The sequence below is a fragment of the Vicia villosa genome, unplaced genomic scaffold, assembly GCF_029867415.1.
Source record: "Vicia villosa cultivar HV-30 ecotype Madison, WI unplaced genomic scaffold, Vvil1.0 ctg.001415F_1_1, whole genome shotgun sequence".
NCBI lineage: Eukaryota > Viridiplantae > Streptophyta > Magnoliopsida > Fabales > Fabaceae > Vicia > Vicia villosa.
The window spans coordinates 1,045-73,133 of NW_026705609.1; the positions used below are offsets into that span (position 1 = coordinate 1,045).

Consider the following 72,089-nt stretch of genomic DNA (forward strand, 5'->3'; position numbering starts at 1 on the left):
CGTTCTTGATCTCAAAAGGTGTGAACTTAATGTCTCCCTCGTCGTTGAGCGATGGCGAGCGGTACTCGAGCTTGACAACCTTTCGATTCTCGGGATAGTGCAAAAGCGTGTTGAGCGACGTTATCAACTCCGCAAACGGCGTGTCGCGCGAGAAGCGAAATTGGAACGGCATCGGGTAGCCGGTTTCAAAGTAGACGAATGCTAGGTGGGGGTAGGTTTGTGTCATTTGTGTTTTGTGGTGTGAAGAGGATGAAGAAGAGTGTGTTGTATTTATAGACTTATTGGAGCAATGATGGTCCAACAAACCTTATCCTGCTTTAGGGGACTTTTCGGAAATGAACTTCCGAAAATTGGAGGTAGACTAGCATATTTCGGAAGTTCATTTCCGAATTATGCAGAAACAGAACTAAATTTTGCATTTTGTTGATTGCTTAGTGTGTTGTGTAACTTGAACAAAATGAATTCACAATAAACATAAATTAGACAAAGATGACATAAAACATACTTATATTATATATGTATTGAATCGGTCCGATTTTACATGATAAACAACAATACATACAAAAATGGTCATTACAAACAAAAAACGATCCGGAACAAACTAAAATTCACCGAACCAATCGGTGGATCCTAAGTCCAAAATAGGTATGTTCTTCGACCGCTCTCTATTTTGCTCGCGCTCTTGGCGCATCATTTCTTCAAACTCCGCCATTCTTAAAACGAAAGGATTCGGCCAAGTCTCCGCCTTATTTGAATGATGCGCCGTCCATTGACAAGAAGTAGCCGGTATAGGACACCCCGGTTTCAAAAACACTTGGACGAAGTGCCGCGATCGTAGATACCCGATGCATATGATCCAGCCCGACGCGTCCAATGGCGGTCGACTATGAAGTGGAAAGAAAGTCTCACTTAGTCCAAACCTCGTCAAATCGACGCATACAATATCATATGCACTTGCTATTAGATGACCCATATCGGGGAATGACATCCACTTCGAAACCGGAGCGATACGGGTAAGTGATGGAACAAGTGAATCATGAATCTTCGCAAACTTTTCTTGATTTTCCTATAGTCGGCCGTAGATGTCCCGATACGAAGTCAACTCCGCAATAAGTTCCCGTCGGACTAAAGTGTGATTATTTTCCCCTTTACCGAGCAAACCCGCAACGGCCCGATATCCACAATTGTCGTCGCCTCCAACATCAACGATGTTATCGATATATTTGTGCATAAAAAGTTGCATCTCATCAATGTAGACAATGGGTGTTTTTTTATCGGCGGTGTGCGAGGTGGCTTCGAAATACGGGCTCCTTTGTTACCACTACACTTGGACTTCGGTGTCGGTGAATCCGGGAACGATGCATCAACATGTTCAAAGTAGGAAGGAGATCGTTTTGTTGACGTGTCATCTTGTGTAATTTTGGACTTTTTCGGTGCACCTTTCGTTTTAACCAGTTGAGATGGCGGTTTCAAATCGGTGGTCTCCGGAAATGCGATTTTTCGCAATTGTTCTTTTATATGCATTTTTCGTTGTGTCATCCGCTTTAGCAAACTTCTCCATTATCACTTCCAACTCGTCGGAGATGGTGATTTTGGAGTCATTTTCTTTCGGCGGGTCAAAATCATCAAAACGAAGCTTCTTCCAATGGTCGGCTACCTCATCCATGCGTATTGGTGAATTCAACTTCTTCTTTTTTGCAAGTATACAAGCACATGGAAGGCCGTATGTCTTTCTAATGGTGCACCCACATAATGAACTATACGGCCCCGTGGTCTCCGACCGCTTAGTTTCATGAAACAAAAAATTCAAACCCGTTCGGGATATGTTGTAAATCAATTGGGAGAATAGAATTTGGCCCTTATACAGGTGTTCCATAACCGTCTTGCATGTAACACTCGAGGCCGAATATGGTAAGGAGTGGTCGCCACATCGGAATGAGAGGGATCCTGAGGCCATGCAGGTATGTGACTGCATGGTTGAATGAAAGCTTATAAGGATTGATGGGTACTACCTATACCAACAAGATGCATCTTCTTTTCGGTAGCCCGTTCCATAAAACTCCATAGTTAATCATGCTTGACTTAGAGCAATTCTAGGATGAGTGACCTTCTGGGAAGTTTCCCGAAAAACGTGCGAGTGAGGATAAAACACGCTAAAAAGACTCGTGTTAGTTTGTGGGGGGTGTTACAGTGGTTAGTGGAGGTCCTTTCTTAGAGGACCTTAAATGAATGGTGGGTTATTTATTGAGAGACAATGAGATATTTAGTATAGACTATGATTTTGAAAGAGTTTTAGATGGTCTTTGTAGTACAATTCTAGATTTTGACATGAGAAATTTTTCTACCAAGGACATTGTCCCACTAAAGCCCAACTTATATTGACGAGTGCCCATTTTAATAAAGTGTTCAAGACATGTAATAAGTAAAAATTGATATGACTACTTGGAAGAAATCACTTTTTTAGTTGTTTGCAAGCAACATATACTCATATTTTCTCTTACTTATTCCTATTGATGGGTTAGTACGTATATGTCACTCAAAGAGTGTTGTATTATCCCTAGATATTTCCTTATGATTCTCTTATTCTTTATTGATGGGGTTTGACCTATTTATCGTAAGGCGTGCTTAGATACATTTAGTGAACACACATTTTATTGTAAATAACTTTCGGGATACAAATGTTAGGGATGTCATGTTTAATATATTTTGACGGACATAAGTAAATGTGAAGAAAGAACCACGTGTAAATTTATAGACTGACACACGGTACGAAAGAATAACATGTAGGGATATTGGTATTGTGGTGTGTACGAATAGGTGTAATGGGGAAAATCTGAGATCGAAGCCATTATATTGACTCGACTCAATATTTCAGTGAAAGTCACCACCGCGCTTTATTGTTTCCAAAGGAAAAGGGAAAAGAACGAAGAAAACCCAAAGTTTGTTTTAAAAAACAAAAAGGAGAGATCTTAGGTACGAGTGTTGATTATACAAGGGGGAGGTTTTAAGCACCCCTCATATCTGTGGTACTCCACAGGAACCTTTTTGAAAAACTGTGTCGTGTGTGCTAAAAAAGGGTTTGTTTTATTTTTAAAATAAGCTCGGCAAGACATTAAGCCTTGTGCCTACATACCTCCTCGGTGCAATGGAGAAGTCGGAGTTGATGTGGTTCCGCTTAAAAGGGAAAACGTTTTAAAAAACGAATAGACAATTTATCATCGTCGGAGAGAAATACTCAGCCTTTGATCTTGAGCGTGAGAACAAATGAGTTCTTTGCATTGCAAATGAAAGAAGGGCTCCGACTCGGATAAAATCAACGAGTATGCCACTAGCTCTCTCACGCGGAAAAGATCTCATTATATCAATTAATTTCAAAATCGTGGGGTATCGCAACTCACTACAACAATTAGTCGTGTCTAAACTTTGAAGAAAAGCCAATAAGGGCAAAAGATATTTTAAAAGATAAGGTTTTGAAAAGATTGCAAGCATAAGAAGGTTTTATAAAAGGGAGAAGATTTTGAAAAATTAAAGAAAGGGAGGAGATGAAGAGGCTATCCTAATGCGTAAAATAAAAGCTAAGGAAAGAAATGGTCTAACCGAAATAAGAAGCCAACACTTGACATTACGGGTCAAGGTAGATTTCCCATCCTTTGGACTATCGACACTAAACCAACACATTATCACTTGGGGATCCATATGAACTTATTGACTTTAGCACAACTTTGCATTAAGCACATTAAAATTCTGACGAAAATCGGGCAGAGTAACGGCTGTTTTCGGGTAAAATCCTTATATCAATGCCTTGGAATTAACCATCAAGGACTTTCAAGAAAATACCTGCATACACAAACAGACAACAATCCAATGCCAGACAAACAGAATAACCACAGAGTAATAACAGAATATGAGTCCAGAGGTACTAAGTCCATAAGTCAGAATCTCCAAAATGCCCGGGATAGTAACCAATAGTCCGAAAAAGAGCCTTAAACATTTTTTAGATTTTTGTTGTTTATTAGTGTTTTAGCATAAAAGTAAAGTATGGTCCAAGTGGACAAAAGAAAATAGTGGAAACATAAACAATACGTCCAAATGGACAAAGAAAAAAAATAGCGGAATATAAACGTGATGAAATGATAAAGTAAAGCATAAAGCAAAATATAAAGAGCAATATAATAAATTGCGGAAATTAAAGTCAATTGTTAGATGTTAAAGATAACCATCTTGAAACTTGTCAAGTATGTTATCAAAGTTAGTAAGAAAGATCAATGGTGAGTGAAGGATGTTCTCGGATTTAAATTCAATGAAACTTTATCAGAAGCTTGATAAAATCATAGCGACTATACAATAAATTTCCATAAGTCTTAAATCAACCGCATACAATTCTCTTCCATATTTGATCTTTTTTTATTCGGGATTCGAAATATTGCGCTATGTTAAGCAGATCGCCAAGTGATTTATGTAGAAATCACCCTACAATGAGGCCGGTCAAAACTTTATGTGCTAATGCATGCGAGAGAAGCGATATGTAGATCACTCTCCGAAAGCAATACCGCACGAAAAGAAAAATAGGGAGTGATCTAGTCTTTACCAAGAATCCATAAGAATTCTCAAGGTATTAAGACTTTCATCGATCAAAATAAAAAGAAGCAAAATATGGAACCACATTAAAAGCTCCTTTCATCCATAATTTCAATCACTTAATTTTGCGGATTTGGATTCTCATCCTATCGACGCCCTAAGTCCATTGAAATTAGAGAGAAATTAGGCCTCTAACTTGTGATTCAAAGAAAATATCAAAAGAATGGAGTAGAAGAAGAGTTAGAACCAAAAACAAGTCAAAAATAGCAAAAACATGCATTCTGTCTCACTGGAAATCGATTTACCTCTGTAGGAAATCGATTTCCTGAGTGCAGAGTTCAAAATTGGCATAAAACAAGGTGGAAATCGATTTCCTACAGAGGGAAATCAATTTCCTGCACGCAGCTTTCAAAAAATCAGCATCAGGAAGCATAAAACTTGACTTAAGCAAACATACAAACACCTTATGATCACATATCAATTGGAGCACGAATTTTTCATCAATTCACCATCAAATAGGTCCAATATAGCATCAAAGATGCATCACTCACAAGCACAAAAGAATCACATTATGATGGATGAATAAGGATGAAGAAAATTACCAAATCTTGAACAAAACTTAGATCTACTTCAAGAATCACCAACACAAATCTTGATCTCTCAACAATTGAAGAAAAAAGAGTGAAATGGATGGTGGTTTAGCTCAAAGTTTGTGAGGTTCAAGATGTGACTCACAAACTTTATGAAAGAAAAAGAGCTTTGGTGAATTTGGTAAGGATGAGGAGAGAAATTGCAAGGGGATTGTTGGCTTTCCAAGCTTGAGAAATGAGAGAGTAGAGACCTCTATTTATAGGATTGGAGCAAGAGTAGTGGCAATTTGGTCTTTTTGCATTTGGTAATTACTTTGTGCTTAATGGATGTTTAAATGGTAAAATGAGGTTAATGAAGGGAATTATTTTTGATGAGGTGGAAAATTGGTAAAATGATCAAAGAAAAAAGTGTTTGGTGCCAAAATGATGTCATGCTTCCCTCTTTTTTTCAAATTTCGTATAGGGAAATCGATTTCCTATATAGGTAAATCGATTTCCATAGTGAAATTTTCAAAAATCCATTTTCTTGCACTGTTTTGATTTTTCCCCGATCTTTTACCTGAAAATATAAACAAAAGAGGCAAAATACATATTTTTGGATTTTGGTTAGTATAAAACAAATAAAAAGCTAGAAATGCTTGATGGTTCCCCTCAAAGACAAAATGATACCTCAAGATTGTGATCTTGATTGATGATTGAAATGCAAATGATGTATGATCTTAGGGTCAAAAATTGAGGTATGACAATGGGTATGAGGAAAACATGCATGTATTGAATTGAATGGGGTTTTCCTACTTGTGGGCTGAGGATTAGAAGTTTTACCATAGGGCATACAATACTCAAAGAGGCATCAATTAAAGTGGTCAAACATGAAAAAGCGCGTTCGAGCAATCAACATGTTTTCATGCCATTTTTATTTATACTTTTGTGTTCCAACAACAAAGATTATGGATCTTTTACATAGACTCCAAAAATTCATACATAGCACTGTGTTTCATAGTGCAATGAATGTGATTTTTAAGATGATTATTCGTTTTTCTTCTATTTTTGTGTAAATAATATTATTTAAATTATAAAAAGGTAAAGTAAATAATTCAACTGTCAATAATAAATGAATAAATTATATTATAACACTGTTTGTTTTACTTTGAAAAAATTAATTTTTTTTTTGTATTTTAAAATATTAATTATAAAAATAATTATTCAAAATAATTTCAAATTTAAATACTTTTTAAAATTTTAATATAAAAAAATTAATCATAAAAGTGAAATACTTAAAATAATATTTTATAAATAAAATATTCAAAGTAATTTTTTATTAGATATTTTGATAAAAAGTTTCTTTATAAAAGTTTTAATAAAGATATATAATACTATAAAAATTATTTTAAGAGCGAATACCCATTTTGGTCCCTCACAAATATTACACGAGTCAAATTAGTCCCTCACAAAAAAATTGACTCAACTTAATCCCTTACAAAATTTAACCGGATCATATTAGTCCTTCTGCTAATATTTTTCTCAAGTCGGTTTTTTCATACTTCTAAACCGGTTCTTTTCATTCTTTTAAACCGTGACTGGACTGACACGTTGGATTTTTTTTATTTTTTATTTTTTAAATACTAAATTAATTTTTATTTTTAATTTCATTTTTAAACAGTTATCAATGAATAATATCAAAAAAGCCAACATTATTTCTTATAAAGTAATTTTTAAATAAGTAATTTTCATGATTTCTACTAATATTAACAAATTTTATATATAAATTTTTATCTATGAGGTCTCAAATCTAAGTCCCTTCAAGTTAAATGATTTTAACTTTACAACTAGAAAAATCAATTTACAACTAGAAAAATCAATTTCAACTAGAAAAATCAATTTCTATTGTTAGTAAAGTGACTATTATTTACAACAAGACAAATCAATTTCTATTGTTAGTAAAGTGACTATCATTTACAACAAGATAAATCAATTTCTATTGTTAGTAAAGTGACTATCATTTACAATTAGATAAATCAATTTCTATCGTTAATAAAGTGACTATCATTTACAACTAGAAAAATCAATTTCTATTGTTAGTAAAGTGACTATTATTTACAACAAGACAAATCAATTTCTATTGTTAGTAAAGTGACTATCATTTACAATTAGATAAATCAATTTCTATTGTTAATAAAGTGATTATCATTTACAACTAGGCAAATAATTTCTACGGTTAGTAAAGTGACTATCAATAACAACTAGACAAATCAATTTCTATTGTTAGTAAAGTGACTATCATTTATAAATAGACAAATCAATTTCTATTTTATTAAATTGACTGTCATTTAATCTGAAGAGACTTAGATTCGAGACCATATTGATACAAATTTTGTATTTTTTATTTTAAATTTAGAATTGTTTATGATTAACCACATGGGTCTGAGTTCAACTCCTTATAAAAAACAATTTTGGCTTTTTTATATTATTAATTTATAATTGTTTAAAAGTGAAATTAAAAATAAAAATGAAAAAAATGAAAAAAAATCCAACGTGGCAATCCAGTCACGGTTTAAAACTAGGAAAAAACCGGTTTTAAAAAATATTAACAGAAGGACTTATATGATCCGGTTAAATTTTATAAGGGATTAAATTGAATCTATTTTATTGTGAAGAACTAATTTGACTCATGAAATATTTGTGAGGGACCAAAATAGGTCTTCACTCTTATTTTAAAAAGATATGAAATAAACCGGTCATATATTCCCATGTATAAAAATTCCAAGTTACATAACATTATACCTTTATGGCGTCAAACGTAAACCGCAACAAATATTTGATTGGGAAAGTTTCATTTGTAGCTAAATATATCGGAAAAAAAAGGTTATTTGAACACGAAAACATAACACCTACGTCTTTTATATATATATATATATATATATATATATATATATATATATATATATATATATATATATATATATATATATATATATATATATATATATATAGGGAGCATATCAAGTGAGAGCATTTTATAATGAGAGATGAGAGGAATAAATATCAACCATTGGATTCATCAAGAGAGAGAATGTTAATACATTAATGTGGCCATTAATTTCTTTCTCTTGATGAATCCAATGGTTGATATTTGTTCCTCTCATCTCTCATTATAAAATGCTCTCACTTGATATACTCCCTATATATATATATATATATATATATATATATATATATGAGAATGTGAGAATGAATCTGAACCATTGGATTTTAAAATAAATGGTGGAGATTATGGGTGAATCTTTTTTTTCTCTCTCCTACATTTTGAAATAAATGATGTAGGAGAGAGAAAAAAAGATTCATCCATAATCTCCACCATTTATTTTAAAATCCAATGGTTCAGATTCATTCTCACATTCTCATATAAATATGGCATTCTCATATGATATGCCCTATATATATATATATATATATATATATATATATATATATATATATATATATATATATATATATGCCCTATATAGATATATATATATATATATATATATATATATATATATATATATATATATATATATATATATATATATATATATATGCCCTATATAGATATATATATATATATATATATATATATATATATATATATATATATATATATATATATATATATATATATATATATATATATATATATATTGATACAGTTTTAAATTTTTTAATGTTAATTTTTCTCTCAACTTTTTTTTATATGAAAACAAAAATTTAGGCTTATTTGAATATGCATTTGATAGGGTGTTGCATTCAAGGGGTTGATTTTAGTTGATTTTGACAACTTTCTTATTCTAATTGTTTTATATTTTTACTAATTCTTCATTTTAGATGAGCTTAATCCGTCCGATTAGAATATCAGACATTATATTTTTTTAATATTACTTCATTTGTCTTAAGTTAAGTATCATTTAAAACCTTATTTAAAAAATATCATTTTAAGGTTACATTCATTTCATATGAATATTATTTTTGAAAAAAAGATATAAGAAAAATCATCAAAGAATGATGAAGATGAATATGAGACATCTAAATAAGTTGACATCCATGCTCTTAATTATCTAAAGTAGCACCTCAAATTAAAATACTATTAAAGACTGCAAGAAAAAATAAACATACTAAGGTATTAGGTCAAAACTAAGGATGACACAATTACAAACAAGTGTTTCGTTGAAAACTTTACTAAAAAAATCAAATGAGATAATAACTATTCCCTCCGTTTTTAAATTAATGTCGTTTAAGATTTTTCATACAAATTAAAAAATAATTATAATATTATTCTCTCTGTCTCAAAATAAGTGTATTTTTTTTCTTTAGTCATAAAAAATTGTCTCAAAATAATAGTCTCTTTACTTGTCCGATGCAACATTAACTAACTTTTACCAACTTTACCCTTTATCTACACTTTTTTCAAGTCATGACAATATATAACAACCAATAGTAATTAAGGATAATTTTGTAAAAATGTTATCTTTATTGACTCAATTATTATTTTTCTTAATCTGTGTGTAACAACCTTAAACGACATTTATTTTGGGACGGAGGGAGTATAAGACATTGCACTTTTACTATATTAATCTTATAAATGTGTTGGAAGTAGTGTTCAGAGTAATAATTAAATGACACAATTGGAAAAATTGCAATGATTATTGCATTGAAAAGTGAAAAATGACATTTATTTTGAAACAAATTTAATTTGCTAAAACGACACTCATTTTAAAACGGAGGGAATATATAGTTGTTTTTCTTACCTTTAATGATGAAGAGTCACTCAATTAAAATTTAAAATTGGCCTTCACTAATATGGAAGTATATTTTCATACGCACCTCTATATACACCACATCCCTTCGTTATTAATTCACACCTTTATTTTTGTCATAAATTAGTACGGAGATGCATCTCCGTAAAAAAAATTGGAAATGTACTTTCGTACACACTCATATACACCACATTTCTTCGTAGGTGAGTCTCACCCTCATTTTACTATAAATTAGTATGGAGATATATATATCCGTAAAATTTATCGAAGTTACTTCCGCAATAACCATTAGGCAGTAAGTTTGACATTTTATAAAAAAAATACTAGAGCATTTATAATAAGTATACTATCATAATAAATTTTGTTATTAATTAAACTATACATTAATGTAATAAGATTAAAATGCCATATATTATAATCAATCAATAATACTATCAAAAATGATAAATTATAAACCATAATACTATCCATAATATAAATACTATCAAATACTATTGGGTATAATTGACCCCCATGTTCCTTTTCTTCCCCCTTACTGCAACGTCGTTTGTGCCTTATATAGAATGACATATATAGTGGCCCTCCCAGAAGTGTCTTCCGAAAAGTCTCCTATCTTTGTGCTCATGCAATATCTATAATATGACAACATGCAGGTAAAACATGAACGGAAAGATATGCCCTAGCTTGCTCCTCCTGTAATCTCTCTTGATGCGTTGGCGTAGGTGGACCTTCGTAAGTATCTGGTGTCTTGTAAGGATGTGACACTTTAAAATACCATTTGTAGTATTATATTTATATGGGAGACACTCCAACGGAGATGTCTAGAGGACACCCAAGGAGAGGCTGCGATAACATGTCGCTTAAAGGGAGGTATCGCCTCGCCCCAAGGTCTTCCTGCCGCTTGGTCGTGAGAAAGGACGTTTATGAGGCAGAGAGAATCCAGGTTCATTAACTAACCCACGACTCCTTGGAAATATGAATTAAACGGTCTACCATTGACTAAGTGAGCGGAGACCTTTTCCAAGAGAACCCTGGGCCCTAAAGGCCTTTATAAATACATCTTCTTTGTATGGGAAAGGAACAGATGATTACACCCATAATCATAGTGCTTTACTAGATCATAAATCATACTGATCACACCCTTCAGAAGCTTATACATAAGCATTTCGTCCATGAACATAGCCTGTGATATCACGTGAGCACGACTCATTAAACCACCGCAAAACACCATCATATAAGGTTTTTTTACCATCATGGGCAAGCCCTAATTCACCATACAAAACAATATACCTACAAAGGCCTATGAGTCCCCCTGCCATTGAATAAGGAAAACATAAACTTGTATTTTTTGACCAGTACAGCAGCGCCTACCATGGGGCCTGGTAAAACTAACGTGGACCACACTCCTACTCTAACTCCTTCCATATTCTCCCTGAAGATGGCCGACAAAACCTTAACCTACAACACCAACACCATTGCCTGAGATTTCACCAGTGGAGGTAAATCCAGATCTTCCTTAAGGAAATAAGAAAAATAGGTGTTTGCAGCAAATGTAATATACCAAGGCTTCCTTAGAAGCTCCAAGGGAAAACAACGGTTAACATCGTCTTCTCCGTGGAGGAGGCCTTCGGCATCAACCCTCACGATGATGATCCCTTGGTCATCACTCTCCAATATAGCATCTATGATATCAAGCGCATCTTAATAGATAATGGTAGCTCTGTTGACGTCCTTCTCTAGGACGCCTCCCAGATATTGCAAATTGATTTGAACGACATGAAAAAATTTAATGGTTCTTTGACGGTGTTATCAGGCGAACAATTACAAATAGTGGGCCAAGTAATCCTGGAAACCACATGTGGCGAGGGAGCGGACGCCAATACGGTTGACGTCGGTTACCTTAATATGGACGCCCTATCAACGTATAATATCATTCTTGGGCGACCAAAAATTAATGCCCTGGGGATAGACATTTACACCTTGTACCTTAACTTAAAATACCCGCGTCTTGATGGGCAAGTCGGTAAAATTGTAAGTTTTAGTCATATTTCTCAACACATAAAATGTTGACTTTTTGGTTGACTTTTGGTCAACCTAATGCATGAATGAACGACTAATGGTACAAATGCAATGAATGAATGAATGAACTTGGGGAAATTTTGGGATATGACAGTACTACATATTAATTTGTTCATTACTCGACTGAGTATTGATCATGTGTAACATATAATTAGATTTACTTTCTCCAGCATGTGGATATTACACTTCTTAATTATCTTTTGCTCTTGGTTCCTTCTTTCTTCGACAATCTCGAGCATGATGACCAAATCCTTGACAATTGTAACACTACACCTCCTTCATGTCAACTTTCTTTTTCGCATACGTGTTGATCATGTCTTTCTTTGCGGATTCATTGTGATTCTTTTAGTTATTTCTTGACTTCTCATCATTAGCAAGATTCTTTTTCTTCTTCGCCTTTTCTTTTCCAAAATTCTTGGTGAATCTTGCTTGTAACGCCTGTTCAGCCTCTTTCTCCCTTTCTGAGTTCATATGCTTCAGTCTCATATCATGAGCCTCCAATGAAGCTTGAAGTTCTTCTAACTTCTTCTCACTTAAGTTCTTGGACTCTTCGATAGAAAATATAATATAATCAAAGCTTTTCATCTGAAATCATAACACTTTCTCAATCTTCTACAAATCATTGATCGATTCTCTACACGCCTTCTTCTGATTGGTGACTAACACTAATCTTGAAAAGAAATCAACAGCTAATCATCTTCTTTCATCTGTGTTATCTCAAACTGCTTTCTCAACGTCTGTAACTTCACTCTTTTTGGTTTTTCATCTACACCGTACAAGTTCTTCAACTTGTCCCACGCTCCTTTAGACGTTTCTTCTTCAATAATCTTCTCGAGCACATTCGAATCAACACATTGATGAATCAAGAACATAGTTTTTCCATCTTTTTTCCTTTGTTCCTTGTGCGCAACCTTATGAACATCACCTGCATTCGCTTCCAATGTAAGTACTCCATCACTCACGATTTCAGCATCTTGAAATCTAAAGATGATCTTCATTTGCGCAACCCAGTTTTCGTAGTTCTCACCTTTGAAAACCAATATATTTGTTAGAAATTGCATTGATGTTGTGTTTCTATTTTCCATTAGAGATTCACTATGAATCGCAACCGTGCTCATTGATACCAATTTGTTGAAACAATTAGGATTTTCAAGAAACTGAAGAAGAAAAAGAAAAAGAAGAAGAAAGAAGAAAGATAAAAATATATTTTGAAAAGGGAAAATATTATTGTGAAGTTATTATTTTGTTTTACATCGTTTTTTCTATATATAAGCAACCAAAATATACAATTCACTGAATGCACTAGTCGACTCTATCAAATAATTACTTACGCACTTCGACATATATGTTCTATTTAACTTCGATGAATACAAATTACTATTATTTGTCTTAGTTTGACTATACTATACTGATTGCAATTCCTTCGACTAGGTTGGACATACCCTTGTCGAACATAGACATGCCTAATAAAACAATGAACTATTAGCTTCTAACAGTATTTTGGTATACATTACATGACTTTCAAATTTGTAATTATTGTTAGTAATATTGTGATTTTACCCAACAAAAAAATCATTGTCTCAATGGCTTAGTGGCCAAAGCCCCCAATAGACTTTGTTACTGTGTCAACTTACTTTTTTTTTTAAAAGTCAACTTACTTACTTGATAGATCATATAAACATGGGATTTGCTTCAGTAATCATATCATTGCAATCTACTAAACATATGTAGGATTTGCTTTAGTAATCACATCGTTGCAACCTACTAGTGTTCTACTCATAGATTCACTTCTCATCTAATTATCATACTTGAGGATGTGAATCAATCAACTATCAACTATTAAGCCATTAAAATACAATGCCACCACTTTTCCCATAATAACATTTTTGTTCTTTTAAATTATAAAGTGAAAATGACTTCTTTGTCATTTCATAATCAAGACATTTTTACAACTTCAAAACAAACCAGCATGCGCCACATGTCCTCTTCTTCTCTCACTTTTTCCTCCTTTTACAAATTAAATTATTTCTATCTTTCACTCTCTCTTTTAAACACTTCATACATACACTTCACAATTTTTAAATTATATTAACTCACCATCTCATTCTTTTTTCAAATTAAATTAATTTTTCTTTTATATTTCTTTCTCTTTTCATTTCATCATTTTATCTTTTCTACCTAAATATTTTATTTTCTACTAATTATTGTTAATATATTAAAATATATAATAATACTATATGATTATCCTACTAATTATTTATTGGTGTATAAATGTATACAATATTGACATTTATTAAATAGTCATACATATAACTAACTTTTCAACTCACTGGTCATTATCAGAAAAATACATATTTTATTTTAATTAATATTTTTATTAATTGAGATTTAAAATTCTTATTTTCAAATGTCAAAAAAAAAATTCTCGCATGCAAAATACCTATTTTATTTTAATTAACAATTGTTTTTATTTGAGGCACAAAATTCTTATTTTCAAATATAAAAAATTCTCTTTTTTTCATGGGACACTATCAGCAAATACATATTTTATTTTGATTAAAATTGCCTTTATTTGATATACAAAATTCTTATTTTCAAATGTCAAATTTTCTCTTTTCTTCACAGGATTTTAATTAACAATTAGCTTTATTTGAGACACAAAATTCTGATTTTTTAAAATATTAGAATTTATTTTTTTTTTCACAGGCCACTATCAACAAAATACCTATTTTATTTTAATTAACAGTTGCCTTTATTTAAGACACAAAATTGTTATTTTCAAATTTCAAATTTTTTCCTTTATCCATTTTAAAGACATTTTTTTTTTATAATTATTAAATACAATTGAATTTATATTATCATTATTTTTATATATATATATATATATATATATATATATATATATATATATATATATATATATATATATATATATATATATATATATATATATATATATATATATATATATATATATATATATATATATATATATATATATATATATATATATATATCGTATTAAATACCGCACAGGTATTTTGCTAGTTTTATTTATAGAATGATTAGACCCGGATATTTTGCTAGTTTTATTTATAGAATGATTAGACCCTTCTAAGCTTCCCGAGAACTTTTAGTAGGCATGTGTGTACTTTTTAACGTAACTGAATTTGAGATAGGTTATAGACCTTTCTAGTTTGGATGATTTGTGACATATTTTAGAGTACGTGCTTAGGTCCAAACCATTATATACATTAAAACTAAACTTTAGTATTTCACTTTTTGAGGGGAAGAGTTGATGGTTCCCATTCTTCCATTGGTGTCTCAGGTTGTGGGGGAATTATTAGGGATGAGAGTGGTAAGTGGTGTGGTGGTTTTGCTAAAGGTGTGGGCAATTGCAGTAGTCCCTTGATTGCAGAACTTTGGAGCATTCATGAAGGTTTAAAGCTGGTGGTAGAGAAAGGTTTCAAAAATGTGATTTTAGAATCAGATTCCAAGGAAGCAGTTGATATTAGCAATAAGGCAAGGAGGAACAAGTTGGTTAGAGACAATCTGGTTTGTCAAATTCATGATTGGATGAGTCAGTGCGAGAAGGTGGAAATTAATCATGTTTATCGTGAAATTAACGGTTGTGCAAATCGTCTAGCTAAGCATGGAAAAGAGTTAGGAGTGGGTTATGTTTTCCTGTTGAATATGCCTAGGTGGCTGGTTGATAATTTTACTAGAGATTCTAAGGGTGTCTTGTACTCTAGAATCGGTTGTGGTTAGTTTTGTTTGTTTGTTTGTTTGGGCTTTTGCCGTCCTTGCTATCAAAAAAAAAATATATATATATATTTTCATTTTTAAATTAAACTAATTATAAAATGTTTCTTTTTTTTTTACACAAATTATTAGATGTTTATCACATCATTATTTTCTTAAAGAAAATTTAAATATACATACATAAAAATATAAACTTAGTTCTTCAAAACATGAACAAACTACATGGATATTCAAATTAGCCTTAAATTGGATAAGTATACAGAACCATGCAAGTGAAAAAAATAATCCTAATTAAACAGAAACATATTTATGAACTAACAAAGAAAGGGTTAATCTTGATAACAAGGCCAGGGAAAACATCATCAGGGTCATGGATGTGTGGATTCTCTTCAACAATATAAGGATCACCACATTTTTCACTTATGGTTTGAAGTGTCTCTCCCTCACCAACAACATATATCTCATCACAAACTTTCTTGTTGTAGCTGTTGTTCGCATCACTATTGCTAAAATCATTTTCCTGCAGCATATTCTGAATCTGAGCATTCAACTCATCATCATCACGTGTGCTTGATTCGCAGCTACTCAAAACCAACATTAGTGCCACAAACAAAGCACAGTTCCATGAAATCTTCTCTGCTAATGCTCTTGATGAACACCCACAAGCCATTTCTTGAATTGGTTGTTAAAATGATCTTGCACAATATATAGATGAAATGAGAAAGGATTTCATGTGGCTGGTTGTTGGAGTTGGTGTGGTTATATGTAGAAAGTTGAAATGGTTCATTCAGTGAGGTTGGTGACTCTGTCTAGTGACAAGGATGATAAACTTTGAAAATGGGAAAGAGTTGGTTTAACTGCTTTTTTTAATGAGAATGGTTTTTGGTTTTGACTTAGACTCTTTTGGGATCAAGAAATTTTAGTTTTCTTTTAAAGATTTTCAAGAGATATAATAAATAGTTGTTTGAAAGTGTTGGAAATTAAGAGGTTATCCCACCGATTTCATATATAAGTATTGGGATTCAAGTGTGACTAATTAAGTTTTGCATCCACCTGAAATTGACTAAATGTTGGATATGTAAGATAAGTAATTTATACTCTCATTTGCCATAATGTTTTTGTTTGATAAGTGGTACCAAAGTCTATTGAATCTGAAAGTTTAGCTAATTGACACTTTTAACTTCTTGGACTCCCCAATAAGTGATAGTTGAGTAATTATGGTTGCACTCAATAGAGATGAAAAGTGAAAATCCTAGTATGAATCAACGATAATGATGTAAGCGACTCACACTTATTTAACATGTAAGAGAGGTTATCCATATTCTCATTATCTTAAAATTTTTTATGGATATGTGGTGTTAATGTCGATCAAATACATCAATTATTCAACGTATGTAAAAAAGAATCTTTACGGGTGTGTTTAGATTGGCGGTGAACAGAATTGATTCTAGCATAATTGAGTTTGATAGAATTGATTTTAACAGAATTGAATTTAGCAGAATTGATTTATGTTTAGATACATTTATGTAAAAGTGTGTTGAACAATAACTTACAGTATAAAAATCATCCAGAATCAATTCTAGAGGTAAAAGCTACAAATTCTAGCTTCAAGTAGAATCAATTTTGTAGACAGAATCAATTCTACTTTTGTCTAACCAAACATCTTACAATCATCCAAAATCAATTCTACACCTCTAAAATTACTTTTGGCCTTTCCAAAAGCCAAACCAAACATGCACTACTTACATATGATTCGAGAGAATATATGTAAAAAAGAAAACTATGTTCATAATAGATGACTCATATAACTATGTTCATAATAGAGATAATAGAGATGACTCATATTATCGTTGTAATTGCAAATGTAGAACAAGAATCACAAGTGAAAGGTGAAGAAAAATTAAATAAATTTGAGATTGAAGATTTATGAAAGTAGAAGTGAGAATCAAAACGAAAACATAATTTGCTTCTTTTTTTTTTTTTTCGTTTTGGATTTGAACAAGAGTGGTTCTATACATAATGAAATAGGGGCTCTTTTCCCCTCAATGAAGGAATAAATCATAAAAATGTAATATAATGTATATTTTTTCTATGACAAATAAATGTAAAAGACCAAAGAGATAAACTAAAATAAGTTGATATTAAATTTGGTCATATATCATTTTAATTTTCATCACCTAGACTTAAATAATACCAACAAATGCCACCCATAATTGTACATATATTGACTAAGAAAATTGAGAAGTCTAAAGTCTAAAAGCAATCAATGTACTATACAGTACCATTTTGAATCAATATAGCTAATGGTGGACATTAACATTAGAGGATAAAATTCTGTGCTTCTGTGCTTGGGAAGCACAGTTAAAAACTTGTCAAAAGTTTATTAGTACTCTAATTAGGATTATGGGTGTTTGTGTAATCTCATGACACAGATAATGAAATTGTTGTGTTTAAATGGTTAAGGTCACTTTGGCAATAATGATATCTTCCAATCAATTTTGTGACCCCTCGCTATAACAAGTGTTTATAACAAGTGCTTAAATTCTATGATGATGACTTTGTTAGAATTGGAACATGTTTTTTTGACTTCATATTAGTAGGAATCGATAACTGATAGACTTCAAATCTGTATAAAGAGAGTGAGATTTTTAAGGGAGAAAGAAAGATGAAGAGAGTGTAACTCTACTTAATTTACAGTGAATGTATTTGTATATATAAATTTTAGGATATTGGATGCATCTAAATTAGAAAATCACAAAATGACCTAGCTTGCTAGATCAATGACTCTCGTACACTAACCAAATCCCAAAAAATGTGAAGCCTTGAGAAGCCAAAGATTTTTCCTTTTCCTTTTCATTGTAATGTCGCTTCCCTTTATCTTGTTTTCTGCAATGCTTCAAAAATTTCAGACAATTTCTCATTTCTGCTACATGGAATGCTCAGAAAATAGCCAGAAAAAACCCAGGTGGCCCTAAAAACAACACATGCACAAAGTCACCAGTAATTCATGTGGCTGATACAATCGAAAACGGGACTGCCTTCACCGATGCAGTATAGAGCGCAAACACAGCCATCTTATGAATTTTTAAGGTTGGGAGAACCAATGACACTGAAAGGTGTCTTTGCCTGACTACCCTTTGCACTACCAGAAGCCTGACCAGCAGAGCCTCTAGGATGTGCAGCCTCAGTTGCTACCATTGATTTCTTTATCTGCCAACAATATAAACAAACCAAGATAAACATTAAATTATTAATCACCACGACAATTAATAGCATAAATAAAACTACATACCAAACAGTGATTGAAACATTAATATACATACACAGCAAGGGTAGCACAAGAAAGGATGTAGAAACTTACAGCCGCTATGCACTCCTTGTGAATATCAGTTGAAAGCTGCAAACACCATCACAAAGTATAAGCCAAGAATATGAAATTCAGAAGAAAATAAGCCAGATAATTAAAACTTAAACATAAGGACGAAACAATGAATGATAATTCTTACTGGTTTTCTGTAGTTTTTAATCTCATCACCACCAAATCCAGGAAGTGTAATGTTCCAATTTTTCTCTAAAAAGATGAATATAAACTGTGAAAAGTGCTGACAATGGAATCAGAACATAAAAAAAAAATTCAGTAGCTTACCGAGATGTAAAAGTACGTCCTTGGCTTCCAAAGTTGTTGATTTCCGATGCTTCGCTAGTGAGCAACCAGACCTAATTATCTATTTAAAGGGTAAATAAAAGAAAAGACATTATTAAAAACTATCTACTATGAAGAGATTCACTAAAGAGGTTAAATAGCAGTCAGAGATTAAATCACCAAAGAGATTCAAACATATATTAAATGTACCAGTGTTGGTATGATTTAATTATAATAGTATTGTATGCTATGTAGCATCAATACAATACCAACACATAATTCCGTTTAATCATATTTATTTTTTTAATTAGTTCTAATATCTACGTGTCAGCGTTCGAAGTTAGTGTATGTGCTTCGTAGATTATATAGAAATTAATTTCTATATTATCATATTATGCATATACTAAACTGTTTTGGGGGGAGGGAGGAGCCCTAGCCCCTGTTTAAACCTGTGCCTGGAGGTAAGCTTGAGAATAAAAAATTAAAACAAAATAATAGAAAAGTTCAACAAGTTTTCAAAAAATGTGATATATTCCATCAGTTCATAACAACACAATACACCAAAAAGAAAAGAAAAAAAAACTTACAGACTCCAGAAAATTTTCTGCAATATCACCAAGAACGTCTGCAACTTCAGGATCTAACTTTTCTAATGGATCAACCTGATAATAAAGAAGAAATGTAAATACATGACAAAAACATACCTAATTCATGAAAATAGGACTGTGTCAAGCTTGCAAATTGTAATAAAATTATCAAAGCTGAAATGCCTTATGACATATTGCATTCAATAATCCATGAACCAGTGTCACATTGTAACCCGTCCATGATATCTAAAAGAAATTAGAGTAGAATTTTACTAATTTTGCACAGCTAAGGGTTAAGGAATCATGATTCAGAAACAGTGGGGTAAGGCAATTGTAGGCAGTGAAGTAGTTCTAGAGCAAGGCATTGCAGTGAAGAATGTATGCTCCTTTGTTACATCCTCCAAACACAACTTTAATGAGTATATTTAAGTAACTAAAGCAATATTTTGAAAACTACTAGACCAGACATTGACCCGGAAAAGGCACAGGTTTGAGGTTCAATGGTTCAGCCACAATTAAACCGATGACAAATAACATTTAAAAAAATATGAAATATGAAATATAATACATTAGACATGAAAAATATAATTAAAATTTTATGCACTGTACAATGAAAAATATGATTATCAAAAGATACATGACCATTTAGGGGAGTAGATATAATTTTATTATTTAGCATATTTAATATTATAATTGACAAAATATCTGTTGGTTGATACAATTTTGTAAGGTAAACCATCTGTAGGGTTTTTGCAAATATGTGTTGGATTATTTGGTTTAGTTTACTATTGGCCCAAAAATCAAAACAAGCGCTTACCTAAATTCACAATCCCTTAAAAACCCTAATTCGGTAATTCCTAATCACAGCTGGTGCACTCGTTATCTTGTTTTCATTTTGATCTAACTTTATGATCAGGTGCATGGTTCTTGGTTGCAAGAAAACAAGAAATAAATAATAGAAGGTACATGTTTTCCCTCTATCGCTTCATTTGATTTTTACTTCAACTGTTCAACATACCACAATAGAGTGACATGACAATTCTGCAATAAGGGAATAACCTTGCATTGTTTTTTTCTTCTTCAAAAACAATTATTTTCCCCAACCAGTTCAAGCCGTGGAACGGCCGATTTTTACCGGTTCTGCCAGTTTTTGACCGGGTTTGGCAGTTCATGGCTGGTTCCTGTAAACCCGGTCATGGAGTTTGTTTGGACCCGAATAGAGGTCGGTTTTCAGAACATTGGGGAAAGTGCACACAAACCACAGTTGTTACTCGTTTTACAATTAAGATACCTTTAACATCAATTTTGTCCCAACTAGTCCTTAACTGCATAGAATGACAAGATGTTGTTTTTTGTTAACTTAGATTTACTCCTTAATGAACAAATCACAACTTTTTGTCTCTTAAATTTAAACCATTAATTCGTTATTTTTTATATACTTAGAAGAGCTTTTTTTTATTTTTAAACTTATACTAAATACAATAGAACAATAAGACTAACCTTAAACAATTGTGTTTTTCCTTCTTCAATTAAATAATACAATTTTAAAAAGGGAAATAATCCCAAGATTTTAAAATCAAAACTATAATCATTGGTTAAAATTTGTTCATTGTTAATAATTTGATTCCACATTGACATAAGGACCAAATATAACAGTTGCTGGAGTTTAATTTAATTTAAGGACTAATTGGGATGAAGTCAAAGTGTCTATTTGCAGAAATCCTACATTGTGGCTAGAAAAGGATAAAACCTACATATAAATATGATAATCCAGTAATCTATACCATTTAGTCAATTGTTGTAGCTATAAAATTTCAGTGAAATACTGTTGCATAATCCTCCCAAACATTTAATTATACTTAATGGAATTCGTGAATTGATTAAAAGTACCAAAAAATATTTTCATTTTAAGTATGATCAAAGTGTAAGAGGTGCTAAAAGAAGCTGTAGCAAAATGCTTCACCAATAGATTCAAATTCAAATTGCTGATAAAAAAAACTGCAGCCTTATTCAACAAAAAGGACGTATAAGTTTATAACATAATAACATCGTTTTTTTTTTTACTTTATCAGTTTATTGTAGATAAAAACTACAACACCTTTACCATGAAAACTTTAGAAATTTGAGAAATATTTGACCCAACTGATAAACCCGTGCAAATAAATCCATTATATTTTTGTGAGGAACATATGACCCAGGTGTGTTTTTGACAAAGAACATACAGAACCTTCATAAACCCAAAATTACTAACTATAGCAGCAGTTACACCCAGCCATAGATCTATTTATACATTGATACAAAATTACTAGTCCCAGTTTAAATGGTCTGAATACAGCTGATAAAAGAAAGCCCAAGGCAAAAAAAAGCTAACTATAAGATTCTTAGTAACTTCAAGCGCTCATAAGCCATCACCCAATTTCTTACATGACTAATGGGGGACCTAAGGCAGCACAAATTCATGAATGGACCTTGGAAGAAACTTGATAATTCTTTTGAATTATAACAGGTCATTTTAAACTATTTTTTGATATCTAATAATAAATAGTTAAATGGAAAAGAATGGGATGGGATAGAACAAAATGGAGCAAAATGAAATAAAATTACCATTTAATTAATTGAATGTTTATGGGATGGGATGAACAAAAAAGATGGTTCGACCCGTGGATTATTGGATGCAACTACATGGAATGCGTCACATCATGTTCCATTTCATTTCAACCTATTTTAAACAATCCAAAAAAATGGTCCTATTATGATCTCGTTTCATTTAATCTCACTCCATTTTACATATGTTTATTTAACAATATGAGCTGGTAATAATAAGAATACGAAATGTAACCAAAAATAATAAATAAAAAATATGAACAATAAACCTAGAAAAACCTACTTTTGAACACAAGGCGCACCTGATTGACTAGCTCATGGATGCTTCTTTTTCCGAGAACACTCTTACCCAACTCTTCTGGATCTGCATTTGGTAAAGCATTTGGTAATCTGCTTTGACTCCCTGGTTGAACTGCATTAGTTTGTGCAGCTACAAGTGATGAAGGTTTCTGATTTCCTGGCCCTTGTAGCCTCGTAACCTGTGGCTGGTGAGGCACATGTAGAGCTCTTGAAGACGGAACTTGTTGCCCAAAATGCTCCTGGGCTTGATTAGGAGGCAAAGATTGCGGCTGCTGTGAAGTTGTTGGCATGGACTGTTGCTGCTGCTGCGGCTGAGAAATATGTGTCCTTTGCTGCAAGGATTGTGGGTTCAATTGCTGCCTATAAGCCTGAGATGGCAAAGGAGGCTTCCCTGGCGGCCCAGATGACAACCATGGCTGATTAATTGACTGCATATTTTGTGATGCACTTGGAGATGGATTTGCAGGTGATCCCGCAGATGACGGTCTCATAAGCCCACCATGACCTTGGAAGCTCTGAAGAAAATATAACAAACTAAGAAAAGAAACCATAAACTTTTCCCCCAAAAAAATTGTGTTTGCATTCAGGGCACAAACAATTACAAGCCTAACACAATTTTAATCAAGTAATACCTAAGAATTAGAAATGCTCAAACGTATTAAGGCCCTGTCTGGACAAACAACTTAGTTAAGTTCTTATAACATAAATGCTCATGTATAGAAATTTGCAAATTAAAAAAGACAAAATAAAGTGAAATCATTTTCTTATAAGCTATCCTGGACAGCTTATAAAGGTATCATAAGTTGTTTAAGCAAATAGATAAACTCAAATAAGACTTATGTTATCAATCTCAAATAGTGGCGCAGCGCGGCCAACTTTAGAAATAATGGGAACGGGGAGTGGAACGGACGATACGATATTTTAGTGATATGGACACTAATACAGTTGATAGTATATGTAGCACCGACACCTCTGAAAACAGGCGTGTCCGTGTCCGTGTCGGTATCGGACACTTCCACCGACACTTGTGATTACGTTTAATTTATTCATTTTTTCAATCTTTTATCGGGGTCGCCGTGTCAGTGTCAGGGTCAAATTTGGGGTGTCCGTGCTTCATACTTGATACTAAAGAACACATAATTGTTAAAAATTAAAATTAATTAATTAAATTTTATGAAGTATTCAGATTTAGAAATAAAAATCACAAGTCTTTAGCAAAACATACTAGCAAATGCCAGTAAATTTCAATAAAATAACTTTGATCTCCTTTAAAATTTAAGGGTAAAATCATATACAGCTGACATCCGAAACCAATCTCGTTATTGTCAGCCGAGTCACCCATTTGTGACGGAATAGCATGATCTGGCGCGGTTTTCTTGGTTTTGCTGTTCCGTGCCAAGATAACAGCCGGAACGAGTCTAATAATATAGAATAAGATAATCCAAACAGGAACTCACATACACTAAAAAATTCCAATCATGCAACAATACTCATAAGCAGCATTCAGTTTCACTTTCTCAACAGAACAGAGTAAATCCAAAATACTAACTTGTGAACCAGCAGGTTGATTACTTTGTGCAGGGGGTTGCGGTCTAAGAGACGACTGAACCGGTCTCAGCTGATGTGAAGGCATTCCACCTGGCCTTAATTGAGAACCCGAACCTAAAGATCCTAGCATCCCCATTCCTTGCATTGGCGTTCTCACCTAAACAGTAACATTCAATCAGAAAGCTTCAAAAATCAAAACAATCATAATCAAAATGTAAAACCCTACCTGAGCGGTATTAGAATTCGAGGTAGAATCCGACCGACCTAATCCGCCGAAGTGTTGTCCAAAGGAAGAAGAAAACGGAGGGGAAGGGTTCTGGTGGTGCGCGGGTACACCGATTGCCATTCCGCCTCGTGGCGCGGAAGCGGAGGAAATTGAAGATGAGGCTGGTTGAGGAGTGGCAGGTGGGATTGACGGGAAGTGGGAGAAATGGGACTGTGGAGGCGGAGGGTTTCTGCTGAATGAAGGGGGAGGACGAGATTGGGGGAGGACTGGAGTGGGGGGTTTGGGGTTTGGAGTTTGGATTAGGTTAGGGTTAGGAATTGGGGGAGGATGGGAGGGTGCTGAGATGGGAGGGGTTGAGGAGGAAGATGCGGGGAGAGAGGGTGGCGGTTGTTGGGGCTGAGAATGTGCGGGTTCGGCAGGATTTCTAGCGGTGGTGCCGGTTGCCGGAGGTTGGGATTCCATGGAGTTGTACTTGCAGTTACTGTGAATTATGTAAAATTTGAAACTTTCAAATATAATTCAAATGCTCTCCATTTATAAAAAAATATAAAAAAAATTGAGGTGAAATTGACTATTTCTCACTAGATCACATGGGTCTCTCATGTACCATCAAATTTGACAAAAATATCATCCTTTCCAACCTTTTTTTTTTAACATTGTTTTGTTTGATATATGCATCTCCATAAGCATTAAAACATCGATTTTCTTAATTGAAAATATCTCAAATTAATTGGAAAAATCTCAAATCTCAATTAATTGGAAAAATCTCAAATTAATTAACTAGATGCAACGGAAGCATTAAAACATAGTGAAACTTGAGATTTTCTCAAAAGAACGGTTCCGTAGTGTCATACCCCAAAATTTGCCCGATCCAATTTGCGTCTATTAATTTATTAAAGGTATTAAAATTAAGAGTTATGGGGTTTAACATATCTATTGTTAAACCTGCCCTCTTATAAAACCTTTCAATTAAATTTAGATGTATAAATTTTGAGCCCAATCATTTGGCCCAATCTATCCCATTATAAGGTTTGAATCTTTATTTTTCTATGATAATCTAGTAACCATTATTTGATATAATTATTATTATAAATTTATTAACTAGTATTTTACTAATTAATATTTGTTTAATTATTATTAATAATTAATTCTAATATTATTAGAATTATTATTATTTTCAATCATTGTTATGTAAATATAATTAGCTAATTAATTAGTTGGGCAATAGGCCCATTAGGTGTAGAAAACCCTAACTTTAACTAATATAAATAAGATATTTTTGTACACATTATAGAGGCCAAACGAATTAACCCAATTTTTACTACCTTCTTCACGTACATATCCGACCAACCCTTATTTTTCTAACTCTGTCTCCCTCACGTATACAACACAGAACTTTCTAACAATCCTAAACCGCACTCTACCGCTCTCTCCTGTGCATACCCAAAACCTTATACCATCATCACAATAATAACACAACCTGTAATTTTTGGCTTCATCACTATTTTCAACCCACACACAATTTTACAAAGTAAAAAAGAAAAAAAAAACATTTTCTTTAGTTATCAAACAGCAGGAACGTGCCACGCCGATTCGCTACGCAAACAAAATCAAACTACATCGCAAGTATATCCGACGAAATCAGATCTTCCTCGATGTTGCTCTGAACACGGCAAACACAATAATACCGTTACGGTTTCGAAGTTCCATTCACTATAATCGCCCTGCACAATCGAAACAGAACACCGACATCTGACAATTGTGACTCACAAATCAAGCCTACCGCAATCTTCGTCACTTATTGTACACCAGATCACAAGCAACAACTCACACAGCAGCGAAACGCATCACCATCGTAATAGCTCCGATTACAGCCACCGCAACGCCGCCTTGAACCATGTCGGCAAACCGCGCACCATCTAACAACTTCTGATCTGTGACATCCAAGCTCAACCGGATTGGAGATTAGAGATTGGGGGAAGACATGTTATCCTTTGGAATTTGTGTGTATTTGTATAAAAGTTGAGAGAAAAGAAATTGAAATTGGAGATGAAGAAGAAAAGCAAACATCATGAACAGAGAGAAAGGAATTGTGGGGAGAGAAACAATTGAGGTATTTTTCTATTCTTTTCAATTTATGTGTTAAAGTAATTGTTTTATTTTTTAATTATTACACCAAGATTTGAAATAGTCAAAAGATTGTTATGGGTCACATTTATTGGGGAGATTTAAGATTGAACTTGTTTGGAGAGAAATCGTGAGGACAGGGAGAGTAATTTGGACTATTATGCTATTTACATTTTAATAATATTTTAATTTAAGGATATAATCTATTAGTATAATTGATCATTTTGATTTTATTAATTACTTAGTCTAATCTAATTAATTGTGATTAATTAATGAGAAAATGGGTCATGCACTGACAGTGTAAAATATTTTTACACTTTCAACCAATTACCACCATACATCTAATTAAAACATTCTTTTATTTTAAAAAAACTTTAATGACATGACACATTCATGACTCCCTATTGGATGACAGTGTAAAACTATTTTACACTGGGACAGTGCACTACCTTTTAACTCTTAATTAATTTAGTTTTGCTAAGTTTTCATTAATCAAGAAAAGATATAAAAAGTACTTTTTATATACTTCTAATTTTTCTAACTAATATGGTACCATAGTTGACTATAATAAAACAATTCATTCTAAACACATTGAATAAAAGGCATATAATTATAATTATTTTGTTTTATTATTATAAATAATTATATAATTAAGTTTTAATTGTTAAGTATATTTATGATTATTTTTAATCAAAATATGATAAACATCAAAACTTAATTTATTATTCGTTTCGATTAAATTTATTGATCGCGATGGGTAATAATCAATTATTTAATTATTTAATCAAAATAATAAAATACATTTATTTTGCTAAATGGTTTTAACCAAATCTATTGGTTACGATGATTAGCATTTTCCCTTTATCAAAATTCGTTATTATTTGTAATCGAATTTATCGATTATGAGGGGTAACGATAATTAAAATACACATATTTGCTATTCGTGATAATCGAATCTATCGATTATAGTGGTTAGCAATCCTCCCTTCAATCCGTTAGCCATGGTAATCAAACCTATTGATTATTGTAACTAATGGTGACATATTAAATCAGGGTTGTACGCCCAAATCTTAAAACACACTAAACCACGGTACTACGAATTTTCATCTTTTCAACATTGCGATGTTCACAACTACGATAAGGTAATTCAAAATACCTTCGAACTTCGCATTTCAAAACAAGTTCAAAACAACTTCAAACCATATCAAATCAAACTCAAAGGCGTACAACCCTGTCCCCGAACTACGTTGACTCTGATCCTCCATAAGGAGGTACGTAGGCACTTGGCAACAAGGCGAGTCCCCCTCTTCCAAACTCTAATCATGTTCAAATAATTAGCCTTTAACCCTATTAACTATCTGTTGCCTTTCTCTATGTTTTATGCCATAACCTTCATCTTTGCAATGTTAACCTTTAGGAAAAGGGTTTTGGGTGCCTAACACCTTCCCTTAACCCGAATATAGTATCTTACCCTAAATCTCTTAACCATTAAAGGTTTCCTATTCGCCTTGGTAGAATAGGTGGCGACTCTAAATTAAATTTTTAGGGCAGGTTGCTACACGTAGATGCATCTACGGAAGTAGAAATTTTTTTTACAAAATAAGAGTGCATTGAGAAATTGTCATAAAATTTTAGCGGGGAGTTTGTTTATTTGTCTCTCTTTAGATATGTGTGTATGCAGCATTAAAAAATTTGACAATTATGAAGGGCTTACTAAAATGTTGTTTTTTTTATGGATTTAAGGTTTAGTAAAATTGTGAATCTTAATATATGTTTTTTTTTCTAATTAGTAATGTTGTACAATATTGTAACTAATGAAGACAATGTGTTTGAGAGAATGTATGTATATTTAGAGACTTGTAAGTATAGTTTTGCAAAATATTGTAGGTCACTTGTAGATTTGGAGGTTTGTATGTTGAAAAGAGATTTTGGGAGCAATTAATGGTAATTCGGGGGAGGGATGAAATTAATAAGATATTTTCTATTGATTATGTTGTTAAAGATGAGACAATAGAGTCTTGGGAGTGGTTTATCTACATGTTATTAAAAGATTTTGAAGAAATAAACCATAAGGCTTATGATTTCATTTTAAACCAACAAAAGGTAACTTTTAATGTACAATCTTTTGTTTTGCTATGAAATTATAATTTATTATCTTGGTGTTTTAATAGTGAATCCACCAGTAATGAGAAAGGCAATTAGTCGTCCCAAAAAGTTGTGAAACAAAGTAAATGATGAGGCTAGAAATCCACGTGTGTTTCCTAGAAAGCTTACAACAATCACTTGTCATAAAAGTGGAGCCATGGGACACAATAAAAGAAACTGTAAGGGAAATAGGGTTGGTGATAGAGCCATCGCAAAAGGTGGAAATAACAAGAAGAAAGTCACAAAGGATGGGCAGAAGAAGAAGGCAAAGACAAGTGCAGTAGAGATTAGAAGCTCATCACAAGCACCACAACCTACGCAACCATCTCAACATTAGTTTCAATTAGGGCTATCTTGTAATAATGTTTGTAACACCCTTCTAAACTCAACGATTATTTTAATAAATAATTACACACAAATCATCACATTGGTGTCACATCTTCATATAAACATCATACTAACCGTACCTGCTCCGTAACACGGGTTCTCAAATAATTAAATTCACAATTCTTTAAATGATATCCACATATAATTTTCAAACTTTGCAGCGGAATTCATAGGCTCAACTTAATTTCATTTATTCAAAAGAAACTTCTCAAATAACATCATTAGTATAAATGTAATTTTAACAGAACAACAACTTCAAACTCAAGCATTCTCTGTAACACCCCCAATTATATACTAAACAATTAAGGCATACATTTGCACATAATTTAAGATAAAACAACATTTTAACATGCAATGGTCATTTCCAAATAACACGGGATTAAAACAACATGCAAAACCACAGCGGAATAATCATCTCATCAAATAAATGGTAAAAAATGAATGATTCCATACATCATCCACCATGTCTCAACATCTCGGCTCAAAGGCAACTCATCAACAAAATAACATATTCAAATATGAAATACAATATGAGTAAACAAATATCTCATAACGTCGAGTCATAAAATATAAACCCACATCCCATGTGTTACATATGACCAGAGCACAAATGACTACTTAGTCACGACACTCTACAAGAGATCTAAATCTCCAAGCTATATCCTCGAAACCTGCCCGATGTCACGATGAACATCATTCAAACAGAAAGGTGAGAATTCAAATTATTGTAGATAAACATAATAATGGGAAATGCAAAACACAACAAGAACACATTTCACAATTCATCACTCTTCTCAAAACATAAATTCATACACCATATATCAATTATCACACAAAGCAATCACATTGATACAACAACAATCACATTGCACACAATGTGACTCGAATATAATAAATGTGACTCAATGCATGTGGTACCATGTGAACCCAATGTTTCACCGCTTTCCGATTCAATATCTAGAATCCAAGTCACGCTTCCGATCAGGACAATACCAGAGCCACAATTCTGAACCCAAAGTTTCACCGCCTATGTTTCAAAGCCAACAAATGTGAACCCAAGTTTCACCGCCTATGTTTCAAAGCCAACCGATCGTGAACCCAAAGTTTCACCGCCTATATTTCAAAGCCAACCATGAATGCATGTACAATTATCTCAACACATATGCAATTAAGATTATCCAACAAATCTTAACATACCACATACCACAATAATTCACACATCGAATTATCCACCAATTGTACAAGATTCACATACCAAATAACAATTGCATCAAGCACAAAATTATCATATATTCAATCACAAACATCATGAATATCTTACCACATATCATGCCAACAATTGTTATTCACCACATACAAAAACATAACACACATAAAGACAATTACATGTTGTTTCACACAACAACATCATAATTAATCAATCAAGTGCTAATCGATCTTATCCTATCATATAGAACATCACAATAGCTTCCTAACGCTTCAAACGACGCATAAAAAGGAGTTACGAATCAAAATATATGATATTTAGAAGTTTCATAAAATTTTACACAGCAAGGTTCGCTTAGCGGGCCTCAAGCTCGCTTTGCAAAACTAAAAACAGAAGCAGACCATTTTCGCAGCTTCGCTTAGCGGACCAATCCCGCTTAGCGGACTCGCAAATTTTCAGAATTGTTCCTAGGTTTCGCTTAGCGGACTCAATCCCGCTTAGCGGACTAGCGAAAATGCAAAAAAATGCAGAGAAACTAAGTTCTGCGAAAATCACTCCCACACCCCAAAATCACTTCCAAACAATGAAAAATAGCATTTACAACCAATATTTAGCATGTATTATCAACAACCTATACTAAAAACATGTTTAATGGCTCAAATCTCATGAAATCTAACATAAACCCTAACATTCCCAAATCATGAAATTGCAAGAATAGAGATTATGCACATAGCAACACACAAACATTACCCAATCATATAAACCTATATTAATTTGGATTCTAACATTTACCTCTTGATTTTAATCCACCCTCTTCATGAATCTACAATCCTCTCATCTTTTCTTCTATGTTCTTTCTCTTTTGCCTCTTTTTTCCTCTTTCTATTTTTCTCTCTTTTTCTTGTAATTAGGTTTCTCTCATAATTCTCTATTAACTCTATTTGTGATATTGGGCTTAACCCACCCAACTACTCTTTCTAATTAATTAAGCTCATTAGCTAATTTACTAGTATTATCACTTCTATCTAATTGATAACACGAAAATGTATCACATATTTGGCTTGATTTACATATATTATTTCCCTATTTTATCTTAATTATGTTGCTTTATGTTGGTATTATGCTGGTATTTCCATTGTTTTAGGTTTTATGTTCGTTTTGAGGACTATTTGTGAAAAGGAGAAGAAATGGAGCTAAAATGACTACTAATTGTGCCTAAAAGATGAAAAATGGGTGCTGAAGTGAAAAGGAGGTGCAAAGAAGACCCAATTATGCAAAGATGCAAGCCCAAACCACTAGAAATGAAGAAAATAATATATATATATATATATATATATATATATATATATATATATATATATATATATATATATATATATATATATATATATATATATATATATATATATATATATATATATATATATATATATATATATATATATATATATATATATATATATATATATATATATATATATATATATATATATATATATATATATATATATATATATATATATATATATATATATATATATATATATATATATATATATATATATATGTGGGCCCCGCCACAAAAGTGACATACGTCACTTAATATATAAATATATATATATATATATATATATATGAAGTGATAACATATATATATATATATATATATATATATATATATATATATATATATATATATATATTTATATATATGTTATGAAGAGAAAAAGAAGATGATGGAGACGCCCAGCATGCATGATGGAGACGTCCATCTCCAATCATTTTGGCCCAAGACCCACGTCTCCTCAAGAGACGCCCGTCTCCTCCCACTAGGTCCACTTGAGACGCACGTCTCAAATCTGTTTTGAAAGTGGAGAATTACACGCCGCAACGTACTTCTGCAGAGTCAATTAATTTGCTACATTTTAGGAGAAAAAAGGGGACCAGCTAGAACTAGCAGTTACCACAAAGAGCACTATATAAAGAACCAGATATTCACGTAAAAGGGGTTGGACCATGCTTTGTCCCAGCCACGGTTTTTCTTCTGCATTTTTATTCCAGCATTTTATTTCCAACAATTGTTTTCTATTTTGTTTATCTTTTCTCACAACAATTTCTACACCGGAAATTGTTGTGAACTTTTAACTAGATCTAACCTTACGTTAGATCATAGTATTTTATTTCCTTGTTTTTATTTGATCGAAGAATTTATCGAAGAACAATCCAACCGACTTGTGGTGGAAGTTCAAGTACTCCAAGATTCAAGTTTTATTTCAGATTTATATTATTCAGGTTTATTATTTACCGCCTTTATTTATATTATTATTATTGCATGATATATTATATGCCAATTAATATGCCTATTATTATGAACCGAATTTATTTATGCATGTTTAACCATATTAATATGTCTGGCTAATTTATTTAGATATCGGTATGTAAAGTAAGTTAACCGTGGGATCCAAAATAAATTGGCTTAATTATGTTTTATTAAATATCACTTGTTTTTGGTTTGTATGTCTAATTTAATTAGTAAGTCTTAAAATCAATAGAGCGAAAGTTTGAGGGCTTAAGACGGTCAAAGGTTAAAATCAATAGAGCGAAAGTTTGAGATCTTTAACTGGATAGTAGACATAGGACATTAGTTTTAAGGATGGCGAAAGCGTATTAAAACTAATTAGAACTTATTTATTTTCAAAAAGTGTTTTTAAACCCGCGCGGGATGGCGAAAGCGTACGTTAGGGATATTAGCATGTTCCGAGTCAACAGAGCGAGAGTTTGAGATTAGGAGATTTAAGTAGATAACGACTTCATAAAACAAGCATTTTATTAACTAGGTTGTTTTCAAAAAGCGTTTCTAAATCTGGTGGGATGGCGAAAGCGTACATTAAGAGTTAGGATCGTAGTCTGAATCAATAGAGCAAGAGTTTGAGAGGAGGACTTTTAAATAACATAGTTAGTAAAGATCTTTGATTTAATTAAAATCTGGCCAATGGAACTTCGGATCACCTAAGTTAGATGAAATACATACTGATATCCGTTTGTTATTATATTTTTACCTAGATTTAAGATTTTAGTTTCCCCATTTATAAAAAACCCAAATATCATTAGCCTTAGCTTTACATAGTAACTTTAGATAACGGTAGGTCGATTTATAGTCCCTGTGGATTCGATATCTTTTAAAACTACACGACACGACTGTGCACTTGCAGTTATCCCGACTAATAGACACGTAAAGTCGCGATCACTAATTATCTAAATATCACACATATTCAAATAATCATTATACCACATAATAATTAATTAAAATAAATAATTATTAAAACGCCAAGTAACATTAATTACCACATAAATAATAATTAAATAAATAAAACATCTAATAATTAAATACGGGAAATAAAATCGGGTTGTTACATTCCCGACTCGATGTTACGTATCATAGCAAAACACCTCTAAATAAAAAAACTAATAAAGCACTCCAAAACTATCCTCTAAGTTTCGACGAACTATTCTTGATCACCTGCAAGTTACCCACGTTTTTTAGACAACATTTCTAAGCAGAAAGGGTGAGTAACTACAAATCGTTATAAAAGATATAAGAAATAATCATAGTAGTTGCACAACAATTATCAAAGATTTCACTCTTGAATCATACTTCACATACCTACTCACGATATCAATTCATTTTTTCATTCACCTCAAGAACACATCAATAATCAACAATCATCACACAAAACATCAACACATCATCAAACATCACTTAACTTAATATCGTGCAATGCCACAAAAGATGGAATGCAACATCATTGACTCATGCATGTGGTACCAAAACTTCACTGATGACTCAGTCATCTCTATATCCAAGGATCCCCACCAATAGTATCGATTCTCGCTTGGAACCACACTTTAGGATTGAGGCCGTCACTGGACTAGCGTCCTAACACGGGACCAATCGTCCTGCAAACATCACTGGACCAATGTCCTAACATATGCTATAAATGTATGATGCACAACCTCACAATAATAACGATCACGGCTAGTCAAAATGAATCATCATTCATTTACTCATTATATCATATAATCATCATCTTATTACCTCCACATCACAATCATCTCAATTAATATCACAACACACATACCTCATATTTATGATGTTACAAACCATCGCATACAACACCTCATTACAACAAACATGTACTTCTTTATAATCTTCTTCACAAGCATGTATCATAATCAAACATACACATAAGCAAATAATAAAGTTTCATGTTTAATTCCAATAAGCCTCTAAAATCATTCTTCCATTCATCTTTAATTCTTTTAAAATTAAGTATAAATTATGATAAAGTATAAGCATGCATAATCTCATGAAAAGTTAAAGAAAATATAAAATTTCACATCCTAGGGCGCGCTAAGCGGGCCTCACGGTGCTAAGCGTCCTCCGAAACTTTGCCAGACAGAGATTTTGACGCTAAGGCCACTCACAGGCGCTACAACGTCTAAATCCACCCACACTAAGCGCACTTTACGATTCTGCACAAAATTCATGCATGATCAGCATTAGTCCCCTACGATTTCTTGACCCCCAGACACATTTTAATCATCATTTTCCTGCAATTTAAGGCATAACAACCTATTTCTAACATGTATTTTCCATCAAAAACATCCCAATACAGTTATTCATCACAATCCCAAGAATCATCATCAAAATCTAAACTTTCAAAATCATAGCAATATGGAAACTAACCCTAGTTCATGTTAACTCATCATATTGTTAAATAGTAGCATCATTATCCATACCAACAACACATTCCAAACATAAATCATCATAATTTTATCATAAACATTAAATTCATCATAAACCCTAACAAATCCTACATATAATCAAACCCCATATCAATTACAATGACAACAATCACCCATTTACCTTAAGTTGTAGCTAGCTTAGATTCTCGTTGTGTTCTCTCTACGAATTCCTATGAGTTCTTAGTTCCCTAAATTTCTTTCTCTTCTCTCCGTGTCTCCTTTAAACTTCGATCGTACAGAATAAATCTCTCTTCCTTCTTTTCTCTTTTTACCCCTAAGACACCTAATATGACTTTTCTCCTTCCGCCCTCACTTAACCTCTTATAATGGCCACCCTACTTTGCTAATCTCTAATACCAATAGTATCTTATTTACTAATTAAAATAATTCTAACTAATTACTCTAATTATCCCAATATTGTTGAACTAATTCTCTTAATTTGCTCTAACCCACAACAATTCATCCCAACACATCATATTCATCAAAACGTCACATAATTTCATTGATAATTCACAATAATCACCTTTGACTCTTATATTCACACCAAATCAAATAAATAAATAACTTAAATAATTAATCTAGATTTTTAGGGTGTTACAATGTTAAGTAGTTTTTATTTTGATGTTAGAACAAATATTTCAAGTACCTATTATTTTGATGATATTTTAGAATACAGTTGTTATCTTGAAGTAACGAATAAGTATTACTTTTTAATGTTATAAGTATCATGTTTAAGGAGTTGATGGATCCTCACTGTAAAAAGTAGGATCACAATAAAATTGAACAAATGTTTACTAATGAGATTGTTAATAACATTTTACAGGTCCCTCTTTTGGAAGATGTTACAGAGGATGACATTGTTTGGAAGGAAGAAGGTGTATCATCTCAAAAATAAAAGTATGGTTGGGGGAGTGAGGGAGCCTTTGGACAATTAAAGTGTCGCCAAAGACAAAGTGTTTGATCTGGCACTTATGCCGGGGTTGTCTTCCTACTAGGAAAAACCTCAGACACCACTATGTTCCTTGTCTCGCCAGCTGTCAACTGTGTAATGCGAAAGTGGAGGATGAGTGACACATTCTATTTGATTGTGTGTTAACTAATAATTGTTGGAGTGTTGCATGTATTGACCATATCATTATACTGCGGATTGTTATGTTTAATAGCATACAAGATATAATCCAAGATATTTGTTGTAAGGAAGATACCAAAGACGCGGGAAAAATGGCGGTTATGACTTGGGTGTTGTGGAATAACAGGAATAATTGGATCTGGAATGAAGAGAAAAAAGATGCTAACCATTTAGGTGCGCAAGGATATCATATGTGGCAAGAGTGGTTCTTGGCCCAAGGGTCAATGGGTAACGACACTAATAGAATCCACCACCAGACTGTATGGCAACCACCTCAATCGGGATGATTAAAGTGCAATGTGGATGCGAGGTTTAATGAGAATCTTGGCACGACTAATAGAGGGTGGTGTGTTAGATACGGCGGGGGGAGATTTGTTTTGGCGGGTACATCGTGGAATTGTGGTAGATTATCTATTGTTAAAGTAGAGACAACTTCTTTGAAGGAAGCAATCAAAAGAGCGATCAATTTAAACTTGAAGCACATAATTTTTTAAAGTGACTCCCAATTAGTGGTTCAAGAAACTCACGCTACTTCATCTGATAACTCTGAATATGGTATGATTATTAATAGTATACATAATCTCCTAGTTTCTCGAAATGACTTTGAGGTCAAGTTTGTTAAGCATCAGTGTTGCTCATAGTCTTGCTAAGACGGTCAATTCTTGATCTCGACGCGCGGTTTTATATTTGATTTCTCCTTGTATTGAACGATATTTGTTTAATAAAATGAATTGTTTTTGTTTTTGTAAAAAAAAACTAAAATAGTTGCACAAATGTAAAAATGTGTTTCCCCAAAGTTAAATTGGATCTTGCACATTCTTAATAGTTAGTGTCCTATCACCTCATCTTATTAATAGTTTATTTATTAAATTATTATTAATATTCTCATTATTTTATATAAAATATCAACAATAATAAAAAATTATTGTCATAATTTGTCGAGTTTCGCCGCTTCTTCCTTTCATCCATCATCACATCATTCCTGACAGTAATCATCCTTCCCCGTTAAGATTCCTTTTTCCTTCAAATCACCATTCTTCCTTCTTATTACCCCCTTCCCCTTTCCTTTTTCATCATCACCTCCCTTTTCCTTTTCTCACCCACCTCCTCTCATCACATAGGTATTATTTCATCTCCTTCATATTTCATCTTTACTCTAATCATTTTTTTCCATTTATAAATTTCGTTATTACAACTCATTACACCAATTATAACCATAGTTTGTTATAGAAAACCAAAAATAATAATAAAAAATTATCTGTATCTTCCATTTTTTTCTCTAATTTTTCTCTCTCTTTTCCCTTTAAATTCTTATAGCTACAGAGAATTCTCTTGAATTCACGTTTCCTCTCAAAAGAAAATCAATAGATCCAATCCAATCCAGCTTCATCCATGGCGGAAGAACAACCGTGTCAAGCTCCTGAAGGCCACCGTCTCTGCGCCAACAACTGCGGCATCCTCGGTAACCCGGCCACCATGAACCTCTGCTCCAAATGCTACGGTGATATTCGGTTGAAGAATCAACAAGACGCTTCCACCAAATCCACCATCGAAAATGCCCTCTCATCTTCTTCCTCCGTCGCCGCCGCCGTCGCATCCATCGCCTCACCGCCGCTTTCCACGTCAGAGCCAGTCGTTGTTTCCGCCGAATCTATCATCTCCACGTCGGCTTTAACAGAGATCGCGTCGAGTTCGGTTACCGTAACCGCAACCACATGTTCGGTTTCTGTTACGGTTCAACCGAACCGGTGTTTGAGTTGTAGAAAGCGCGTGGGGTTGACCGGGTTTAAGTGCAAGTGCGGGTCGATGTTTTGTGGGACCCACAGATACCCAGAGAGACACGGTTGTGGATTTGATTTTAAAACGGTGGGGAGGGAGGAAATAGCGAGAGCGAACCCTTTGATAAGAGCGGAGAAGCTGCAGAGGATATGAATCAATCTTGGCTGTTGGATGAGATGTGGGACCATGTGTTTGTATTAGATGATCGCGGTCGTCCACGTGGACCGTCGCACAATGAGATCATATTTATATGTATGATTATTATTGTTATTATGTAAAATGTATGATTTTTCTGATAATGATTTTATGATTTGAGATTACAACTGGTTTGTCTTTGCCTTGAATGAGTTTGATTGGATTAAAAGTTTTGAGTTTCTGAACCCAAGGGTGTTTCTGGATAAAATATATAGCAGGGGTCAATAATTGTTGTTATGTATACAGTATATTTAAATAAGATGTCATAAAATATTACAGTTTATAAAATTTCATTTAGAAGATTGATTATTATATCAATTTATATGCTAATAACAATTATTGAACAGTATTATATATTAGACCGTAAAATCTATTCTACAATAACTTTTTCGTGTTGTTGGTCATGAGAAAATTTAGTCACCAAGGTCAATTTCTTAACATTTTCAATCAAGTAGCTTTGAAGGAGTTGGCTTTGAAGGATATGGAAGTTTGGCTACAATTTTAGCAAAATCAGTAGTCATAACTTCCACTTTACTATTAAAACTCTCCAAAAGTTTGTTGCACTAACTCATCATTATCACCAACTTGATTCTAATTGTTTTATTTTTATCACCATCATCGACCTTGCGACCATTTGTCCGATCTTTGCCAAAAATACTCTACAATCTCTGAAACTCTTTAAATTATTTATTGACATAATTGTCAACTTTGAGATGTTTCTATAAGGCAAAAATAAAATTTTAAATGAATAAAATTATTTATAACAAAGCAATATAATGTACAAATTATATGTTAGATACCTTCAAATATAGAGATAAGACTTGACTACTATCGCAAATGACACATTTTTTGTGTATCATCCCATCCAAATCCACTAGTGTTCATCATGTCAACAACATCACTCAGCTTTGTTGACCAATTTTTCATCTTAACTATTTGTTTCACATTGATAGCTATACTAAGAATTTTATTTTATGATCTCTTGCAAACTTCTTCATGAGTTTCTGTCTTGAATGTTCCATTCTCTCATTTGTTTTCAGTCACGACCATCTCTTCTAATATAGTGAGTAAAGTTTCTTCTTCAAGTATACTCTAGTTACGTCAAACTCTAATGTTAGTCATTGATTGCTCACTAATAATTCCACCTTCACTTTCTATTTTTAAATACCAAAAAATCAAAAGAGGTTGTAATAACCAATATCATTCACAAGGGCAACAAGAGAAAAATAAATCTAATAAATAAATCAGAAAAATATATTGACAATCATATGGTAATAAGTTCAACTTCATTCTAAACATAAAATAATTCAAAAAAAAAGTTTATGCAATCACATGGTAGTAAGTTCACAATTCATCCTTACCGAAAAGACATATCTAATATACTAGTTTTTTCTAAGGCCTATGTCTATTTCTCCATTCTGTAAACATTTCTTGTGTGTGCACATCCCTCCTTCGAGTCCATTGATTGCTAGGTTCAATAGTTCCCACTAAATTGATTGTTTCTTCTCTTAAAGGTACCTCATCTTCTGCAAATGAAGAAAATTCTTCTAGATTCATTGTCATGTTCACTCAGATTAAGTTATGCAATAAACAACAAGCATGTATCATTCGAAATTATGTTCTAATAAGATAAAATGAAGGGCTTATCAGTATAGTCCATCGTCTTTTTAAGAGGCTAAAACATCTCTCTATCACATTTATTGCCCGAGAATTCCTATTATTAAATAACTTTTCACGGTCTTGAGGTAAACGACGACCAATGCCCCACTCTTGCAAATGATATCGTCTACCTCTTTATGGGGAAAGAAAGCCTTCACCATTAGTGAATCCACCGCCAATGAGATAATATGAACCTAAAATATTAACAATAACTCATTGTTTGTAATCATGTTCTGAAAAGCTAAAAAGAGAAGAAAATGGCATATCAATTAGAATCGTCAATTCATTTAGTCTATTTATTGCATCATGGAATACCCTAGACTTTGAAGCTGGTCCTTCCCATCCTGCTAGAACATATATAAAATTCTTATCCATGGTATAAACACCTAAGACATTTATTGCAAATCCACCTTTTCTCGTATGATATTTAGGCATGTTAGAAACACTTAGTGTGGTTGTTATGTAAGTTCCATCTAAAGCTCCTAAGCATCCCTAAAAATTCAATAAGTAGTTCAAACATAATTAAGTTGCTTAATTAGTAGAATATATTGAGGAAGGTGAAAATTTATTTCCTTAAATCATTACCATCTTTCATTAGAGCAATCTTGATGTATATGTTCTGGTTTGGGGAGTAAATCATTTTGTAATCTCAAAACTACGACCAACATTATATGATATTATCTGCTAATAGTTTGTCCAGATCTAGACAATCTAACTTGAATACTTATATTTTGTGTTTGATGTGCTAGTACATTTAAAAAACCGCAGCTTGTTCTTCAACGCTTACTTGTTTGAGTTGCTCTTATCCTCCCTGTACCATTAAAATCTCATAAAGATGTGCAAATATATTTCTAGACATTCTTAATTCTCATATACAACGAGAATCACTTGTACTAATTATAGGTTCCAAAACGTTCCTACGTGACTCATACCTAGATAAATCTCTTTCATTCAAAGCTCCTCTCTCATAAATATCACTCAAAGCAAAGTTCAAGAAAAAACACCAGCAACATGAATGACCAGAATATACATCCTCCAAACCAGAAGGTAATGGAAAATTTGTTCGTCATCCATTTTAACTACATATGAAGAAAAAAATGAAAAATATTAACAGTGAATAAAAATATCATAACAAAATTAATTGAATTAAAAATATTTATTTTTAGTTATTCTGCACATGAAAATGAATTTTAATTTTTAAATGAATTCACACATGAAAATATATAGATTTATGACATATTTAGTAATAGTTCCTAGTCATAGTCATATAAACCAACTAGACACTAGTGAATTAAAATATAAGAGAAGCAAAGTAAATGTCTAGTTAGTGCAACAAGTGTATTATGTGATGGATGAACTAATTTTCTTATTAGTCTAATATAAATAATGAAGACAAAATAGGACAAAAACTAGAAAGACATAAAAAATGGTACATCAAATTCATCAAACTCACAACCACTTTTATATAGTATATACATAATCATACATAGAAGAAAAAGTAATAATAAAAATGGTACCTGAACAAATCAATTGAAAAGTGATAGAAAAGTGGTTCATGTTGTGTGTTGCAGACGGAGGCGTTAGGTTTTTAGATTGAACATTATTAGTTGGTATATAAAAGAGTAGAGGATATAATAGTATTTATATCAATGACACATTTTATATAATTCATTCATATCCAATCTCCCTTTTTCATTGATATGCCTACTAGACACAATAATAAATGCTCCAAAAACAACTATGTTCCCTCCCACATCTTATATGCTGATGACATACTAGTTTTCTGCACTGGTAAACTAAAACTCAAGGCCAAACATGAGTTCATTTGGTAGGTTCAATACTAAGAGGACTTTTTTTACTAGATTAAGAAATATATTTTAAAGCTCCTGATAAGTGATAACAACATCGTCTGTCCCAATAAGACTGTTAACCACTATAGGCGGTTTTCTTGCTAAGGATGATGAGTAAAATGCATAAAATACGAATCTTAGGTACACATTAAATGATATTGAAACTAGATATTATTTAATTGAATTTTTTTCTTCTGAATTTGTATTTATCTTGAAAAAACATAATTATTGCATGATACCTCGTAACATTTATGTTATGTCAAAAATTGATATGAGAAATTATAGGTTAACTAAACCAATATTGAACAAACACATATACAATAGGATTGTTGCATTATCATAACTATCCTTGCAATATGTCCCCATGAAATCCGTCAATAACCAAGTGAAAGCTGATTTCATAACTAACCACCCCAACGTGAATGCATAAATGGTGACATATGTTTGATTCATATATTAGCACCTCTGTTTTGATAATTCTAGACTTGAAGAAGGTGTAAGTATGAGATTATTAATAGTCCCTCATAAGGAATACCAACCAATTGTGATATCCAATTTAAGTACAACTGTTTGCATAATGAGGCAGAGTTTGAAGCGTTGGTTTTTGTATTACAGACACAAATGAAAATTGGTGACATAACTGTGAAGGTGTTGGTATAAACCATAGAGGCCAATTATTTTATATTTAAATTTATAACTTGTATCATGTTAATTATTTACAATAATAGGCTTTCATTTATTATGTTTTTTTAAAACAATAAAATACCTAAAATAGTTAACCTGTTTAATAGAATAGTATAGATTAAATATGAACCTCTGTTGAAAATTAGGATGCTATTCTTAAAATATCTATAATTAAGATTTAATGTCAAATGTGACAACAATAATATATAAAGTATATTATGTGAGTAGACTATTGACCATAATTGTAATAAATATTATGAATTATATTTATACATGATTAACCAATCATTAGAGTACAATATAATGTGTCATGTAAGTGTCCTAAGTTATTTTTAAAATGATAATGGTATATGCCACCATTTTGCTTGAAGCCACTGTGGCCCCTTACATGAAGAGATGATCACATTAGTACCATAAATCATTCTCTCTAAGTCAATTAACTAGTACATCATAAGTCATGCAGAGAGACATGAATGTCCTAGATAAAAATTTCCCTTCCTATATAAGTTGGAGTAATATCTTAGAGCCCTTTGATCGAGTATGATTGTAAAATGCATGATCATGTTGAAATAACTCAATATAGTATATTAAACATATTTGGTGTTATTAAGTATACTCGAATATCAATGATATAATAAAGGGTGATACTTATTATTCTCTGTGTTCAATATAGCTATAAGAGCAAGTATAATCATAAAAAAGATTATTATTATTACATAAATGCTATGTAAAATCATAAATCATTTGTCATTATATTCACTTGGGTAATAGTGACAAATTATTTTTACCACTTGTTGTTTATATTATTTAGGCTTAATTGCAACTTTGGTCCCCCTATTTTATCCTTTTTTCGATTTTGGTCCCCCTATTTTTAAAACCACGATTTTGGTCCCCCTTTTGAGTTTTATGTTGAAAAAGGGACAACAATAGGGACTAATTTTGCAGAAAATTGCACAAAAAACTTAAAAATGAGACTAAAATAGTGGTTTTTAAAATAGAGAGATCAAAATCAAGAAAAAGACAAAATAGAGAGACTAATGTTGCAATTAAGCCTATTATTTAACAAGTAATTTAATATTATTTCAAATCACAAGAACCTATAGGATCAAGTCTATAAGAAAATATATACGAGAGACTAAATAAATGAATAAGATTCATTTACAATTTCATGATGGTGAGTTGTAGAAACACAATACATCATAATGAAATTGTATCCTTTCACGCAGGGGCGGATACACATGTATCTTTAAGGGGGCTCAAGCCCCCACAAAACCAAAAATAATTGTTTATAAATATTCTTAATATTAAAATTTGTCCCCATAAAAAAATTAATTGTATTCATATGAACCTAAAGTAATAAGAAATAAATATAAACATTTAGGTAAGAGATAAAGTAAAATAAATTAGTATCAATTGTAATCATTGATGCTTTTAATTTGTATCATATATTTAACATTAAATATATACCGTAATATAAAATATAGAACTATATTAAAAAATATTGTTCTATATATAGATTTTTTTGAGTTTTAAAATATTTTTTGGAAATATAAAATATAAATTTTAATGAATATTAGACAATAAATTTGCCCCCACTGTCAAATATTTCTAGATCCGCCACTGCTTTCACGAGATGGTATTTAGATATTATAGACCATATCCATCCACCTTTCACCAAAGAACAGAGTATATTTTGGAGTGTTTTGAATCTTTCATCATACGGATAAAAAATGCCACCTTACAAAATATCACTCAACAAAATGTGATCAAAATTTTCAAGATTCACATCATCCTTAGGTTCTACATTCCACAAATGCTACCCTTTGACTAAGGAAAAGTCTGACAAATGACAGTTGAATATGTCAAATAGTAAAATTAAAATACATGATATTGATTCTATGTAATTCCCAAGCCAAGTAAAAAATGGAGGCCATGATTAAAATCACACTATTGGTATGATTAAAAAAAATATTATTTAAGTATCAAGAAATAATCATAACATATTAGATAACATCTCGTACTTCCTGTCGAGATGAACTTATATTTATTAAGAACCTATAATCAAATTGACATGACCACAAAATATTATTGAAATTTTACGTTTCAAAGAGTTATACAATTTACAAGACAAAAGATTTGTGGCCTTAAAAGATCATGTTTGACAAAAAGAAAGAGTAGATAGATTCTACAATAACTGAGCAATGTTTAGATCTTCCGAAATTGGGGAATAAAACATTCTACTCAACATAAATATAAATTTAGAAACATTGTTAATTAATGGTGAGTACCCGGAAAAAATATTCTATATGTACCAGATAAATATTGATAATAAATAAAAATTGTCGATATTATTTCATTATTGAACCTCTAGAAAATAAACAATGACATTTTCCGAGTTTGATCAAAGTAAATTGTCATAGATTCTAATATATATATATATATATATATATATATATATATATATATATATATATATATATATATATATATATATATATATATATATATATATATATATATATATATATAGATTGGAAAATTGCAACATTGAAGAAATGTTCCTAAGATCTGATCATGGTAAGATGGCTTGTACATTAACAAATTTGAGTAAAACTAAATACATGGGGAGAGTTCTACAATGACTTTTTCACTATTAAGTCAAAGATATTCGTTTCTAAGGCTTTGGAAGAAAAGAAAGAGAAGGTAGAAAATGAAATATGAGAAGGTAATTTGTGGATGTCAGCCTAAGTGTTATTACTTGTAGTGTGAGCCATACACTAGTTTAAAAGGAGTTTCATATTTTTCAATAAACTGTAGTCTTATGCCGGTTAGAAGTTTTTGTTGGAAATCCATCAATATCTATGATGAATTTCTATCAATCTTGATGAACAAGATTGTTATCACTCACACAATAGTGATGAAAAGAAGAAAGGAAATTTAAAGAAGAAAAGAAATTAGGGTTTCTGCAGAGTAACTCTCTGCCCACAAACTGTGGAAAATTTTGTTATTCACTTGCAACTGCAAATTCTATGAATACAACTTTTTGACTTGATTACAAAATAATGAGGGTTACTCCCTATTTATAGATTTAGGTTAGCTTTCTCCTTAAGCCAAAGCCCTGAACTATGAAATCCTAAAATACCTATTTTGGAACTAAATCAAATCTAATCTATTTTAAATCTAAATTAAATCTATCTAGATCTAAAACAAATTTGTGTGTAACAAACTATTCCCACACAAACAAATCTTTTCGACACTCCCTTGTCTCTGTCGAGCAACCTACTTCGACACAAGGAATTACTTTCAACACACCACTTAATTCATTGTGTCTAAGTTATCTATATTCATTATAGCTTTTAGTCTTCTGAATATTTCTACCTGCACTCCCTTCGTCATGATGTCTGCAATCTGATTCTCAGTTCTGCAATGTTCCAAATTCATGGTCCCAAAATTTGCCCTCTTATATTCAATCAAAGCTTCCTCTTTTCATCACTACACCAACTTGAATCAGTGTACCCCACTAATTTGTATTCTTTTCTTTTATCAGCTGCAGGAAATAAAATGCCATAGTTGAGCGTTCCTTTTAGATACCTCAATATCCTCTTCGCCGCTGCTAGGTGTGATACCTTTGGCTTTTGCATGAATCTACTTACCATACCTACACTGTATGCCAAGTCAGACCTTGTATGAAAAATGTATCTCAATGACCCAATAAGTCTTCTATATTGGGTTGGGTCGACATCATCTTCATATGGGTTCTTCGATAGTTACAATCTTGTTTTAACAGGTGTCGAAGTCGAGTTGCATTCTCCCATCTCAAATCTCTTGAGAATTTCACTTGCATATCTTCGCTGATGCATCATTAAGCCTCTAATACTTTTGTAGAATTCAATGTCAAGGAAATATGAAATGTCGCCCAGATCAGACATGTCGAACTCCTTGCTAAGATCTTCTTTGAAGTCTTTGATCTCTTTCTTGCAGCTACCTGTTATCAACAATTCATCGATATAGAGACATAGTATAAGCAATTCACTATTGCTTCTTCTTACATATACTCCATGTTCAGTTGTGCACTTCACAAATTCCTTCTCCCTTAGGAACCCGTCGATCTTCTTATTCCAAGCTCTTGGAGCTTGCTTCAGTCCATACAGGGCTTTATGCAGCCTGCATACCTTTCTCTCTTCGCCATGTTTCACAAACCCAATTGGTTGTGCAACATAGACTTCTTCTTCTAAAGGTCTATTTAGGAATGCACACTTCACATCCATCTGACATATGTGCCAACTGTTTATTTCTACCAGACCAACAACCAACCTGATTGTTTCAATCCTAGCAACAGGTGCAAATACTTCATCAAAGTCAATTCCTTCTTTATGAAGAAATCCTTTCGCCACAAGCCTTGCCTTGTGTCGAGTCACTTCTCCTTTGGGATTACACTTCACTTTGTATACCCACTTCACATAAATTGTCTTCTTTCCTTGAGGCAATTCGATAAGTGACCAAGTATTGTTGTCTTCGATGGATTTCAATTCCTTATTAATAGCTTTCTCCCACTTCGAATCCTTCAATGCCTCAGCTGCATTGACAGGTTCGACATCTGCGTAGAAAGCGTAATGTACTAGCTCACCTTCATCATTGACCACATCATCTGATGTAATCACACAATCTTGCAACCTTGCAGGCATGTGTCTTGTTCTCTGAGGTCTGCTTGTACTTTGTTGATCTCTAACCTCCTCTTGTCGAATTTCTCTTTCGACTTGAGTTTCTGGTTCTTAGAGTAAGATTCCCACTGAGTCTTTCTTGATATTTTCAGTCCAATTCCATTCTTTAAGTTCATCTATGATCACGTCTCTTTTGATCACTACTTTCTTATTCATTGGGTCGAACAACTTGTAACCTCCAGTCGAATGATATCATATTAGAATCATTTGACTCGACTTGTCATCAAGTTTTCTTCTCAACTGATCTGGCAAGTGTCTATGTGCTATAGATCCAAATACCTTCAGATGACTCAAGCTAGGCTACACACCAGACCAACATTCTTCTGGAGTAATTCCTTCTAGCTTCTTTGTCGGACATCTGTTCAGAATATATGTTATGGTCGACACAGCTTCACCCCAAAACTCTTTAGGTAAATTCTTGCCTTTCAACATACTTCTCACCATATTCATGATGGTTCGATTCTTTCTTTCTGCAGTTCCATTCTGCTGTGGAATGTAGGGTGGCACCACCTCATGCACAATCCCTTCTTTCTCACATAACATGTCTAAGTCTTTCGACACATATTCTCCACCACCATCATTTCTCAAAACTTTGAGCTTTCAACCACTTTGTCTTTCGACCATCGATTTAAACTTGACAAATACCTCGATCACTTCACTTTTCTTCTTGATCAGATAAGTCCAAAGTTTTCGTCTGAAATCATCTATGAATGTAACAAAGTATTTGTTACCTCCATTAGAATCCACCTTGATAGGACCACATACATCAGAGTATATGATTTCGAGAATAGCCTTCGACTTACTTCATGCATCCTTGCTGAAGCTATTCTTGTGCTGCTTTGCCTGCACACATTCCTCACATACCTCATTTGGAATGTCGATTTCTGGCAGTCCTGAAACCATATTCTTTCTTTTCAAGTCTCTTATGTCTTTGAAGTTGAGATGACCTAGTCGATAGTGCCACATTCATTCATCTCTACAAGCTGCAGTTGAAAGGCACTTGTGCTCCATCACATCGAGTTAGATCTTGAAGGTTCTATTTTGAGACATATGAGCCTTCAAGATTAACCTTCCACTTGCGTCGACGACTCTCATCATTTTATCTTTGATCGGCACTTTGTAGTTCTTTTCGACCAACTACCCAATGCTGAGCAAGTTGCTCTTCATGCCTGGTATGTACAACACATTGGAAATTATTGACCTTTTGCCATCTTTCCTCATAATTAGAACGTCTCCAATATCTTCAGCTGCTAGGGTATTGTCATTTGCGAATTTCACCATGTTCTTCATTGAGGGCTTTATGTTGACAAACCAATCTTTCCTTCTAGACATGTGTGATGAGCATCATGAATCCAAGTACCATTGGTCCTTGAATTTATCTTTATCTTTTGTTGTGACCATTAGCATCATCTCTTCTTTTTCTTCTTCTTCTTCTTCTTCTTCTTCTTCTTCTTGTTATTGTTTTGTAAGCTTTGCATCACTTTCTTGATCCTTATTCTTTTCTGGGAACTTTGTAGAATAATGACCATACTTCTGTTAATAGAAACACTGAATGTGACTCTTGTCAGGTTTTCGACCACCACCTTTTCCTCTACCTGCAGCATCACCTCTTTGGTTGCTTTGGTATGAGGATTTTTTCTGATTCGACCAGTTTCTTTTTTGATGACTTCGACCAGTCGAATTGTTGTAGCCACCTATACCTTTATTTCCATTCCAACTTCCTTTGCCTTTGTTTGTCGATTGAGCCTGCAAAGCCACATCACTCTTCGACTTGCTTGCTTCTCTTTCAGCCATTCGTTGTTCATGAGATTCAAGCGTCCCTTGAAGCTCTTCCTTTGTTAATTTCGTAAAATCCTTTGACTCTTCTATGGCTACCACCACGTGGTCGAACTTAGGAGCCAAAGACCTCAAGATCTTTGAAACAACAGCTCTTGTTGTTAACTTTTCTCCACATATCTTGATTTGATTCACTAGTTTCGTAACCCTGGTGAAGAAATCAGTTATGCTTTCACTATCATCCATCTGAATCAGTTCATACGTTCTTTTGTGAGTTTTTAACCTCACCTCTTTCACCTTCTCAGCACCTCCAAAAGATTTTTCAAGAATCTCCCAAGCTTCTTTTGCAGATTCAGAGTCACTAACCTTTTCGAAGTTGTCTGGACTCAGACATTGATGGATTATAAAGAGTGCTTTATAACTCTTCTTATCTAATTCTTCGTGTTCTTCTATTTCTTCTGATGAAGCGTCTTCTTCAAGTTCTTCTACTCCATCCTTTACAAGATCCCAAAGAACTTGACACTTCAATAGAACTTTCATTTGTTTGCACCAATTCTCATAGTTATCTACTTTCATAATTAGTAGACTTGCTGGATAATTTCCATTCCCATAATTCACCACCATCGTGATTTTCTTCTTCTTCCCTTGATCGATAAACCGGAGCTCTTGATACCAGATATTGGAAAATATCTATGATGAATTTCTATCAATCTTGATGAACAAGATTGTTATCACTCACACAATAGCGATGAAAAGAAGAAAGGAAATTTAAAGAAGAAAAGAGATTAGGGTTTCTGCTGAGTAACTCTCTGCCCACAAACTGTGGAAAACTTTGTTATTCACTTGCAACTGCAAATTCTGCAGAGTAACTCTCTGCCCACAAACTGTGGAAAATTTTGTTATTCACTTGCAACTGCAAATTCTGTGAATACAACTTTTTGACTTGATTACAAAATAATGAGGATTCCTCCCTATTTATAGATTTAGGATAGCTTTCTCCCTAAGCCAAAGCCCAAAATACTTATTTTGGAACTAAATCAAATCTAATCTATTTTAAATCTAAATTAAATATATCTAGATCTAAAACAAATTTGTGTGTAACAAACTATTCCAACACAAACAAATATTTTCGACACTCCCTTGTCTCTGTCGAGCAACCTGCTTCGACACAAGGAATTACTTTCAACAGCTTTCATGTTAGTCAAAATTTGCAGCTTACCATCCTTCATATTTTTTCATGTTAACCTCTTTTAATTTTTCCACAAGAGAATTAATTTTGCTCAAGTAGCTGATTAAAGTTTACTCTTTCTTTTGATATTCTTACTTGAGTTAGAATAATATCATGAGAATCAGTCTTGTCTGAGAGATGTGTTGGAATTTCTTGGGATAATTGAAAATTTTGGAGTTGAGACTTGGAAGAAGTTAAAGACATTAAGTTGGCTATATATGAGTACAAGTGTGAACTAGAGTGTTGCTTGGTGAATTTGAAAAGGTTTATTAAAGTCTCACATAGGGAGAGCACACTTTAGTAGTGTTCATACTTCTTCTGTCCTACAATGAGTGACTCATTTGGAATAAAAAGTGTTTCAAAATGAATTACTCATTTTAATTTTCAATACACTTTTTTCAATTTCTATTCTTTAATTAATAAAAATTTCATCATTCTCGATACATGATAAGGGGTACTATAGTAAAAATATCATTCTCTTTTTTACTTTTATACGTTTTTCTTAATATGTGTGAAATAGTCAACTGAATAACTCATTGTGGGACAAAGGGAGTATATTTCAAGTGGACAAATTGGGTTAGATCCCAAAAGATACCCAATTTTGAGGTAGGCTCGGTCTTAGGTTTTCATCTAATATTTTTTATGGTACCAAAATGATGGAAATCATTTAATATTATTATTTAATATTAATTAATTTTAACAACCGTGTGTAATGTAAATTAATAAAATATTATTAATTTTGGTGTTTGATAATTAATCAATTACTAATTAATGATGTTAACTTAACCTAACTCTAAAGTTTGACTGAAACGTTGCCTTGTCTTTCAAACTTTTGCGTCTGACTTGTTGACCAAGTAAAAAAGACTAGTCGTGACCTAATTTGATTGGGTCGGTTCCACTCTTCCACATTTTTCTCCCATTTCATTCAGATCATCGCCTATAAATAGAGGCTTCACAAACTCAATTTCTCACATCATATTTCATAGTTCGAAATCTCTTTTCTCTCCCATATTCACTTCTTCTAAAAAAATTCATTTATGTTTATGAATGGCTTGTCTGTGCCATCAAAGACTGATTTTTCCAGCAATTGTGAGTGGTTTTAACACCATAATCGAGAAGTTTTAACTAGAGTCGTCAAAATGGGCTAACCAATATGGGTTAGTCCGCCAAGCCTGAAAAAACACAGGACTTGGGCTTCAAAATTAGAGCGCATATTTTTTAGGATCTTTTTAGCCAAACCCTAAAAAGCCCTCTATCCATTAGGGCTAGGACGTATGGGTTGTGGGTAGCCCGTTAGGCTGGCATAACTATAAATTTTAAATTTATATTAATATTTACGTTGACTAACTCCAAAATAACACACTAATTTTTCTTAACTCTTTTAAATATTATACATTAATATAATCAAATTAATATTTAATTATTTTGTGTTTTATTTCACAATTTTTTCATATTCTATTAATTTATCTTATGCTAAATATTTTAATAATATTTTGTAAAATTTCAACATGTATTATATTCAAAAACATATTAAAGTATTTGTAAAATTAATATAGTACTTAAAGTATACTATATTTAAAATAGTATACTTTTTTTATTGTATTTATAATAAATATAATGAGGTTTTTATTTTAATTTTTGTATAAAAAATAGTTTAAAAAGCTAGTTTAGGGCCAAGTAGCCTGAAGTCTGTACATGGTCAGGCTCTGATAATATTATTTGAGTCCATCTTACAGAGCCTTATTTGGTTTGTGGAACTGAGTACTAACGTGACGTGGTTCCCCACGGTTGAAACAAGTAAAAACACCGCTCTTACAATTAACAATATAGTGTCATGACTTTCCACACTTGAAACATTTATGACTAGAACTCTTGCACTCATTTGCATGATGTCCCATACCTCCACAATTGAAGCACTTGAGCAAAGCGAGAGACTCTCCCCCACTTGGTCTCTTATCACCTGAAGCATTCTCCTTCCCTTTGTCAACAGGAGCACCATATGGTTTCCCATGATTCTGATTTCCACCTCTCTTCTCACTAATGCTCTTATAGTAAGCAGATCTAACACATTTGTCTTCATCATAGGTTTTCACTTATTAACCAACATAGAGAATTGGCGAATCTCTTGGTACTTGATGAATTGCTTGATCTTTAGACGCAAGCTACTCTCAAACTTGATACATTTAGAACCCTTAGCTCCTATACCTATGTAATGCAAGTAGAACCTAGACAACTCCTCAAACTTCGCAGCATAGTCAGCAGCAATCATGTTTCCTTGTTTCAAGTCAACGAACTCGATCTCTTTCTTACTGCGAAGATTAGCCGGAATGTACTTCTCCAGAAACTCTTTCTTGAATTTCTCCCAAATGATCTCAATACCTGCAGCTACTAGTCCCATACGTGCATTGTCCCACCAATACTCAGCTTCTTCTAACAACTTATGAGTACCAAACAAGACCTTTTGCGCGTCTGTGCAAGCCATCACCCTAAAGATCATCTCAATCTCTTGCATCCAAACCTGAGCACCCCCTGGGTTGTACCTCCCCTTAAAAGTCGGCGAATTGTTTCTTTGAATCTTACTAAGCCCACAAAATGAATCAGCTCCACCATTCTGAATGTCATGATTGTTATTCTGATATGCCTGTAATGCCTCATTCGCTTATGCCATCACCCAAGCCAATGCTCCTAGAGCATAAGCAATCACTTCATCGTTTATACCTCCAACCATTTCTCTAAATTTCAAGTAAACAACCATTAGAAGAAACATTGCACCGACAATATTCATACACCTGTCGCATAATAGGGAATAGATAAAATCACAAAAACGTGATCAGATGGACCAACCTACTCTAATATCAATATGTAACCCCCTTAACCCCAACCCTTCATTTAAAAGAATAATCAACAATTTAAGATGCTACATGAAAAAACCGACATACTTTTCATCAATTAAATCAATAACTCGCAGGGGAAAAATCAAATAAACAATCAACCTCAATAATCTGATCAAAGAAGTACTGAATTAACAACATAATTCAAAATATAGCTCAAAAAAATAACACCATATTCTCAGTGTTACATATCACAACATAAACCAAACTAAATCGCGATAATAAAAAAAATAACGAAGAAAATTCCAAAAGCCATCTTCCAACTCTCAGCGGCACTTACTCCTACTAAGTATCTGTACAACATAGTACAGAGCAACACAAAGCAAACATGAAAGAGGTGAGAATACACTTTAATATATTTTAATAGTGTAAATAATACATGGGTAGTTTAGAGAATGCACAACAACACCCATTCAATTACACAACAACATAGCCATCAATCAATTAAGTCACAATATCTTTATGTATGCAATATGACTCACACACACTCGACATTATGCATGTGGTACCAATGGGACACCAGAGGTTTATTACTAATATTTGCCCACTCAACAATGGTTCTATATTTGAACCGGGTCCCCACTTCTGAACCTCGAGTCTCCACTTTTGGACCCAGGGCATGTACCTGTCCCCACTTCTGAACTAGTAACACGCCTCTTTCACAACACTGACAAGTTTGATGCATGATATACGAATGAATGCAACAACAACAACAATTATGGTTCCACTTCTAACCAAAAATAACATGTTATAATGCATCAACAGTTGTCCCCACTTCTGGACTACACACCTCACTCAAGCAATCACATTCATATTCACAACATATAATCATTGCACAACAATACACTTCATAACCAACATAATTGATTTAATTATTATTTCTCAATTACAATAATTTACTTTAATCAATTTAATTCACCAAAATTTTGAACGTTGAGAAAAACACAAAAGGGGGGGGGGGGTTGAATTGGGTTTTCAAAAACAAAACTTTTTCTTTTAGAAAAACTATTCACTTAAACAAATGAGATAGACAAGATAAGAAGAAAGAATGACACTTTTGGTTTATACAAGGTCCACCCGCCAAGGTGATTTTGCTTTCAAAAAGGACTTAATCCACTAATCTTGAAAGATTACAAACAACCTCTAAGAGTCTAGAAAGACACCTTAGCCCTCTCAAGTATTCAGATTAACAACCTAGTCACTTGAGGAAAATAAATCTCAACAGATTTACAATAGAAAGTTGTCATACCCCAAAATTTGCCCTCTTATATTCAATCAAAGCTTCCTCTTTTCATCTCCAATGCCTCAAGGTTCAAGGGTTTTCTCAAAGTCACTCTCTCCTAATCGAGGATTTCAAAACTAGGGTTTGCAGGTTACCAAAGGAATTTGAGTGTCTAAAGTCTCAAATGGATCCCAAGGTGTCTCACATGCATCAAGGCACCTCCATGTCAAAAGTCAAGCTTATATTCCAAGGATTTCTCATTCAATGGCTCAGATGATCAATGATCGACTATGTTGACCTAAAAGCCAATTATAGTCAAAATACAGTCAAACTTCAAGATTTTTGGTCAACATCAAGTATGTGAGGTTATATCCATCATTTGATCAAAGGTTGATCATGATCCATCAATAGAAACTCAGAAATGAACAAATGCAAAAGGTTCAAATTAAGGTTTCTTTAGGAGAAAGTCAACGCAACTTTGACTGACCGTAACTTTCACATGGAGCATAAAAATTTTCCCAAACAAAGCCTATTTTGAAGGAAATTTGATTCTCTACAACTTTTTCTCTCACAAGCCAAGGCTATAAATGCTTCATTCAAGAGATATGGCGCAATACATTATAGGTCCTCCAAAAAGTCAACAAAAACACCTTTTGGGTCAAAGCTCATAACTTGAGCATGGAAGCTTCAAATGAGATGAAACCAAAAGGATCATTTAGGGGACTCTTTGAGCTTTCCAAAAAGTCCTAAAACACCATTATGGAATCAAAATGGAGAGAGATACAAGGTGTACAAATTGACCAAATTTCAAGAAATATATGAAATCCTAAGTGAAGAATTTTGGATTTCTTGGTTGATGGGCCTAAGATTTTCAATTCAAACATGTCCATGACCCATAATTTGACCTCTAAATCCATCCCCATATTTTTATTATTTTTATTTATATTTATTTGAATTCTAGTCAATTAAAATGCAAATAAATTAAATAAAAATATAAAATAGATGGATGTAATTTATGGCTTTGGTTTTGGATCAGATTTGAAGCCCAATTAACACTATGAAGGAGGAAAAAAACGTGTAAAGTTAGGGTGTGAAGAAAAACTCTTAAAATAGGAACTTGTATGATATATTTTCAAGAGTTTAAGTTAACAAAACCAAAGATACCCAATCCCATATATTAACCCTAATGTGACCATTATAAGTAGAAGAATATACTTAGAATAAGGGGGTTGGCTAGAAGGACGAAAAAGGGGTGGAGAAACTAGGGTTTCGAAAGCTAAGAAAAAACTCAAGAAACTCAAAATTTCGGATTGACACTTGCAGCCTCCTTTAACGCCAACCAATCGTCCTATCATGATCCTGAGGTAAAACTGAGCAAGTATACGTTTTTAGCCATGAGCGAAACACGTTGAAATACTCCATGTATGAACTTACTTTCTTGTATTTATTCTGTTAAGTGAATCTCGCTTCTTAGCGTGGTTTGATTGAATCTAACGCTACTAACGAGTTCCTGAGATCCATTAGAACAGGTATGAACCAACGTTGGAGAGTTATATCAGCCATAGTACGATATGCGATGGCTAGGGCTCTCGATCTGGAAAGCTTCGAACTGCGTGATAACGGCCGTTTCAGTCAAAACCAGTGGCGCCATCGTGTTCAGGAGGCCTTAATTGGCGGATCTGGGCGGAGCTTGTGTTTGTATATCGTGTTTTCTATGAGTTTTGATTTTGCATAAAATCCAAAGGTTTTTCTGTAACACCCCAAATCTACCCCAAACATTTATGCGGAAAAATCAGAGTATAAAAATTCTCAACAGAATCAGGATGTCACACATTCAACATAAACATAAACCTGTCATGCTTTTTAAACTAATACATAACACTATCAGGATTGGAGTGAACAAACTCATAACATATATCTCAACTTTTGAATAACATAGTATTCAAAGCATAACCCAAACTTAGGTTCAACATGCAACAGATTCACAATGATTCAACAATTAAGACATAACATCTTCTGAATCATAAAAAGAAACAATACAAACAAATCCTCAAATACATCATAAGGTTCAATAAGCAAATAACAACATCAAGCAAGTGTTCATTTCCCCCCGAGTGCTACGTATCAGAGCAATGACACCCAAAACTCGACTATAAGCAGAAACAGCTACTCATCTGGATTACCTGCACGTTACCCACGTGGAGGCAACATTCAAACAGAAAGGGTGAGATATCAAACTATATAAATAGGATTATGATAAATCATATATTAGGTAAGGAATATAAATGAATCACCGTTTCACACAACATCAACATAAACAACACAAAGAACATCATCAAAGAATAGTCTTGATATCAACACATCGACATCTTCAACAAATCAACACATAAGCATCACAATGCATAGACAACAACTTCGACCAACAACAACTCGAATGCAACTCAACTATGCATATGCATGTGGTACCATTGGAGTAAAACTCCCAACTTAGAACATTGCCAGTAATTCCGAGGCATAAGGCAAAGCCTTCAACACGGTCACATATCAACATCACACCGTTCAACTTTATGTTATGCTATGCTATGCGGAACATACAACGAATACGATTTGACAACGAAATAACGACATAACAACAACACAACAACGGTCACATATCAACATCACACCGTTCCACTTTAGCCAAAGGCTCACAACACAACTTATCAATTCATAGCGTTATATACACAATATCAAAATTTGCTATAATTCACACTATGAGGCTATTCACATAAGGATGCACAAAATAATCATATTGGAAATCACAACATTAATCGCAAGAAAAGCATCCAAAACAAAAATCACAAATTACGGCCAATTCGCAAAATAATCACAATATGCCAATATATTAAATAAGCCAAAACAACTTTCAAATTAACATCTAACTCAATTAGAGATAACTTTAATTATCAAAACAACATCATTGGCATCTCAATATATTATTCTCAACATAAATATTCAACCAAAACACAATTACGGTCAATTTCTCAAGATCTCGTAATTTACCGATAAACCGAATAATTTATCCAAGTCTAATTATTTTCCAATTAAATAGACTTATTGAAATTAATTCTACTATTGATTAAATCAACCAATTAATAATCATATTGTATTAATTCAATTCAATATTCTATTTTCAATTCATTTTCAAATAAATAATATCCTAATATTTACACTATTTTCCATCTCAAGACCAACATTTAATTATAAAGGATATTCACATCAAACACAATTTCGATCGATTCATAAAATATCAAAATTCCAACAAAATAACACCACCACGTTAATATACTAATTAAACTTAGCTACCACGTAAATTTTCATCAAATTCCGGACAACTAATTATACCGCTTAATTCGACTATTTCAATCAAACGAGACTGCTTTATTTCCCACTCTAGCATACTACTGTTTCCAATTTAATTTCATTTCACGTTTCATTTTCATAACTATAGTTTTATTTTCAGTTTTATTAATATATTTCCATTTCATAATGGTGTGCTTCTATTATATATTTCTATTTTATGACTATGGTCCATTTTCATCTATGTTATACCATTATGACATATTAGTTAACCATATGGAATGTGGAAACAGCACAGCAATTTAACAGAGCATACTGTCATGGCACATAACATATAAAAAGGGATATCACATAATGAAAACAAGGGACCACCTAGTGAATAGTCTAAAACGAAAAAAATAGCATGCTGAACACACTATGTCCACCATCTCACATCCTAATTCCGGTCGTCTCCCATAAGGCACATGACAACACTGTGCGTTTATTTATTTCCAGAAACTATTATTAATGAATAACAACATTTACTTATGGAAATCAATAGCAATTTCAAACAGGAACAAAAAACATAATTAACACAACACAATGATAATCTATACCCTAAACCCACATACAATCCATCATATTCCCATTTAGGTAGAAAGAATCTCCCCTTACCTTGGATTGAGTGCAGCTCTAAGAAGATTCAATTGAAAATTGGAGAAAAAATGCACTTTAGAGCAACACTTTGGGTCTCCTCTTCAAACCCTAACCCCTCTTTACTTTCTCTCCCTCGGATTGCTCTTTGTTTTCTTTTTACTGATACCACTACTTCTCTCTACCTCTCTTCTACTTTTATTTTCAAAAATAACTATGTTAATATTAAATACACAAATGGGCCTAACAAAATATACCCCCTTAATACTTAGAGATGTCATTAATTAAGCCCAATATTATTTCCACACTTAATATAAAAATAATACTTCCACTAAAACTCCATTAAAATAAAATCCGACTATTTTAATATACTGACTTATTACTCAGTGTCTCATATTTCCGGTCTAAACTTAATTACTCAGAAAATTCCCAAAACGCTAAATATTAACTCATTAATATTTCTAATACTAAAAATATTAAAATTATCGATTAAATGTCGATCCGCTATCCCGAACTAATACCGACTAAATCGCCCCAAAACGCAACAATTTCAGAAAACATCACAAATGTCTAAATTAAGCAAATAATTATTTTTCCGGGCGTTACATTTTCCGCAGGTGAAATGGCAGGTACAAGCACAGCAAAATCCGTAGGAAAGCATAAAGAAGAAGGTGAATAGTGTGCTGCGCACGCGTGGCTGTTCACGCGCAGTACCATTGGCCAGTCAATTTCTCTTTTTTTCTCTCTCTGCCAGATCACGCGTGGGACATCCCAATTGGTTGGTCAGCTTTTCAACCTTCCCTCTCTCTCCCTCATTGGCTCACGTATACGGCTGTGGGTCCCAGGTTTGACTTGGGTTTTTGTTTGTCCATGCAAGATCCTTTTTTTGTATATAATTAATGGTGTGTGTTATTATAACAACTAACGTGTACAGCCTGGTTGGTAAAGTGATCTCCATGCCACTACTAAGACCTGGGTTCGATCCCTGGGTCTATAATATATTTTGGTCATTATTCCCTTCACGTTCCAGCGCGTTGCTTCAACACCAGACTGTGGTACATCCTCAGCTATGCACCGTTAGATCTCCTATGGTTCAAATCTAACGTACCAGACGAAGGATGCATACCACAGACTCTCAGTTTGCCCACACAGGAATAAAACCAGGTTCTATTAAATTTAATATATTTGCCATATAATTTGATTATTTTAGAAATAGGTTAGTAATTTAATTAGATTTAATTTAATGACTTATATATAATTAGGATATAATTATTTAGGACAATTCTCTCGATTATTTTCCCCGATTTTTCGACTTAATTATTTAATTAATTTTAATCACAACAAACCCTATAAAAGTTATCCACGTATTAGGGTTCGCCCAATTCCATTGGCCACGTGGCCAAAGATATTAGAATTCAATTTATTATTCGTTCCGACTAAATCTTTTAGTTGCAATGGTTAATAATCGATTAATTTAATTAATCAAATCCTATAAATTAAAATAATCAAATAATTAAAACAATAATTTATTTTGCTAAAAGGTTTTAACCATCTTATTGGTTATGATGATTAGCATTCCCTTTTTATCAATTCGTTATTATTTTTAATCAAATCAATCGATTACGAGGGGTAACGATACAAATTAAACTATTAAAATTTCTAAAAAATACTTTTATTCGTTATTAGTGATAATTGAATCTATCAATTAAAATTGGTAACGATCTAACTATTAATCTGTTAACTATGGTAATTGAATCAATCGATTATCGCGGTTAATAGTACAAATTAAAACCAGGGTTGTACGCCCAAATCTAAAACACTCAAAACACTTCTCAAACCTTTCAAACTACAATATCAGACAACGGATTTTCATCCCTATCCAAAACTACGATAGGCCATTCAAAAAGCCTTCAAACCATTCAAACTCTAACTCTAAGGGCGTACAACCCTTCCCCGAACTACGTAGACTCTGATCCTCCATAAGGAGGTACGTAGGCACTTGGCAACAAGGCGAGTCCCCCTCCTCCAAATCTTAATCATGTTCAATAATTAATCTTTTAACCCTAATAACTGTCTGTTACCCTTTTTTTATGCTTTTGCCCTAACCCTAATCTTTGCAATGTTAACCTTTAGGAAAGGGTTTTGGGTGCCTAACACCTTCCCTTAACCCGAATATAGTATCTTACCTTGAATCTCATAACCATTAAAGGTTTCCTATTCGCCTTGGTAGAATAGGTGGCGACTCTAAACATTAATTTTTTAGGCAGGTTGCTACAGCTGGCGACTCTGCTGGGGACACTTAAATGGTGAATACTATGCTCCTATAGGCTCTGGCAGGGTTTAGGTTTTTGGCAAACTTTTTTAGGGTTTGGCTAATTTGCCAAAAATTAGGGTTTATTTATATTTAAATATTTAAAGTTTTTACTTTATTTATTTATTTATAATTTCATCTTTTACATCAATTGAATAAATACCTGTTTATAAAAAAAATCTGTTTATTTAAATATTTGCTGCGTATTGTATTTTTTTAAATTGCAAGCGGCCGGATTCAAGGTTAGATTCAAATATTTAAATTTTATTTATTTATTTATTTTCCTTTTCAATTTCATTACTGCGATTTAATTAAATATTTATTTAAGTGAATATTTATTTCTATTATATTTGCTGGTGTTTTTTTATGTTGTGTTAAACCCTAAGTGTGGGAGTTAACTTTGAGATCAATAGGGGAGTATGAATCGCCTACGAGTCTCATTGATAACTCCACTCGGAGTGGGTTGAGTATTCGGAAATGTCCAAAACGAGGCTTGACTTTGTTGAGGGCAGGACTGGATACTTGGCTGATCTCTCCGAGAACCTACCCCAAAAATTCGAACCTTATGGATAAAATGAGTTGTTCTAAAATCCGAAGAGACAAAAAGTCTCGGAGGCTACGAACGACCCCATGAGACCTTCTAGAACCCCCTATTAAAAAGTTGGCTCCCAAGAGCCGCTACGTCGGACCTATGAACCTAGGACTTTTGTGCTTATGTACTTATTATATGTTTGCAATTTATATGCTTCGAGTATCAATGCGTTTCAATTTTGCAGGTACCCCTACGTATTCCCTAGCCTATAGGGATCCTATTCTTAAAATCGTGTCCTTCGTACGAAGGACACCTTTGTTAGCATACGTCGATTGGCCTCTCGATGGCCATGAGATCTAATGACTGTCTCGAACGGTCACCCCGTGCTTACTCCTACGCACTCCCTAGCCCGTAGGGATTTTCCTTTTACATCTTTGTATTTTTACACCCACGTGTCCTTCCCACGAAGGACATCTTCATTAACGCATGTCGATTGGACTCTCGATGGCCATGAGATCTAGTGATTGTCTAGAACGGTCATCCTGTGCTTATTCCCGTATACCTCTAACTTGTAGGGTTTGGATATCCGTTTATACATCTTTCATCCCTAGCCTGTAGGGATTTCTCTTCACTCGATATCGTCCTTAGATAGGATGCGTTCCACATAGAGAACCTTCCCACGAGGGACAGTTTCGTAAGTACACGTCGAACGACCTCTCGAAGGTCATGAGACTTGGTGACCGTCTTGAACGGTCATCAGCTGCTACTTCCCACGCACTTCCTAATCTATTCCCATTAACGTGTCATAATATCTAGCTCGCAAATGTTTCATTAGAGTCTAATGTCATCCCTAAACCCGCATAGTCTATCCTTAGGATTGTATCTATCGCACGTCCGCGTTGCATTACATACAAGGAGTCATAACATACAAATAATAAAGGAGTCCTTTGCATACGCACGCATTCGCATTTTCAGGCATTCATACATTTACATACACATTTGCATTTCCATCTTCACCCGCATCCATACTCACCGTGCTAGCCGGTTCCCTGAATCTCATGGAGAAAAAATAAAAGGATCATAAACTATGGAGAAAGGAAGATAAGCTATCACCGTGCCAGCCGCATGTCCATGCCTTGTCGTAACAGGATCATAAATACATCAAAGGTTATCATCGAGCAAGGATTAGTTCAACAAAGGAGTTCCCTCATAGATACACTTAAGAGGTATCTAGTCATAAAGGGGTTCATCTTAGAACATATCAAAGTTACAAGGACGCTCTACGATAACCTGGGGGCAAGGGTTAATCCAACTAGGGCAATACCCTGAACAAAAATGCGTAACTACGATGGAGGAAATCGACATGTGTTAACCCCACGCCAAGGGGCAAAAGGGTCATAGATTTTCTTACAAGCGCTGAAGGTTGCAAATGGTGTGATACTATCCGATGGAAAAGCAAAAGAGGTTCAGTCTAAGGAAACTCATGAAGTTCCGAAACGACGAAAACCCACCGCTAACAAATCATTCCCGACAGGTTTGACGTGCCCAAGGAGAATTCCAGATTACCCTTCACTTCTACGAGTCCACGAAATAAGGAGTGAAACAAGGTCAACAAACCCACAAAGGAGATTGCCCCTAGGGTCAATAGTTTTATCATTTCAAGTTGTAACCTCTACGATCACAAAAGTATTATCTGATGTAAAACGTTGTATCTTTCGAATAGTAATTCAATAAAATAATCATGCATGTTTTGAAATCAATCCATTCGCTACATTCGCTCACTACTACGACTTTCCACTCGCACCCTTCTATTCTATTTCAATTTCAACTTCCAATTATTAACAAACTTGAGGGAGAATGACGAATACAAATAACTGAATCCAGCTAAACATGTGCTTTCAAAGTAAGACCGAACCGACGATGTACAGGCATTGTTTCAATTCCCAAACAGTGGAGACATAAGGATGTTAATCCCTCGTTACCCCCTCGAGCCAGGAGTTGGAGTTTGTTTCTACTTTTTCAAATAAACCTTGATTTTAACCAGGGGCAGGGTAGATTTCAATTAATTCAATGGCGTACTTTGGTTGTCAAGAGAATTAGTTAATCCAAGCAAGGATTTAAGCAAAGGTTCAAGCATATCTTCTTCCTCGCGTTCATCCGAGATTGAGGAAGCAATGGAGATAACATTCACAACATCTCATTCCTCATTACATCATTCAAGATCGAGGAAGTGTCAGAGGTGAAGCTTACAAATCAAAATCGACATGGCAGTCACAACATTCAATATCCAAGGATCAAATCTCAAAAGGAGCTTTCAAAAGAAAAACGCCTGCTAAGTCAAAATGGAGAATTTCAGAAAAAACAAAGATGACTTAGGCAAAAATTAGGGCATCCCGATGGATCAAACTCAAAGGAATTGGCTCATGCAAAAATAAGGGATAAAAACAAAGCAAAAGCAAAACACAAAGTACAATATTGTGACTGCTAAATCATCGAAGCTTCTCATCTATGCTTAGATCTCTACAACACTTTTACCATCAATGCTTGGATCTCTACTAAGGCTTCCGCCCAACATTAAAACTGAAGTGATTCTCTTACAAACAAAGCATATCCATTGGATTAGGCGAACTTTAGGATCTGGAGAACATCAAGGAGAAAGGGTGGGTCAAACAAATTTTGAGCCTTATATCCATTGTTTCTTAAAACATGAACCAGGCCAAGTTACAACATTTAAAAGTCCTAATTGAGGCAAGGTCAACTACGAAAGCATATCAAGCAGGATTGGTTATACTGACTCCTAAAGTTTGTTAAAACTATTGCTAATCACTACGCTGCCTCAAGCATCCATTTCTAATCATCCACTCCTTCGATTTCAAAACTTGCATTTTCATCACATTAAAGTTACTTCCCAAAGGGTACAACGCCATCTACGAATATACACTTAGCACAAAGGCGATCATTTCTGATAAAGACTCTTGAATGGGGAAACCACGTCCAGAGGGTTTTCCTAAACAGGGGCATACAACCAAACATCCTATTAACTAGGGGCATTCATCCTAAGGTTCAGTCGACCTGGGTCACATCTCGAAGCAATAACAATCAGGGGCATGTCAAACATGGGATAAATTTAAACCAAAGGACAGAACACTATGGATAACCCTCCATATCCTGGAAATCAAGGGCATACCCTTCAATCTAAACGCCAAAGCATATGACAAGGTTGTTTCCTGGGGCACTTCCCTCATAAGCATCTTTTTCCACGAAAATACTGGGGCAATGGATATCAAACCCATAAGGCACATAACAAAAAGAAAAGGCGTCTTTATGCTTTACAACCTCGAATCAATCTCTCTCCTAACTACGATCTACAAAGTTCAAGAAATAGGTGTTGGGAAATCGCGCTAGCATCCAACAACCTTACATCATTAGCAAAATATACACGCTTTGGTTATCAACAACCTATCATTGAAGCATCATGCAAATACATATAAGTCATGCATTGCATACATTGGCAGATACATTACACCACACCTTTTATAGGTAGTCTTCTTTAAGACAAATCCTACGATCCTTTTTAGGAACCTTTTCAGGTAGTCTTTTCTAAGACATTCATCATCCTTTCTAGGAACCACTTCAGACAGTCTTATTTAAGATAAATTGTCATCATTTCCAAGAACCTTGTTAGGTGGTCTTCTCTAAGACATTCTTTTTCTTTAAACCTTTCTAGGTAGTCTTCTCTAAGACAATCATCGTCGTTTCCAAGAACCTTTTTAGGTAGTCTTCTTTAAGACATTCTAAGAATTTTTCTAAATAGTCTTCTTTAAGACATTGCCTTTCCAAGAACCTTTTTAGGTAGTCCTTTTTAAGACATTCCATTTGCTACGAACCTCTTCAGGTAGTCTTCTTTAAGACATTCTACAAACCTTTTTAGGTAGTCTTCTTTAAGACATTCCATTTCCAAGAATCTTTTTAGGTAGTCTTCTTTAAGAAATTCTACAAACCTTTTTGGGTAGTCTTCTTTAAGACATTCTACAAACCTTTTTAGGTAGTTTTCTTTAAGACATTCCGTGTCCATACCTTTTTAGGTAGTGTTCTTTAAGATATTCTAAGAACTTTTCTAGGCAGTCTTTTCTAAGACGTTCATCATCATTTCCAATAACCTGTTTAGGTGGTCTTCTTTAAGACATTCCTTTTCTACGAACCTTTCCAAGTAGTCTTTTCTAAGGCATCCATTATCCTTTCCAAGAACCTTTTTACGTAATATTTTTAGACACCTTTCAACCTTTCCAGACAGTCTTCTTTAAGACGTCCCTCGTCCTTTGCTAATAACCTTGTCAGGTAGTCTTGTTTAAAGACAAATTTCCATATCCATTCCAGAAACCTTTTTAGGTAGTCTTATAGAAGACATTATTTCGTTCCACTCATCAATCAACATATGCATGAGCATACGCATTATCCCATACATCCAAACATCCAATTCAAAACTCTGGTGCTAAGCTACATTGTCCAGCTGTTTTCCGGTAACCTTACCGATGCCGGTAACCTTACTGAGATTTATTTTCCAATCACCCGATTGATGTTTTCCGGTAACCTTACCGATGCCAGTAACCTTATTGAGGTATTCTCTCCAATCACCTGATTGATGCTTCCCGGTAACCTTACCGATGATAACAATCTTGTTGTTCATTTCATGCATCAGCATACATACATACGCACTAGCATATGCATATCATCTAGCGCATCCAAATCCTTACAAAGTCCAGTTCTCGTCCTGGCAAATCGTTACAAAGTCAGTTCCCGTCTGACTGTTACAATAAATCCAGTTCCCGTCTAGTAGTCAGTTCCCGTCTGACTGTTATATCGAAATCCAGTTCGCGTCTGGTAGTCAGTTCCCGTCTGACCGTTACATTGAAACCCAGTTCCCGTCTGGTAGTCAGTTCCCGTCTGACTGTTACGTCAAAATCCAGTTCCCATCTCGTAGTCAGTTACCGTCTGACTGTTACACCAGCCCAGTTTCCAACCCTCATGTTGTGATAAATGTATTTTCTCCGACCCTTGAGTCGTGAGTTTCCAAACAAGTGAATCTTTTTCATACAGGCAAACAGTCTTCTATACAGGTAAGTTTGTCCAACCAGGGCAAGTGGATCCCATGGGTGCAGGTGAGCTTGCTAGAGCTATATCAAGTGATCCTTTTGGGGATTAATCAAAACTACGAAAGCAAGTAGGTATGGCTAACTGCGACGACTTACTAGAGCTGGTAAGTGGGCCACACCATCTGCGATAAACTTGCTGAAACTACGATAGTGAGTAGGTACGGTCAACCGCGACGACTTACTGAATAGTAAGTGGACCTTACCATCTACGATAAACTCGCTCCAACTACGATAGTAAGCAGGTATGGCTAACTGCGACGACTTACTAGAACTATAGTAAGTGGGCCATACCATCTACGATAAGCTTACTCAAACTACGATAGCAAGGAGGTATGGCTAACTGCGACGACTTACTAGAGCTATAGTAAGTGGGCCACACCATCTACGATAAACTTGCTGAAACTACGATAGTAAGCAGGTACGGCCGACCGCGACGACTTACTAGAACTATAGTAAGTGGGCCCTACCATCTACGATAAGCTTACTCCAACTACGATAGTAAGTAGGTGTGACTGACCGCGACGACTTACCAGAGCTATGGTAAGTGGGCCACACCATCTGCGACAGACTTACTCGAACTATGATAGGGAGTGGGTATACCAACCGCGACGACTTACTAGAACTATAGTAAGTGGGTTACCTACGAACTTCAAACCCTTCAGCACTACAACAAGTTAATTATCTTCTACATAGCATTCATCACGTTAGTCCCTTGGCAGGGATCTCCTTCAAATCATCTCGCTGATTAATATCACGTTAGTCCCCTGGCAGTGATATAAAGCTACGTCTCTTTGCAAATAGGGATTTATTTTCCCTGATCACAAGGTTTCTCAAACAGTTCTTCAATTGGGTTTATCACGTTAGTCCCTCGGCAGTGATCTTCTTCAATAACAAACAAGGTTCTATTTTTCTTTTCCAAAGTTACTAACTTCAACTAACATACTGACAATCATGCATCATTTAATTAACATACCTCATTCATACATAATGCATATACATACATTACTCTCATTTATTTTTGAGAAGCTTACTGCATCATACATTACATGCATCATAACATTGCATAAAATTCAGGTTGCCTTTTTAGGCTATGCTACAATCAAAGCATCTGGTTCCTTCCAGAAAGTATTTTCTTCATGTGCCGAAAAATGGTATTTACCTTGGGTGGCATATTCAAGCCCATCTCCCGCAGAACATCCTTCCCAATAAGTGCAAATTTCAGGGCATTCTCAGTGTCCAATCATCTTCTACCTTTAGATCACGATAGGCAGACGTGCCTATCTGACTCTTCAGGTTTAAGAAGATTGAACAGGGGCAGCTGTCATACCCCAAAATTTGCCCTCTTATATTCAATCAAAGCTTCCTCTTTTCATCTCCAATTCCTCAAGGTTCAAGGGTTTTCTCAAAGTCACTCTCTCCTAATCGAGGATTTCAAAACTAGGGTTTGCAGGTTACCAAAGGAATTTGAGTGTCTAAAGTCTCAAATGGATCCCAAGGTGTCTCACATGCATCAAGGCACCTCCATGTCAAAAGTCAAGCTTATATTCCAAGGATTGCTCATTCAATGGCTCAGTTGATCAATGATCGACTATGTTGACCTAAAAGCCAATTATAGTCAAAATACAGTCAAACTTCAAGATTTTTGGTCAACATCAAGTATGTGAGGTTATATCCATCATTTGATCAAAGGTTGATCATGATCCATCAATAGAAACTCAGAAATGAACAAATGCAAAAGGTTCAAATTAAGGTTTCTTTAGGAGAAAGTCAACGCAACTTTGACTGACCGTAACTTTCACATGGAGCATAAAAAATTTCCCAAACAAAGCCTATTTTGAAGGAAATTTGATTCTCTACAACTTTTTCTCTCACAAGCCAAGGCTATAAATGCTTCATTCAAGAGATATGGCGCAATACATTATAGGTCCTCCAAAAAGTCAACAAAAACACCTTTTGGGTCAAAGCTCATAACTTGAGCATGGAAGCTTCAAATGAGATGAAACCAAAAGGATCATTTAGGGGACTCTTTGAGCTTTCCAAAAAGTCCTAAAACACCATTATGGAATCAAAATGGAGAGAGATACAAGGTGTACAAATTGACCAAATTTCAAGAAATATATGAAATCCTAAGTGAAGAATTTTGGATTTCTTGGTTGATGGGCCTAAGATTTTCAATTCAAACATGTCCATGACCCATAATTTGACCTCTAAATCCATCCCCATATTTTTATTATTTTTATTTATATTTATTTGAATTCTAGTCAATTAAAATGCAAATAAATTAAATAAAAATATAAAATAGATGGATGTAATTTATGGCTTTGGTTTTGGATCAGGTTTGAAGCCCAATTAACACTATGAAGGAGGAAAAAACGTGTAAAGTTAGGGTGTGAAGAAAAACTCTTAAAATAGGAACTTGTATGATATATTTTCAAGAGTTTAAGTTAACAAAACCAAAGATACCCAAGCCCATATATTAACCCTAATGTGACCATTATAAGTAGAAGAATATACTTAGAATAAGGGGGTTGGCTAGAAGGACGAAAAAGGGGTGGAGAAACTAGGGTTTCGAAAGCTAAGAAAAAACTCAAGAAACTCAAAATTTCGGATTGACACTTGCAGCCTCCTTTAACGCCAACCAATCGTCCTATCATGATCCTGAGGTAAAACTGAGCAAGTATACGTTTTTAGCCATGAGCAAAACACGTTGAAATACTCCATGTATGAACTTACTTTCTTGTATTTATTCTGTTAAGTGAATCTCGCTTCTTAGCGTGGTTTGGTTGAATCTAAAGCTACTAACGAGTTCCTGAGATCCTTTAGAACAGGTATGAACCAACGTTGGAGAGTTATATCAGCCATAGTATGATCTGCCATGGCTAGGGCTCTCGATCTGGAAAGCTTCGAACTGCGTGATAACGGCCGTTTCAGTCAAAACCAGTGGCGCCATCGTGTTCAGGAGGCCTTAATTGGCGGATCTGGGCGGAGCTTGTGTTTGTATATCGTGTTTTCTATGAGTTTTGATTTTGCATAAAATCCAAAGGTTTTTCCGCAGGTGAAATCGCAGGTACAAGCATAGCAAAATCCGCAGGAAAGCATAAAGAAGAAGGTGAATAGTGTGCTGCGCACGCGTGGCTGTTCACGCGCAGTACCATTGGCCAGTCAATTTCTCTTTTTTTCTCTCTCTGCCAGATCACGCGTGGGACATCCCAATTGGTTGGTCAGCTTTTCAACCTTCCCTCTCTCTCCCTCATTGGCTCACGTATACGGCTGTGGGTCCCAGGTTTGACTTGGGTTTTTGTTTGTCCATGCAAGATCCTTTTTTTTGTATATAATTAATGGTGTGTGTTATTATAACAACTAAAGTGTACAGCCTGGTTGGTAAAGTGATCTCCATGCCACTACTAAGACCTGGGTTCGATCCCTGGGTCTATAATATATTTTGGTCATTATTCCCTTCACGTTCCAGCGCGTTGCTTCAACACCAGACTGTGGTACATCCTCAGCTATGCACCGTTAGATCTCCTATGGTTCAAATCTAACGTACCAGACGAAGGATGCATACCACAGACTCTCAGTTTGCCCACACAGGAATAAAACCAGGTTCTATTAAATTTAATATATTTGCCATATAATTTGATTATTTTAGAAATAGGTTAGTAATTTAATTAGATTTAATTTAATGACTTATATATAGTTAGGATATAATTATTTTGGACAATTCTCTCGATTATTTTCCCCGATTTTTCGACTTAATTATTTAATTAATTTTAATCACAACAAACCCTATAAAAGTTATCCACGTATTAGGGTTCGCCCAATTCCATTGGCCACGTGGCCAAAGATATTAGGATTCAATTTATTATTCGTTCCGACTAAATCTATTAGTCGCAATGGTTAATAATCGATTAATTTAATTAATCAAATCCTATAAATTAAAATAATCAAATAATTAAAACAATAATTTATTTTGCTAAGAGGTTTTAACCATCTTATTGGTTATGATGATTAGCATTCCCTTTTTATCAATTCGTTATTATTTTTAATCAAATCAATCGATTACGAGGGGTAACGATACAAATTAAACTATTAAAATTTCTAAAAAATACTTTTATTCGTTATTAGTGATAATTGAATCTATCAATTAAAATTGGTAACGATCTAACCATTAATCTGTTAACTATGGTAATTGAGTCAATCGATTATCGCGGTTAATAGTACAAATTAAAACCAGGGTTGTATGTAACACCCGTATATTTTAATTTTTAATTTAAATAGAAATTTAATTAATAATTAGAATTATGTGGTTTGAGGGATTTAATTGGAAAAGGGTGGTTTATGGTGTTGGGCCATGTGTGATGTTAAGGAATGAAGGGGTGTTATGTTAGTAAAGGTCTTATTCCAATTAAAGTTTATTTTGTAAAATAATAAGAATTGGGAATAAGGGAAAGGAACGTGAAAAGCAGAGCAGAGGAGATGAGGGATTGGAAAGATGGTACGTGAAGAGGAGCAATGGAGGGAGAGACCAATCAAGAACTCTTGGCTAAGGTAAGGGGGGACTCTCCGGTTATCATCTATTATCGTATTCTTGGATAATAATATTGATTAGGGATGTTATTGAGTCAATTGGATTATATGTTAGGTTTAGGGAGGTTATGAATTGATGAAAATTGCATGTATTATTGATTGATTACGTGTTGTTTTGATGTGTGATGATGAATAATGATGCAATTGATGATTAATTGCCTGTATATGATGTTTAGAGTCAGTTTTGGACTCAAATTGGGTGAGATCGCAGAGTCTAACGCAGACCCGTAATTCTGCAAAATCGCCAGGTCGCGCCGCGTCCATGTGTTGGCGCCGCGAAGGCGTACTTATTTTCTCGTATCGCGCCGCGTGCATGAGTTGGCGCCGCGAACGTGTTTGTGTGGTTCAGGTCGTGCCGCGAACGTTGGTTGCGCCGCGTGCTGTAGCGTTAGTTATTTCTTGGGAAAGTTAAATGATGTGTAACTTTCGAACCGTAGGTCTGTTTTTAGTGTCGTTTCGAGCACGATAAATCTTACGAGATAGTCTACGTGTTTAAATGATGGAGTGAGGTGTGAATCCAATTATTTTTAAATATGATTTTATTTCTTGGTGATTGATGTATTGTACATATATGTGATGAGATGTGTTAAATACATGCTATGTTGAAATATTAATCATGTGACGATTTGTTTAATTGGATGATGTATTGTTGACATATATGATGAAATGTGACAATATAAGATGTTGTTTTGAAAACATTACGATGTGATGATTGTTGAGAATTATATGGTGATGATTGATGATTTGTGAATATTAATATGCTGTTAATATTAATATGTTGATTGTGGTGAATGTATGTGAATGATTGAATGATGCTTGGACATGTACATACTTGTTTGTGATGATATTGGTGAGATGAAATGAGACGATGTTAAGCATCGGATCGGTGATGATATAAGTATGTGATATGTGTGCATTCATTCATAAATCATTTACATTGGATCCCGTTGATGAGTGGATCGTTAGTGGCTAATTCCCATTGTGCGGAGATTAGTAAGCAGTCATCGTGTGCCCATGG

The 72,089-nt window shown here is 33.7% G+C and overlaps 3 protein-coding genes across 3 annotated transcripts; 1 reads left to right on the plus strand and 2 right to left on the minus strand.

Moving 5' to 3' along the window:
• Positions 1 to 15,979: 15,979 nt before the first annotated feature.
• Positions 15,980 to 16,525, minus strand: LOC131635042 (uncharacterized). The gene has a single exon (XM_058905644.1). The coding sequence runs from the start codon at positions 16,470 to 16,472 to the stop codon at positions 16,110 to 16,112; it is 363 nt and encodes a 120-aa protein (XP_058761627.1). The 5' UTR covers positions 16,473 to 16,525; the 3' UTR covers positions 15,980 to 16,109.
• Positions 16,526 to 18,173: 1,648 nt separating this feature from the next.
• Positions 18,174 to 25,322, minus strand: LOC131635046 (transcription initiation factor TFIID subunit 12). The gene is made up of 8 exons (XM_058905649.1): positions 24,711 to 25,322; positions 24,486 to 24,641; positions 22,939 to 23,451; positions 20,033 to 20,107; positions 19,449 to 19,527; positions 19,309 to 19,373; positions 19,164 to 19,199; positions 18,174 to 19,012 (listed from the first exon to the last, which is right to left on the minus strand). The coding sequence occupies exons 1-8, from the start codon at positions 25,170 to 25,172 to the stop codon at positions 18,878 to 18,880; spliced, it is 1,521 nt and encodes a 506-aa protein (XP_058761632.1). The 5' UTR covers positions 25,173 to 25,322; the 3' UTR covers positions 18,174 to 18,877.
• A 12,509-nt stretch (positions 25,323 to 37,831) lies between these two features.
• Positions 37,832 to 38,753, plus strand: LOC131635040 (zinc finger A20 and AN1 domain-containing stress-associated protein 6-like). Its single transcript, XM_058905642.1, has one exon. It carries the CDS (start codon positions 37,904 to 37,906, stop codon positions 38,441 to 38,443), a length of 540 nt encoding a protein of 179 aa, XP_058761625.1. The 5' UTR covers positions 37,832 to 37,903; the 3' UTR covers positions 38,444 to 38,753.
• Positions 38,754 to 72,089: the final 33,336 nt, after the last annotated feature.

What these genes read in the sequence shown, in the direction of transcription:
- LOC131635042 (XM_058905644.1), bottom strand. Translation starts at nt 16,472, where the DNA reads ATGGCTTGTGGGTGTTCATCAAGAGCATTAGCAGAGAAGATTTCATGG.
- LOC131635046 (XM_058905649.1), bottom strand. Translation starts at nt 25,172, where the DNA reads ATGGAATCCCAACCTCCGGCAACCGGCACCACCGCTAGAAATCCTGCC. An exon ending in CGAATTCTAATACCGCTCAG is followed by an intron (nt 24,642 to 24,710) that starts GTAGGGTTTTAC and finishes GTTACTGTTTAG; the next exon opens with GTGAGAACGCCAATGCAAGG. An exon ending in ATCAACCTGCTGGTTCACAA is followed by an intron (nt 23,452 to 24,485) that starts GTTAGTATTTTG and finishes TATTTTCTTCAG; the next exon opens with AGCTTCCAAGGTCATGGTGG.
- LOC131635040 (XM_058905642.1), top strand. Translation starts at nt 37,904, where the DNA reads ATGGCGGAAGAACAACCGTGTCAAGCTCCTGAAGGCCACCGTCTCTGC.